Source organism: Lethenteron reissneri, unplaced genomic scaffold (genome assembly GCF_015708825.2).
Source record: "Lethenteron reissneri isolate LAM-NWPU_2019-01 unplaced genomic scaffold, ASM1570882v1 scaffold_1638, whole genome shotgun sequence".
Classification (NCBI taxonomy): Eukaryota; Metazoa; Chordata; class Hyperoartia; order Petromyzontiformes; family Petromyzontidae; genus Lethenteron; species Lethenteron reissneri.
The window spans coordinates 2,764,364-2,836,452 of NW_026891375.1; the positions used below are offsets into that span (position 1 = coordinate 2,764,364).

The window sequence follows — 72,089 nt, forward strand, 5'->3', positions numbered from 1 at the left end:
TTTATTTTTACCTACGTGACTTTACCGAAAAAAGTATGAATCCTTGCAGTCACGAAAGCTTCAAATCTAGAAGCAATGTATAGTAGTGTGCATTGTACGGTGCAAATCTGTCAACTCTTTATCAGTGCCCTACCTTATTACTGACCAATTCAGACCTTATTGGACACCCCGTGCCCCTTATACATCTCAACGTTCATCCTACAACCTCCTGTAGACTAGGTGAGGTAGTTAGCATCTCCTAGCCACCGTGATGATGAGAGACGCAGACTTCACATATACAGCAGCAGGCATCGCGTCAGGGTCGGGATGGAACCCACGACCTCCTGTATACCAGGCGAGGTAGTCAACATCTCATAGCCACCGTGATGATGATGAGAGACACGCAAACTCCACATATACAGCAGCAGGGATGGAACCCACGACCTCCTGTAGACCAGGCGAGGTAGTCAACATCTCATAGCCACCGTGATGATGATGAGAGACACGCAAACTCCACATATACAGCAGCAGGGATCGAACCCACGACCTCCTGTATACCAGGCGAGGTAGTCAACATCTCATAGCCACCGTGATGATGATGATGAGAGACACCACAAACTCCACATATACAGCAGCAGGGATGGAACCCACGACCTCCTGTAGACCAGGCGAGGTAGTCAACATCTCACAGCCACCGTGATGATGATGAGAGACATGCAAACTCCACATATACAGCAGCAGGGATGGAACCCACGACTTCCTGTAGACCAGGCGAGGTAGTCAACATCTCCTAGCCACCGTGATGATGATGAGAGACACACAAACTCCACATATACAGCAGCAGGGATGGAACCCACGACCCCCTGTAGACCAGGCGAGGTAGTCAACATCTCCTAGCCACCGTGATGATGATGAGAGACATGCAAACTCCACATATACAGCAGCAGGGATGGAACCCACGACTTCCTGTAGACCAGGCGAGGTAGTCAACATCTCCTAGCCACCGTGATGATGATGAGAGACACACAAACTCCACATATACAGCAGCAGGGATGGAACCCACGACCCCCTGTAGACCAGGCGAGGTAGTCAACATCTCATAGCCACCGTGATGATGATGAGAGAGAGACGCAGACTCCACATACAGTGAGGGAAAAAAGTATTTGATCCCCTGCTGATTTTGTACGTTTGCCCACTGACAAAGACATGATCAGCCTATAATATTAATGGTAGGTTCATTTGAACAGTGAAAGACAGAATAACAACAACAAAATCCAGAAAAATGCATGTCAAAAATGTTATAAATTGATTTGCATTTTATGGATGGAACCCACGACCTCCTGTAGACCAGGCGAGGTAGTCAACATCTCATAGCCACCGTGATGATGATGAGAGACGCAGACTCCACATATACAGGGTCGGGATGGAACCCACGACCTCCTGTATACCAGGCGAGGTAGTCAACATCTCATAGCCACCGTGATGATGATGAGAGACACGCAAACTCCACATATACAGCAGCAGGGATGGAACCCACGACCTCCTGTAGACCAGGCGAGGTAGTCAACATCTCATAGCCACCGTGATGATGATGAGAGACACGCAAACTCCACATATACAGCAGCAGGGATGGAACCCACGACCTCCTGTATACCAGGCGAGGTAGTCAACATCTCATAGCCACAACGACGCCTCACGATGTCAAGACAACGAGGCTTATACTGATTAAGACAGCGTATGCGAGACACGGCACACGCCACAACAGGAGACATTACATCGTAGATCTTACTTATCAAGATGTAGTTCGAAAACAATTAAATTAGAAGCTTAGAGCATTGACGCCCCGAGAGGTACACACATTTGAGGAGGCAATTACACACAACGACAGCCATAGGTTGATCAGAACGGCAGCCTTGCGAGTGAATAATACGCGGAGAGATCGATTGTTTCATTGATTCTCCTCGTAAAATGATAAAAAAAAATCAACTCGACGGCGATTAATTCATTACCGATCGTGAAGCGATTTTCCTTTTCCCGCCGATTCTCGACTCCCTCGGCGACGCGATTCGGAGGCCCGTCGACTCCGTGGGTATTCAATGCGCGTGGATCGATTCGCGTGGAGTCGATGGCTTGCCGTGATTTCCTAGCGGCGGGAATCGATCGCGTGGGAATGGCAGCCTCGATTCCCGATTCTCCCGCGTGTTGTGGTTTCGCGTGGGAGCGATGCGATTGGTTGAAGCGCTCGACCAATCGCGACGCGGCTAGCGACCGTTATTTGGATACTGGGATTCTGATTGGAAGGCGTAGAATTCAAATTTCGCGCGCTTTTCAGAACACGTGACTCCTCGAATTACGGGCACCCGACTTACGGATAACCGACTTACGAACTTTCAGAGATATGAACAAACCTGTTCTTAGGTTTTTTTTTCGGTAAAGTCACGTAGGTTAAAAAATTAAAATAAAAAAAATAAAAATCACGACGTTTCGAAGGCAACACAAGCTTCCGTCTTCAGGTGGAACAGTCACAGCACGAAACGTTGTGATTTTAAATTTTATTTTTATTTTACTTTTATTTATTTTAATTTTTTACCTACGTGACTTTACCGAAAAAAACCTAAGAATATGAATCCTTGCAGTCACGAAAGCTTGAAATCTAGAACAAACAAACCTGTCCCGTACGTCCAGTTGCCTGTCGTAAGTTCAATAGATGGCGGTAGTGGCATCTACATCTGCAGAAAGTGAAGCACCAGTGGCATCTACATCTGCAGAAAGTGAAGCACCAGTGGCATCTACATCTGCAGAACGTGAAGAACCAGTGGCATCTACATCTGCAGAAAGTGAAGCACCAGTGGCATCTACATCTGCAGAACGTGAAGAACCAGTGGCATCTACATCTGCAGAAAGTGAAGCACCAGTGGCATCTACATCTGCAGAAAGTGAAGCACCAGTGGCATCTACATCTGCAGAAAGTGAAGCACCAGTGGCATCTACATCTGCAGAAAGTGAAGCACCAGTGGCATCTACATCTGCAGAAAGTGAAGCACCAGTGGCATCTACATCTGCAGAAAGTGAAGCACCAGTGGCATCTACATCTGCAGAACGTAAAGAACCAGTGGCATCTACATCTGCAGAAAGTGAAGCACCAGTGGCATCTACATCTGCAGAAAGTGAAGCACCAGTGGCATCTACATCTGCAGAAAGTGAAGCACCAGTGGCATCTACATCTGCAGAAAGTGAAGAACCAGTGGCATCTACATCTGCAGAACGTGAAGAACCAGTGGCATCTACATCTGCAGAACGTAAAGAACCAGTGGCATCTACATCTGCAGAACGTGAAGAACCAGTGGTATCTACATCTGCAGAACGTGAAGCACCAGTGGCATCTACATCTGCAGAACGTGAAGAACCAGTGGCATCTACATCTGCAGAACGTGAAGCACCAGTGGCATCTACATCTGCAGAACGTGAAGCACCAGTGGCATCTACATCTGCAGAACGTGAAGAACCAGTGGCATCTACATCTGCAGAACGTGAAGCACCAGTGGCATCTACATCTGCAGAACGTGAAGAACCAGTGGCATCTACATCTGCAGAACGTAAAGAACCAGTGGCATCTACATCTGCAGAACGTGAAGAACCAGTGGTATCTACATCTGCAGAACGTGAAGCACCAGTGGCATCTACATCTGCAGAACGTGAAGCACCAGTGGCATCTACATCTGCAGAACGTGAAGAACCAGTGGCATCTACATCTGCAGAACGTGAAGAACCAGTGGCATCTACATCTGCAGAACGTGAAGAACCAGTGGCATCTACATCTGCAGAACGTGAAGAACCAGTGGCATCTACATCTGCAGAACGTGAAGAACCAGTGGCATCTACATCTGTAGAACGTGAAGCACCAGTGGCATCTACATCTGCAGAACGTGAAGCACCAGTGGCATCTACATCTGCAGAACGTGAAGCACCAGTGGCATCTACATCTGCAGAAAGTGAAGCACCAGTGGCATCTACATCTGCAGAAAGTGAAGCACCAGTGGCATCTACATCTGCAGAAAGTGAAGCACCAGTGGCATCTACATCTGCAGAAAGTGAAGCACCAGTGGCATCTACATCTGCAGAACGTGAAGAACCAGTGGCATCTACATCTGCAGAAAGTGAAGAACCAGTGGCATCTACATCTGCAGAAAGTGAAGAACCAGTGGCATCTACATCTGCAGAACGTGAAGAACCAGTGGCATCTACATCTGCAGAACGTGAAGAACCAGTGGCATCTATATCTGCAGAACATGAAGAACCAGTGGCATCTACATCTGCAGACCGTGAAGAACCAGTGACATCTACATCTGCAGAACATGAATAACCAGTGGCATCTACATCTGCAGAACGTGAAGAACCAGTGACATCTACATCTGCAGAACGTGAAGGACCAGTGGCATCTACATCTGCAGAACGTAAAGAACCAGTGGCATCTACATCTGCAGAACGTGAAGAACCAGTGGCATCTACATCTGCAGAACGTGAAGAACCAGTGGCATCTACATCTGCAGAACGTGAAGAACCAGTGGCATCTACATCTGCAGAACGTGAAGAACCAGTGACATCTACATCCGCAGAACGTGAAGAACCAGTGGCATCTACATCTGCAGAACGTGAAGAACCAGTGGCATCTACATCTGCAGAACGTGAAGAACCAGTGGCATCTACATCTGCAGAACGTGAAGAACCAGTGGCATCTACATCTGCAGAACGTGAAGAACCAGTGGCATCTACATCTGCAGAACGTGAAGAACCAGTGGCATCTACATCTACAGAACGTGAAGAACCAGTGGCATCTACATCTGCAGAACATGAAGAACCAGTGGCATCTACATCTGCAGAACGTGAAGAACCAGTGACATCTACATCCGCAGAACGTGAAGAACCAGTGACATCTACATCTGCAGAACGTGAAGAACCAGTGGCATCTACATCTGCAGAACATAAAGAACCAGTGGCATCTACATCTGCAGAACGTGAAGAACCAGTGGCATCTACATCTGCAGAACGTGAGAACCAGTGGCATCTACATCTGCAGAACATGAAGAACCAGTGACATCTACATCTGCAGAACATGAAGAACCAGTGGCATCTACATCTGCAGAACATGAAGAACCAGTGGCATCTACATCTGCAGAACGTGAACAACCAGTGGCATCTACATCTGCAGAACGTGAAGAACCAGTGGCATCTACATCTGCAGAACGTGAAGAACCAGTGGCATCTACATCTGCAGAACGTGAAGAACCAGTGGCATCTACGTCTGCAGAACGTGAAGAACCAGTGGCATCTACATCTGCAGAACATGAAGAACCAGTGGCATCTACATCTGCAGAACGTGAAATCCAGTGGCATCTACATCTACAGAACGTGAAGAACCAGTGGCAAATACATCTGCAGAACGTGAAGAACCAGTGGCATCTACATCTGCAGAACGTGAAGGACCAGTGGCATCTACATCTGTAGAACGTGAAAAACCAGTGGCATCTACATCTGCAGAACATGAAGAACCAGTAGCATCTACATCTGCAGAACATGAAGAACCAGTGGCATCTACATCTGCAGAACGTGATGAACCAGTGGCATCTACATCTGCAGAACGTGAAGAACCAGTGACATCTACATCTGCAGAACGTGAAGAACCAGTGACATCTACATCTGCAGAACATGAAGAACCAGTGGCATCTACATCTGCAGAACGTGAAGTACCAGTGGCATCTACATCTGCAGAACGTGAAGAACCAGTGGCATCTACATCTGCAGAACATGAAGAACCAGTGGCATCTACATCTGCAGAACGTGAAGAACCAGTGACATCTACATCCGCAGAACGTGAAGAACCAGTGACATCTACATCTGCAGAACGTGAAGAACCAGTGGCATCTACATCTGCAGAACATAAAGAACCAGTGGCATCTACATCTGCAGAACGTGAAGAACCAGTGGCATCTACATCTGCAGAACGTGAGAACCAATGGCATCTACATCTGCAGAACATGAAGAACCAGTGACATCTACATCTGCAGAACATGAAGAACCAGTGGCATCTACATCGGCAGAACATGAAGAACCAGTGGCATCTACATCTGCAGAACGTGAACAACCAGTGGCATCTACATCTGCAGAACGTGAAGAACCAGTGGCATCTACATCTGCAGAACGTGAAGAACCAGTGGCATCTACATCTGCAGAACGTGAAGAACCAGTGGCATCTACATCTGCAGAACGTGAAGAACCAGTGGCATCTACATCTGCAGAACGTGAAGAATCAGTGGCATCTACATCTGCAGAACGTGAAGAACCAGTGGCATCTACATCTGCAGAACGTGAAGAACCAGTGACATCTACATCTGCAGAACGTGAAGAACCAGTGACATCTACATCTGCAGAACATTAAGAACCAGTGGCATCTACATCTGCAGAGCATGAAGAACCAGTGGCATCTACATCTGCAGAACGTGAAATGCAGTGGCATCTACATCTGCAGAACGTGAGAACCAGTGGCATCTCATCTGCAGAACGTGAAGAACCAGTAGCATCTACATCTACAGAACGTGAAGAACCAGTGGCATCTACATCTGCAGAACGTGAAGAACCAGTGGCATCTATATCTGCAGAACATGAAGAACCAGTGGTATCTACATCTGCAGAACGTGAAGAACCAGTGGCATCTATATCTGCAGAACGTGAAGAACCAGTGGCATCTACATCTGCAGAACGTGAAGAACCAGTGGCATCTACATCTGCAGAACGTGAAGAACCAGTGGCATCTACATCTGCAGAACGTGAAGAACCAGTGGCATCTACATCTACAGAACGTGAAGAACCAGTGGCATCTACATCTGCAGAACATGAAGAACCAGTGACATCGACATCTGCAGAACATGAAGAACCAGTGGCATCTACATCTGCAGAACATGAAGAACCAGTGGCATCTACATCTGCAGAACATGAAGAACCAGTGGCATCTACATCTGCAGAACGTGAACAACCAGTGGCATCTACATCTGCAGAACGTGAAGAACCAGTGGCATCTACATCTGCCGAACATGAAGAACCAGTGGCATCTACATCTGCAGAACATGAAGAACCAGTGGCATCTACATCTGCAGAACGTGAAGAACCAGTGGCATCTACATCTGCAGAACATGAAGAACCAGTGACATCTACATCTGCAGAACATGAAGAACCAGTGGCATCTACATCTGCAGAACATGAAGAACCAGTGACATTTACATCTGCAGAACGTGAAGAACCAGTGGCATCTACATCTGCAGAACGTGAAGAACCAGTGGCATCTAAATCTGCAGAACATGAAGAACCAGTGGCATCTACATCTGCAGAATGTGAAGAACCAGTGGCATCTATATCTGCAGAACATGAAGAACCAGTGGCATCTACATCTGCAGAACGTGAAGAACCAGTGGCATCTATATCTACAGAACGTGAAGAACCAGTGGCATCTACATCTGCAGAACTTGAAGAACCAGTGGCATCTACATCTGCAGAACGTAAAGAACCAGTGGCATCTACATCTGCAGAACGTGAAGAACCAGTGACATCTACATCCGCAGAACGTGAAGAACCAGTGACATCTACATCTGCAGAACGTGAAGAACCAGTGGCATCTACATCTGCAGAACATAAAGAACCAGTGGCATCTACATCTGCAGAACGTGAAGAACCAGTGGCATCTACATCTGCAGAACGTGAGAACCAGTGGCATCTACATCTGCAGAACGTGAAGAACCAGTGGCATTTACATCTGCAGAACATGAAGAACCAGTGACATCTACATCTGCAGAACGTGAAGAACCAGTGGCATCTACATCTGCAGAACATGAAGAACCAGTGGCATCTACATCTGCAGAACGTGAAGAACCAGTGGCATCTACATCTGCAGAACGTGAAGAACCAGTAGCATCTACATCTACAGAACGTGAAGAACCAGTGGCATCTACATCTGCAGAACGTGAAGAACCAGTGGCATCTATATCTGCAGAACATGAAGAACCAGTGGCATCTACATCTGCAGAACATGAAGAACCAGTGGTATCTACATCTGCAGAACGTGAAGAACCAGTGGCATCTATATCTGCAGAACGTGAAGAACCAGTGGCATCTACATCTGCAGAACATAAAGAACCAGTGGCATCTACATCTGCAGAACGTGAAGAACCAGTGGCATCTACATCTGCAGAACGTGAGAACCAGTGGCATCTACATCTGCAGAACGTGAAGAACCAGTGGCATCTACATCTGCAGAACGTGAAGAACCAGTGGCATCTACATCTGCAGAACGTGAACAACCAGTGGCATCTACATCTGCAGAACGTGAAGAACCAGTGGCATCTACATCTGCCGAACATGAAGAACCAGTGGCATCTACATCTGCAGAACATGAAGAACCAGTGGTATCTACATCTGCAGAACGTGAAGAACCAGTGGCATCTACATCTGCAGAACATGAAGAACCAGTGACATCTACATCTGCAGAACATGAAGAACCAGTGGCATCTACATCTGCAGAACATGAAGAACCAGTGACATCTACATCTGCAGAACATGAAGAACCAGTGACATCTACATCTGCAGAACGTGAAGGACCAGTGGCATCTACATCTGCAGAACGTGAACAACCAGTGGCATCTACATCTGCAGAACATGAAGAACCAGTGGCATCTACATCTCCGTGGCGGATTAATTTTATCCTGTTCCAGCTGTGCCTGAAACATTAACATAATTTACGATTAATTTTGTCATTAATTATATCCTCTTACAGCCGGGCCTATAAAACATTAACATAATTTATAATACATTTTGTAATTAATTTTATCCAGTTACAGCTGTGCCTGAAACATTAACGTAATTTATCATTCATTTTGTCATTAATTGTATCCCGTTACAGCTGTTCCGAAAACATTAACATAATTTATTATTCAATCTGTCATTCATTTAATCCTGTTACAGCTGTGCCTGAAACATTAACATAATTTATCATTCATTTTGTCATTAATTTTATCCCGTTACAGCTATGTCTAAAACATTAACATAATTTATCATTCAATATGTCATTAATTGTATCCTCTTACATCCGGGCCTAAAAACAGTAACATAATTTATCATTAAATCTGTCATTCATTCTATCCTGTTACAGCCTGGCCTATAAACCTGAACATAATTTATCATTCATTTTGTGACGGATTAATTTTATCCTGTTACAGCTGGGCCTAAAACATTAACAATTTATCACTCAATCTGTCATTAATTTTAGACCGTTACAGCTGGGCCTATGAACAGTAACATAATTTATCATTCATTTTGTCATTCATTCTATCATGTTACAGCTGGGCCTATAAAATATTAACATAATTTATCATTCAATCTGTCATTCATTCTATCTTGTTACAGCTGTGCCTAAAACATTAACAATTTATCATTAATTTTGTCATTAATTGTATCCTCTTACAGCTAGGCCTATAAACATTTACATAATTTATCACTCAATCTGTTATTCATTTCATCCTGTTACAGCTATGCCTAAAACATTAACATAATTTATCATTCATTCTGTCATTAATTGTATCCTCTTACATCCGAGCCTAATAACATTAACATAATGTATAATTAATTTTGTCATTCATTTTATGCCGTTACAGCTGTGCCTATAAAACATTAACATAATTTATCACACAATATGTTATTAATTTTATCTTGTTACAGCTGGGCCTATAAAATTTTAACATAATGTATCATTCATTTTGTCATTCATCTTATCCTCTTACAGCTGGGCCTATAAACAGTAACATAATTTATCACTCAATCTGTCAATCATTCTATCCTGTTACAGCTGGGCCTATAAACATTAATATAATTCATCACACAATATGTTATTCATTCTATCTTGTTACAGCTGGGCCTATAAACATTAACATAATTTTTCATTCATTTCGTCATTCATTTTATCCTGTTACAGCTGGTTCCACAATAGGGGGGTTGGGTCGGTGACGTCACTCTCGCGCCATATTGGGTAGGGGAGGGGCGCTGGTTCAACAATAGGGGGGTTGGGTCGGTGACGTCATTCTCGCGCCATATTGGGTAGGGGGGGGCGCTGCTTCCACAATAGAGTGCAGAAGCGGGCTGGGATGGTGACGTCACACCCGCGCCATATTGGATAGGGGTGGCCCCCCGCCGCTGTGCTGGGACCTCACATCAGCACCACTCCCTTACCAAGATGGCCGCCGCGGTTTGCTGTGACAGTTTGGCGGGAAACCTTAGAAACCAAGATGGCGTCCCGCGTCTGAGGCGCGAGCGGAGGGCGGGAAATCGGCGAGCGGCGCTTTTGTGAGGAGAGTGGAAATTAATTTTTTTTTTAAATATAAACATACTAAACACAGCACTAAGCGTGTTGCCTTCGATGTCAAGGCGAGCGACCACAGCGGACGACGACGATGTCGCACTCGGATAACAAATCTCCCAACGTTTTGCTGCAGAATCTCTGTTGCCAGATCCTGGGCAAGAGCGAATGTGAGCCGCATTCGGCGTGGCGTGTGAGGCGATTTTAGTTTAATTATTGTTTTTTTTGTCGCGTTAAACGTTCGTTTGTTTGGTTGTCGTTGTTGTTTTAAACGTCGCGCAATTGTTTAATTGTGTTCCGACTCGGGCGTGTCATCCCGTGTGTTTATTTACGTCGTTAAGGCCGCATCCATCCATCCATACAGGGTCTCCACTAATCTCTCTGTCCGCCTGATGAAACTGGTTGTGGTTGCAAATTAGAGGTGAAACGTCGTACTCGGATTTTAAATGTTGCTGCTTTTGCTCGACAACACAACACACAGCCGGTGTAGTGCTGTACTAGTATACTACACTATACACTACACTATAGACTGTACACTACACTAGACTATACACTACACTATACACTGCATTATACACTACACTCTACACTACACTATACACTACACACTACACTATAGACTACACTATAGACTACACTATACACTGCACTATACACTACACTAGACTATATACCACTATACACTACACTATACACTACATTATACGATACACTATACGATACACTATACACTACACTCTACACTACACTATACACTACTATACACTACACTATACACTACACTATACACTACTATACACTACACACTACACTATACACTACTATACACTACACTACACACTACACTATACACTACACTATACACTACACTATACACTATGCTATACACTACGCTATACACTACTACACTATACACTACACTATAAACTACACTATACACGACACGATACACTACACTATACACTACACTACACACTACGCTATACACTACACTATACACTACACTATACACTACACTATACACTACACTATACACTCACTATACACTACACTATACACTACACTATACACTGCTATACACTACACTATACACTACTACACTATACACTACACTATACACTACACTATACACTACACTATACACTATACATTACACTGCACACTACACGATACACTACACGATACACTATACACTACACTATACGATACATTACACGATACACTACACTATACACTACACTACACGATACACTACACTATACACTACACTATACACTACACACCAGTGCTGTACTAGTGACGAATTGGCCACGTTCTGTTTACGTGACAAACCCCTTTCTAATTGGCTGTTAATTACCTTGCTAATTGGCACTAAGGAAAGCTGTCTCGGGTGTGGACCAAGCAACTTCAAGGACAGTGCACATACATTATCAGAGTTGTGTTTTTTGTTTGCATTATGATTGCAGGTATTGTGGTCTATGCAAACATGACTCCTCGTAAAAAAGGTGTCAGTTGACCAATAAAGTGTCTGAATATGGTCTGTGATAAGGTAGGGCACCATTGGAACCTGATTTGCCAGTAAAAAATATGATAATTGTTTTTTTACCCCTCTATCTGGCAATAAAACTGACACCTTTTTTACAAGGAGTCATGTTTGCATAGACCACAATACCTGCTGTCATAATGCAAACACAAAAAACAACTCTGATAATGTATGCACTGTCCTTGAAGACCAGATGACGCCAAAAGGTGCGTTTTTTGGCGTCATCTGGTCCAACACCATGTGAGACTCGGCTCTAAGGAAAGCTGTCTCGGGTGTGGACCAATCAACTTCAAGGACAGTGCGTACATTATCAGAGTTGTGTTTTTTGTTTGCATTACGACTGCAGGTATTGTCTATGCAAACATGACTCCTTGTAAAAAAAGGTGTCAGTTTTGTTGCCAGATAAAAGGGTAAAAAAACAGTTATCAGGTATGGTACTTTTCGATTTAAAGCTTTCGTGACTGCAGGGATTCATCTTCTTGGTTCTTTCGGTAAAGTCACGTAGAATGGAAGTAATAAAATAATAAAAATAAAACATAATAAAATAATTCTCACGACGTTTCGGCCACAACGCAAGCAGCCGTCCTCAGGTGAAGAACAGGTATGTCGATAAGACAGTCTTTCACCTGAGGACGGCTGCTTGCGTTGTGGCCGAAACGTCGTGAGAATTATTTTATAATGTTTTATTTTTGTATTTTATTATGTTTTATTATTTTATTATTTCCCTTCTATGTGACTTTACCGAAAGAACCAAGAAGATTAATCCCTGCAGTCACGAAAGCTTTAAATCGAAATAAAATACTATTCTCACAATTGTATTTTATGTTTGAGAATTGTATTTTAGTATGTTTTATTTTTGTATTTTATTATGTTTGATTTTTATTATTTTATTACTTCCATTCTACGTGATGACTTTACCGAAAGAACCAAGAAGAGGTATGGTACTTGCCCTAAAAAGTCTTATAGAGGCGACACGGGGGACCTTTGTCTTTGTCTGTGTGTGTGTGTGTGTGTCCTAACAGCGGAGATTGGGCACCAGTTTCAGTATGCGGTGCGCGTCATCGGAAGCAGCTTCACCCCCACGGTGGAGCGCGATGAGTTCCTCGTGGCCGAGAAGATCAAGAAAGAGCGTGAGTGGCCGCACGGAGGGGGGCAGAGGTCACAAACGGGTTTTGATTCCTTACCCGTACCCATACCCGGCCGCACCAGGGTCGCAAACGGGTACCCGTACCCGGCCGTACCCTACCCGTACCCGGCCTGCTATGCAGGAGGTCGTGGGTTCGATCCCGACCCTGTAACCTGTATAATTGGAATTTTCATGTCTCTCTCATCATCATCACGGTGGCGAGGAGATGTTGACTACCTCGCCTGGTATACAGGAGGTCGTGGGTTCGATCCCGACCTTGACACCTGTATAATTGGAATTTTCATGTCTCTCTCATCATCATCACGGTGGCGAGGAGATGTTGACTACGTCGCCTGGTATGCAGGAGGTCGTGGGTTCGATCCCGACCTTGACACCTGTATAATTGGAATTTTCATGTCTCTCTCATCATCACGGTGGCGAGGAGATGTTGACTACCTCGCCTGGTATACAGGAGGTCGTGGGTTCGATCCCGACCCTGACACCTGTATAATTGGAATTTTCATGTCTCTCTCATCATCATCACGGTGGCGAGGAGATGTTGACTACCTCGCCTGGTATACAGGAGGTCGTGAGTTCTATCCCGACCCTGACACCTGTATAATTGGAATTTTCAAGTCTCTCTCTCTCTCCCCGTGGTCGCGTGGATTTTTCCCCTCCGTATTTAAAATCATCGTCACTTGTTTAGAGTTTTTGGCTGCTTTGAATTTCCACGTGAGAAGCCACTGAGTTGAGCTGTTATTTGTGGCGCTTCTGAAAAACAGCTCATACCTCTGTGGTCCTTACCTGGGCAAATAAAAATAGTTGAATACAGTAATCCCTCGCCACTTCGTGGTTCAAGTTTCGCGGCCTCAGTGCATCGCGGATTTTTCAAAAATATTCATCGAAAAAAAAATTCAAAAATACCGCCATATCGGCAGCCGTATTGCGGAAAGCAGCGTTGTTGATTCATCGTGATGCGCGAGAGAAACGGTTTCCCAGGATGCCAGACAAAGAGAGAAACTTTCTCAGAGGCGTTGTACATACTGTACCCACGGGCACTCAGACGAGGCACGTGATTGGTTCCCGGCGGCACGAGATCGATGAATGAGAGCACGAGTGGATGTACAGTATCCCGTGAGCTGATAGGCTGCGCATCATCGCGTATCTTAGTGTTGTGTTCGAAATTAACAGGTCAGTGTAGAACACCACATAATACGTATCGTATGAGAGAGAGAGTGAATGTATAATATTAAGGTTTTATAATTAAATAGATTTAAGTAAAATATATATATAAAGCATAAATATACATAGTTTAAACATTCTGGTACCCACACACACATATACGGAAATTCCTAGGGGGGCCAATCCTACTTCGCGAATTTTCACCTATCGCGAGGAGTTCCGGTCCCCATTAACCGCGATCAACGAGGGATCGCTGTAGTTTTAGTCGTGTCCTCGTGTCTCGTACGCTGATTGTTGTTGTGATTTTCCATGTTCTGTCGACGCGCTCAGTCGCCAAGCAGAAGCGCGAGGCGGACGCGGCGCTGTTTTCCGAGCTCCACCGGAAACTACAAACCCAGGTGACTGGCGAATTGCCCGATGATGCTGGATGCAATTACCAGCGAAACGTCGTGCAACTCAAATTGTAAATGTTGTGGTTTCACGCTTCAACACACCGGTGGGCTCAAGCAGTGAACTATTTTGTCTTTTGTCAACGTGACACTTTTTTACTGATTGGCCGTGTCGTGTGGTGGAGGGTTACGACACATTTATAAATAACGCGATCTAAACCCAAAAACGTTGATTATGAATAATATTGGTCGCGAAAGCCTGCGTGTTAAACTGGCAAAAAACAGCCTCCTCCTCCTCCTCCTCCTCCATCATCATCATCATCCACTCTGCGGAATTCCCTCCCATCGTCTCAGTTCTCACCGAAGCTGTCAACTCTTCACCTGTTACAACTGTGATAAGAGTGTTGTTTACTCTTCGGTTCTTTCGGAGTGGAAGAATGGCAGGCGCATTATACAGATGACAAGTCGATGGTCAGAGGGCAGATCAGCTCCACGGTAGGTCCTGGTGTCAAGGACATGGGCCCGAATCTGCTGTTCCATCACTATATAGTCCAGCAAATTACTCTTTGGTTATTTCGGTAAAGTGACGTATAAAGATAAAATAATAAATTAAATGCTAGCATACGACGTTTCGATTGCAACACAAGCAATCGTCATCAGGTATAAATGAAATAGAAACACAAATCTAGTATACTCAGAAATGGAATGCAATACAACAGAGAGTCGGATAACATAACAGTCAACACCCTACCTGGTTGATTACGTTCTTCCTGAGAATGCTAAATACTAGTATATGACGTTTCGATTGCAACACAAGCAATCATCAGGTATAAATGTATTATTATTTTATCTTTATACGTGACTTTACCGAAAGAACCAAAGAGTAATTCCTGCAGTCACGAAAGCGCCAAATTAAAAAGTGCTGTTTGTTAGCTGGACGCTGGGCAAAGGTCGCAAACGGGTTTTGATTTCTTACCCGTACCCGGCCGCACCAGGGTCGCAAACGGGTACCCGTACCCGGCCGTACCCGTACCCTACCCGTACCCGGCCGGGTACGGGTAGGGTACGGGTATCGGGTACCTGATTGCGACCTCTGGGATGAAGCCATGTTGCAGGCGCGGGTGGGTTGATTCTAGGACAGGGGTCGGCAACCTACGGCTCCGGAGCCGCATGCGGCTCTTTACGGGCTGCTTCTTGACGATGAGTACGTATGTACTCAGATGCATTGCGGCTCTTGAAATACTGAATTTTGTACCGAATTGGAAAGAAATGGCTCTTCTTGTTATTTTGGTTGCCGACCCCTGTTTAGGAACTTGAATTGTGAGAAGAGACAAGACGTTGGGAAATAAGTAACAAACGGTGACTCGCCAGTGACTCACGGTCTACCCGTACCCGTACCCGGCCGCACCAGGGTCGCAAACGGGTACCCGTACCCGTACCCGGCCGTACCCGTACCCTACCCATACCCGGCCAGGTACGGGTAGGGTACAGGTATCGGGTACCTGATTGTGACCTCTGGGATGAAGCCATGTTGCAGGCGTGGGTGGGTTGATCCTAGCAACTTGAATTGTGAGAAGAGACAAGACGTTGGGAAATAAGTAACAAACGGTGACTCACCAGTGACTCACGATCTACCCGTACCCGTACCCGGCCGCACCAGGGTCGCAAACGGGTACCCGGCCGGGTATGGGTAGCCGGGTATCGGGTAGGGTACGGGTATCGGGTACCCGGTTGCGACCTCTGACGCTGGGCTGTTTTAGATCTTGGGGCCAATGCTCAGCAGCCTATGAGTATGGACGGTGGAAGGAAACCAGAGCACCCGAGGAAAACCCACACGTGCGAGGGAGAAACGCTTTATCCCATCCAGATGGAACAGACGGTGTTGAGGCTGTGTGTCAGTGTTGAGGCTCTCAGTGTTGAGGCTGTGTGTCAGTGTTGAGACTGTGTGTCAGTGTTGAGACTGTGTGTCAGTGTTGAGGCTCTCAGTGTTGAGGCTGTGTGTCAGTGTTGAGACTGTGTGTCAGTGTTGAGACTGTGTGTCAGTGTTGAGGCTGTGTGTCAGTGTTGAGGCTCTCAGTGTTGAGGCTGTGTGTCAGTGTTGAGACTGTGTGTCAGTGTTGAGGCTGTGTGTCAGTGTTGAGGCTGTCAGTGTTGAGGCTGTGTGTCAGTGTTGAGGCTGTGTGTCAGTGTTGAGACTGTGTGTCAGTGTTGAGACTGTGTGTCAGTGTTGAGGCTGTGTGTCAGTGTTGAGACTGTGTCAGTGTTGAGACTGTGTGTCAGTGTTGAGGCTGTGTGCCAGTGTTGAGACTGTGTCAGTGTTGAAGCTGTGTGTCAGTGTTGAGACTGTGTGTCAGTGTTGAGGCTGTGTGTCAGTGTTGAGACTGTGTGTCAGTGTTGAGACTGTGTGTCAGTGTTGAGGCTGTGTGTCAGTGTTGAGGCTGTGTGTCAGTGTTGAGACTGTCAGTGTTGAAGCTGTCAGTGTTGAGACTGTGTGTCAGTGTTGAAGCTGTCAGTGTTGAGGCTGTCAGTGTTGAGACTGTCAGTGTTGAGACTGTGTGTCAGTGTTGAGTCTGTGTCAGTGTTGAGACTGTGTGTCAGTGTTGAGTCTGTGTCAGTGTTGAGGCTGTGTGTCAGTGTTGAGGCTGTCAGTGTTGAGGCTATCAGTGTTGAGGCTGTCAGTGTTGAGGCTATCAGTGTTGAGACTGTGTGTCAGTGTTGAGACTGTGTGTCAGTGTTGAGTCTGTGTCAGTGTTGAGGCTATCAGTGTTGAGGCTATCAGTGTTGAGGCTGTCAGTGTTGAGGCTATCAGTGTTGAGACTGTGTGTCAGTGTTGAGACTGTGTGTCAGTGTTGAGGCTGTCAGTGTTGAGACTGTGTGTCAGTGTTGAAGCTGTCAGTGTTGAGGCTGTGTGTCAGTGTTGAGACTGTGTGTCAGTGTTGAGACTGTGTGTCAGTGTCTGTGTGTCAGTGTTGAGACTGTGTGTCAGTGTCTGTGTGTCAGCGTTGAGGCTGTGTGTCAGCGTTGAGGGCATGTGCCAGTATTCAGAATGTGTGTCAGCGTTGAGGCCATGTGTTCATATTGAAGCTACGTGTCAGTGTTGAGGCTTCGCGTTAACGTCCAGGCTCTGAGTTAGCGTTGCTCCTGTGCGTCGGTGTGTGGGAGCCTGCGTGTCGGCCTCGCTGCGTGGTGCATCAACACCGTGTGATGGCGCGTTGTGATACATCCAGGCCGTGCTGCGAAACCGCTGGGCCGCTCTCTACCTGCTGCTGTCGCTGGCAGAGAACCCACGAAAGCTACACACCAAGGTAAATAGGCCTCGGCAAGGTCAGGCGAAAGGTGAAATCAACGAGCCTTTTGCCTTACCACAATACAAACACATTCCTGCTGCGGAGGGAGCTGGTAGGAACGTCGGGTTGCTCGGTCAATGGCCTGCAGGGTCAACGGCGGCGTGGTGTATTCCGCAAATTTGCCCGACTGTGAGGGCGGGCACAAGCCGGCGTGAGTAGGTGAAACGTTGAGTTTTATAAGGGCACCGCGGGGTGAGCAGCCCCTCCCCACCCAGCCCCACCCCCCACCCAGCCCCACCCTCCCCACCCAGCCCCTCACCACCCTCCCCACCCAGCCCCTCTCCACCCTCCCCACCCAGCCCCTCCCCTCCCCACCCTCCCCACCCAGCCCCTCCCCACCCTCCCCTCTCCACCCAGCCCCTCCCCACCCACCCTACCCAGCCCCTCCCCACCCTCCCCTCTCCACCCAGCCCCTCCCCACCCAGCCCCTCCCCACCCTCCCCTCTCCAACCAGTCCCACCCCTCCCATTTTTGGATGCACGACGGACGGACACAATAATCCCCTGTGGGCTGGTGGAACCAGGTGGTTCCTATCAGTATCACGCTACCCTTACCTTTGGCAAGGTAAGGTAAATGGTCAAAAGCAACGAGCCTACCTTTACCCTACCTTTTACCCTCACTCCATACAAATGACCCGATTACAGGGTAATTACTGGGGTACTATTACACATGAACAAGGTTTGTAACGGGTAAATGCTGGGTAGAGCGCTTTATTCATATAGAATACTTTCGACGATTCCAATTTTAAATGGAGGCCACGGACTGCGTCACGGAGCTTTTAGCGAGCGGTAAACACAAGGTGTTTACCGGGGTAATTTTTCCGCGCTATCTTTACCCTACCCTTGACCTTACCCCTTGGCATGTCGACACCTGCACCCTTTTACCCGGTAAAAAGGGTGAATTATCTTCTTGGTTCTTTCGGTAAAGTCACGTAGAAGGGAAATAATAAAATAATAAAAATAAAACATAATTAAATATTATGTAGGGATTCATCTTCGTGCTTCTTTCGGTAAAGTCACGTGGAAGGGAAATAATAAAATAATAAAATATAATAAAATACAAAAATAAAACATAACAAACATTTCCCTTCTACGTGATGACTTTACCGAAAGAACCAAGAAGATGAATCCCTGCAGTCGCGAAAGCTTTAAATCAAACTTTAATCGTAAATTACCTTACCTTGCCGAGACCTAAAATGTAAACGTGACTCTCGGATCGACTGCGAGCAGAATCGATTGAAACGACTCCTCGATTCACGATCCACAAGACCATATATGGGCAGAGACACGCCCCCACTGGCAACGCCACGCCCACATCCGTAAATTGTCCGATCGGCGATAAATTAACCGGTCCACTCATCAACAGCATCCGTACCCCACCGACCCTAACGCACGACCTCTCTGACCCCGGCCCGCCCTCCCGCCCGCCCGCGCGCACAGCTGATGAGCGGCTCTGCGCTCTTTGGGAACGGCCTGCCCCTCCTCGTCCACTCCACCCCCGCAACGCGTCCACAGAGCCTCCCGCTGCCCCTGCTTGAGGCGGCAAGCGGCGTGGGGCAGACCGGCGGCGGGATGCTGCCCTGCTCCGGGCAGCACCAGCAGCAGCAGCACCAGCAGCAGCAGCAGCAGCAGCAGCAGCAGCAGCAGCAGCAGCAGCGGGGTGTGTTGGCGAGTTCCGCTAGCTTCGGCAGCAGCGGAGTTAGCAGCGTCACGCCCAGCGGGATGCGAGGGCCTACGCCCACGCCAGAAAGCCTCTACCCGGGGTGGGTTTGCACGGTGCACGATACTCTGCCACGCCATGCACAGTGGAGGTTTGTTTTTGGGTGCGATCGCGTGAATACAGGCGTAGAGAAGTTCCGACGGACGTACTCGTAGACGGAGGTAAGTTAAGGGGCTTTCGCCAGGGTTTATTAAAGCTGTTACAATATTATACAACGGTGCACAACTCCCAGGGGCTAGGGGAGGCCCTATTCTGAGTCCGGGTCCCTGTCGGCTAACTCCGGTCTCTCTCTCTCTCTCTCGTGTCGGATCGTGGACTTTGCCGACTCCACCGAGCGGAGAGAGAAGCACCTCTACGGCTACTACCGGCTTCTCCCCAGACTCACTCTTCTGCCGACTCCACCGACACACACACAGACACACACACAGACAAAGACACACACACACAACAACAACAACAACAACCGCCATTCGCCACTAAGTGGCGGTGACGTCACCACACACAGACACACACAGACACACACACAGACACGCACCTCTACGGCTACCACCGGCTTCTCCCCAGACTCACTCTTCTGCCGACTCCACCGACACACACACAGACACACACACAGACAAAGACACAAATACACAGACACACACACAGACACACACAGACACACACACAGACACGCACCTCTACGGCTACCACCGGCTTCTCCCCAGACTCACCACTCGATCCCTCTCTCTACCCACTGGTTCCCTCTTCACCCTGCTTACTCTACCCGTTTCCACAGTGACCCCGCTTACATCACGGGGTCTCCCTTAAGTAGCCTAGGAGACGTGACGTCATCGCACTGAACGGCACGCATGACGTCACGTCCCCATTTTACTCTTCTACATAGGGTACGGTCATAGCTCAGTATACGTCGAATTTGGTACACGTCGTGTTTTGACGGGAAAAGATGTAATTCTAGATTTGAAGCTTTCGTGACTGCAAGGATTCATACTTTTAGTTCTTTCGGTAATGTCACTACGTAGGTAGAAAATTGAAATAAAAATTAATAAAAATAAAATCATAAAAATCACGACGTTTCGGAGGCAACACAAGTCTCCGTCATCAGGTGGGACCGTCACAGCCAGATTTGCTGCATCAAGTGAGGCAGGGATTCCAAGATGCAAGCTCTTAAATACAAGTTTAGGGGGAGGAGAGGGGGGGGGAGCTTATCAGAATGTGGTAGCCAATGAATGGAACGTTTCAGAGTTGTGTTTTTTGTTTGCATTATGGCTGCAGGTATTGTGGTCTATGCAAACATGACTCCTAGTAAAAAAAGTTGTCAGTTTTCTTGCCAGATTAAAGGGTAAAAAACCAATGATCATATTTTGCTACTGGCAAAGGAGGTTCCAATGGTGTAAATGCTTTACCCCAAGCTCTCATACTCTGATGGTGCATTGTCTTTGAGTTGTGCGCCTTTTGGCGTCATCTGGTCCAACACCATGTGAGACTAGGCTCTAAGGAAAGCTGTCTCGGGTGTGGACCAATCAACTTCAAGGACAGTGCGTACATTATCAGAGTTGTGTGTTTTTTGTTTGCATTACGATTGCAGGTATTGTGGTCTATGCAAACATGACTCCTCGTAAAAAAATGTGTCAGTTTTGTTGCCAGATAGAAGGGTAAAAAACCAATGATCATATTTTGCTACTGGCAAATGAGGTTCCAATGGTGTAAATGCTTTACCCCAAGCTCTCATACTCTGATGGTGCATTGTCTTTGAGTTGTGCGCCTTTTGGCGTCATCTGGTCCAACACCATGTGAGACTAGGCTCTAAGGAAAGCTGTCTCGGGTGTGGACCAATCAACTTCAAGGACAGTACATACATTATCAGAGTTGTGTGTTTTTTGTTTGCATTATGACTGTAGGTATTGTGGTCTAAGCAAACATGACTCTTTGTAAAAAAGGTATCAGTTTTGTTGCCAGATAGAAGGGTAAAAAACCAATGATCATGGCCACGTGTTTACGTGACACAAGCCCGTAGCCATGAAGTCAACATTGGGGGGGACCAAACCTCCCAGCCAGGGGGTGTGGGGGGCCCCCCGCCCCCCCCAGAAAAGAATTTCCTGCCATTTTCTGCCTAAAATATTTAAAAATTCCTTAACTCATCGGACGGATTTTTTTTTTTGTTTAACAATAACAATAATGTCTAATAGTGTGCTCTGTGTGCTCTGTTTTTTCTTTGTTACCTTGTCTTGTTTCGTTGAGTGTAACGGCAGAGATTAGGGATTAATCAAGTACAACCATAACCACAATCACATACACAGAAATCTATTTTTTGGCAATATATTGGAGGGGGGACATTTTGAGCATATTTGAATTATAATTACGGCCTTAACGTGAGTTGGCTGTGTCGGGTGGTAGAGGGGGTTTTAACGACACATTTGACGTAAATATTTACGCGATCTCACCCAAAAAACCTCTATCGTGGATGATATCCATCGTGTCAAACCGCTTAGCCAGATGACACGCTACTTTCACCGCGCACGACTTGGCACGCGGCAACGCTAAAACCGCGGAGTGCTACCCCCGGCGTGCCGTTCTCACCGCCGTTCTCACCGTCGTTCTCACCGCCGTTCTCACCGCCGTTCTCACCGCCGTTCTCACCGCCGCCCCTTCTCGCTGTGGCCGCAGGCAGTCTCACCGCACGCCGGCGGACGGCACGGCTCGCCAGGCGTGGCACGCGCAGTCCGGGCCCTACGGCCTTGTGGCCCGCAGCGACACGCACGGCGCACGCGCCGAGGGCGACATCAACAGTGAGTATCCGTGTGTGTGTTTGTGTGTGTGAGTGTGTGAGAGTGTGTGTGTGAGTGAGTGTGTGAGAGTGAGTGTGAGAGTGTGAGTGTGTGAGAGTGTGTGTGTGTGTGTGAGTGTGTGTGAGTGTGAGTGAGTGTGTGAGAGTGTGTGTGTGAGTGAGTGTGTGAGTGTGTGTGAGTGTGTGAGTGAGAGTGTGTGTGTGTGTGAGTGAGTGTGTGAGTGTGTGTGAGTGTGTGAGTGAGAGTGTGTGTGTGTGTGAGTGAGTGAGAGTGTTTATGAGTGTGAGTGAGTGTGAGTGAGTGTGAGTGTGTGTGAGTGTGTGAGTGAGTGTGTGAGTGTGTGTGTGAGTGTTTGTGTGAGTGTACTGGGCAAAGTCCCATCGGTGAGCTCCTCCGGCAGGCAAGGCTGCGTTGGCTGGGTCATGTCGCCCGCATGCCCAGCCACCGCATGCCTAGACAGCTTTTGTTCGGCCGGATCGTGGGGGCTAAACGGGCGCGGCACGGGCTAGAGAAGAGACGGAGTGATGTGGTACAGGAGGACGTGGAGCTGAGTGGACTTGCCGATGACTGGTACCAGCGGTGTCAAGATCGGCCTCAGTGGAGGAGGCTCGTGAAGGACGCTACTGGGCAGTTGGAGGCAGTCGCCCTCCAACAACAACGGAGGGCGGAGGAGCAACGCTCACAACAACGAGCGGAGCGCCGGGTGGCTAAAGCACAGCAAGTTGGCACAGTATGGGGCACAGGTGGTGCATCAGCCACTCGTCTCAGTCAGTCGACCCGTAGCACCTGCTGGGTCTGCCCCGTGACCTCCTGCCAGCAGGGCGTTCAACACTTCACGTGATAGCCTCAAGGTGCACTTGGCCTGGCACAAGCGTCGTGGTGACGTCACCGCCACTTAGTGGCGAATGGCGGTTGTTGTTGTTGTTGTACGGGGTGGTGGTGGCGGCGTGGCGATCAGCACCGCGCGGCGATTGTTTGAGCCCGTCCTGGGCCTCCCCTGGGTCGACTCGGCCACAAATGAGTACCTGGGGCGGTCGAGCGTTGTGCGAGGCCTCGGCAAAGTAAAGTAATTTACCCTTTTTACCGGGTAAAAGGGGGAAGGTGTCGACATGCCAAGGGGTAAGGTCAAGGGTAGGGTTAAGGTAGCGCGGAAGAATTACCCCGGTAAACACCTTGTGTTTACCGCTCGCTAAAAGCTCCGTGGCGCAGTCCGTGGCCTCCAGCTAATAGATGTGGCCGTTTAGTTGGTAAAATAAAATAAGTATAACCCGTAAAAACAAAGCTTTGCACTCTAAAGCCTTTATATGCGGCGGCTAGAGTCCTCTCGTCCTCTGGCTTGAGATGGCTGCCACCTATGGGTCAGATGATTGGACTGCACCATTAAGCAATTGGTAATTAAATATAATTTATTTTTTCCTAAAAAGTGTAAAATTTTGGAAAAAAAATTTCACGAACTTTAATTGTCACGCACAACGAGTCTGCATGCAAAATGTCAGCTCGATTAGATCACGGGAAGTGGGTTAAAAAACGACCGAAAGATTTGCACGGTCCTAAGCAAGCAAGCAAGCGAACTTAATATAAAGGATTTAAAAATAGTTTCAATTTGTAGTCTTGGTGATGCCTCTGCTGTGTTTGATGTCACCTTGTGTGTTGTGTGTGTTGTGTGTGTGTTGTGTGTGTGTGTGTGTGTGTGTGCCCAGCCTCTGTGGAGCTTTCGGAGTCGCTGTTGGTTCGCGATCTGCTCTACGTCTTCCAGGGGATTGAGGGAACCTACGTGCGGCTGAGCCCCACCGAGGGTGCCTACCTTATAGACCCTAAGGTGGGACCCCCTTTCTCCTGAACCCCCGTTAGAAACACGTGCAACCATTGCGCAATGATTACACATTCAGATGCTGTCTTTCCGACAAACCTGTTCTTCACCTGAGGACGGCTGCTTGCGTTGTGGCTGAAACGTCGTGAGAATTATTTTATTATGTTTTATTTTTATTATATTATTATTTCCATTCTACGTGACTTTACCGAAAGAACCAAGAAGATGAATCCCTGCAGTCACGAAAGCTTTAAATCGAAATAAAATACAATTCTCACAATTGTATTTTATTATGTTTGAGAATTGTATTTTATTATGTTTTATTATTATTTTATTATTTCCATTCTACGTGATGACTTTACCGAAAGAGCCAAGAAGATGAATCCCTGCAGTCACGAAAGCTTTAAATCGAAAAAAAAAGATGATTTTGATGATGTAGATGATGATGATGTTGATGTTAATGATGATGTTGATGTTAAGGATGATGATGATGTTGATGATGATGATGTTGATGATGATGTGAATGACGCTGTCTTTCCGACATCCCTGTTCTTCACCTGAGGACGGCTGCTTGCGTTGTGGCCGAAACGTCGTGAGAATTATTTTATTATGTTTTATTTTTATTATTTTATTATTTCCCTTCTACGTGATGACTTTACTGAAAGAACCAAGAAGATGAATCCCTGCAGTCACAAAAGCTTTAAATCGAAATACTATATTCGATCATTGAAAATTAAAAAAATAGATATTTTTAAACGATCTATTTTACATCTCTAATTGTCCACGTTCTCAACTCACGTTGCCTGTCGATCACCACGTGGTCCCTGACGTCACGGCAAGCCTCGGGGAGCCACGCCCAGGGGCGGGGGATGGGGGAAGGAGGGGAGGGGCGATGGGGGAAGGGGGCATGGGGAGGTGCAGCTCAGACAGTACATTTCATTAAAGCGTGTTTTTTAAATATTTGTTTGTATAATAGTAACTCAATTTTAACCCACTTCCCAATGTGGTATCGACTGCAAACTTGGTATAATTATGTCGTACTGATGACAATACCATATTCTATCATAAAAAATTTAAATATATTTTTTTAAACATTCTTTTTTATATGTTATGTTTTGGCTTGGGTCTAATTGTCCACGCTCAACTGACGTTGGCTGTCAATCACCACGGCCCCTTACGTTGTGGCAAGCTTCGGGGCCACTTCCTGGAGTCGTGGAGTTCTTCCATTACGAGTAGGGTACATTTCATGAAAGCGTGTTTTTTCAAATAACTTTTTTTAATATTTTATTTTTGTCTCTATAATTAGGTGGGCGCCCCCAAGTCTCTGCGGGACGTGACGTCGCGTCTCTCGGAGATCGGATGGCTGCACAACAAAGTGCGCAAGTACGTCGACCAGCGCGCCCTCGACCGTGCCTTCGGCCTCGTGGGGCAGGTGAGTGGGGGGGAGGGGGGGCAGCTGAGTTGGGGGGAGGGGCAGGTGAGTGAGTGGGGGGGCAGCTGAGTGAGTGAAGGCAGCTGAGTGAGTGGGGCAGTTGAGTGGGGGGCTGAGTGAGTGGGGGGCTGAGTGAGTGGGGGGGGCAGCTGAGTGAGTGAGTGGGGGGAGCTGAGTGAGTGGGGGCAGCCGAGTGGGTGAGTGGGGGGAGCCGAGTGAGTGGGGGCAGCCGAGTGGGTGAGTGGGGGGAGCCGAGTGAGTGAGTGGGGGCAGCCGAGTGGGTGAGTGGGGGCAGCTGAGTGAGTGGGGGGCAGCTGAGTGAGTGGGGGCAGCTGAGTGAGTGGGGGGCAGCTGAGTGAGTGGGGGGGCAGCTGAGTGAGTGAGTGGGTGGGCAGCTGAGTGAGTGAGTTGGAGGCAGCCGAGTGAGTGAGTTGGGGCAGCCGAGTGATTGAGTTTGGGCAGCTGAGTGAGTGGGGGGGCAGCTGAGTGAGTGGGTGGAGGGGCTGAGTGAGTGGGTGGGCAGCTGAGTGAGTGAGTTGGAGCCAGCTGAGTGAGTGAGTTGGGGGCAGCCGAGTGAGTGAGTTCGGGCAGCCAACATCGGCGAATATCCGAACCAGTCTTTGCGCCTCCCCGATTATCACGGTTGACTACGTACGTTGTGAAATAAGATCTCTGTATATACATACATAGGTCCGCTCAGCCTTCACATGAGTAGCTGGTGCGATGTGTAAACATTTACACTTGGGCAGGGTGTGGGGCAGAGGTCGCAAACGGGTTTTGATTCCTTACCCGTACCCGTACCCAGCCGCACCAGGGTCGCAAACGGGTACCCGTACCCGGCCGGGTACGGGTAGGGTACGGGTATCGGGTACCCGATTGCGACCTCTGGGATGAAGCCATGTTGCAGGCACGGGTGGGTTGATTCTAGGAACTTGAATTGTGAGAAGAGACAAGACGTTGGGAAATGAGTGACAAACAGTTACTCACCAGTGACTCACGGTCTACCCGTACCCGTACCCAGCCGCACCAGGCCGGATATCGGGTAGGGTACGGGTATCGGGGGGTACCCGGTTGCAACCTCTGGTGTACGAGGCCCCACAAAATCATTTGGGTCTGGCCCTGCCAAGGCAACCACAGGCGGGACTCGAAATTCAATCAATCTAGGAGCAGTTGCGAGTAGCAGCAACATCATCAACACCGGCTAATGTCATCACGCCTCGCCAAAGAGAAGCAGTTTTCGAGCCCGTCGCATTAGGGGCGAGTTAATGAAATGTTTTAGCAAATATAACGGGGCTAATTTTTAAGTTGATAATGTTGTACGGCCCCGCGAATGATGTTGCAAATATCCGAATGTCCCTTGGCAGAGAAAAGGTTCTAAACAGTCGTTTTGTTCAGGCTAAGCGTGCGGGGTATACCACGGGAGCTAAGGGGCTGTCCATAAATGACGTCACGCGATTTTGAACGATTTTTTACCCCAGCCCCTCGTCACACGGTGTCACAAAAAGTCAGACCACCCCCCCCTCAAATATGATGTCACAAAGCTCTGCCCCCCCCCCCCCAACCATATTTCTATTTTGAAAATAAAACTGCTTCAAATCGCTTTAAACTATTGTCATTGAAGTGCGTATTTAATGTGGCGCTGCACTCTGATGTTGTAGGAGAAAACATTTATTATTAGAAAGTCTATTCAATTAAGTAGAACGTTTTGATTTAAAGCTTTCGTGACTGCAGGGATTCATATTCTTGGTTCTTTCGGTAAAGTCACGCAGAAGGGAAATAATAAAATAAGAATTTTTTTTTGACAAATTGTGAATTCTAACAAGTTGTGAGAATTTTTATTGTTTTTTTTATTGCTTAATATTTTTATTTCTTATTTAATTATTTCCCTTCTACGTGACTTTACCGAAAGAACCAAGAATTTAAGTAGAACGTGTTGTCTATATTCATTTAAAGTTGCGCATTTTGATGTGACGTCGCATTTCTCAACCCCCCGCCCCCCCCCCTCGTCACACATCGTCACAAATGTCTGACCCCCCCCCCCACCCCCCACGGGTGCATGACGTCATTTAGGGACGGCCCCAAAGCATCGATAACAAACTGCCCACGTGTTCAGCCCTTAGAGGAAGCATTCACCAAACAGGAGAATTGTTGGCCAATGGTCCAAACATCATCGCAGATTTTTTAAATCCTTTATATTAAGTTCGCTTGCTTGCTTACGACCATGCAAATCTTTCGGTCGTTTTTTAACCCACTTCCCGTGATCCAATCGAGCTGACATTTTGCACACAGACTCGTTGTGCGTGACAATTAATGTTCGTGAAAAAATGTTTCCAAAATTTGACACTGTTTAGGGAAATTTTTTAAAATATTTTTTTACCAATTGGTTAATGCTGGCACACAATCATCTGACCCATAGGTGGCAGCCATCTCAAGCCAGAGGACAAGAGGACTCTAGCCGCCCCGATGCCACGCGTATAAAGGATTTATAGTGAAAAACTTTGTTTTTACGGGTTAATTTTTTGTATCCTGAAACCAGCTGGGCCTAAAACATGACTGCACCGGGCAGCGTGCTGCTGATCATACCCACCCTCTCGTGGGGTGCGAGCCAGCCTCCGTAGGTGTAACCGTGTGTCCCCGTGTTCACAGAGCTTTTGTGCCGCCCTTCATCAAGAGCTGAAAGAATTCTATCGGCTCATCTCTGTGCTCCACTCCCAGGTGACGGAAACACACCGCGCAACGCAACATCGCACCCGGTTTGTCACTTGAAATCGGGGGGTTGGGCAAGTTTTTCCTGGCAAGGGACATTCGGATGTTCGCAACATAATTCGCGGGGCCGTACAAAATGATCGATTAAAAAAATTAACCCGTTAAAACTAAGTTTTTCACTATAAATCCTTTATATGCGTGGCGGCTAGAGTCCTCTCGTCCTCTGGCTTGAGATGGCTGCCACCTATGGGTCAGATGATTGCCTGCCACCATTAAGCAATTGGTAATTTAATATAAAAATAAAATTCCTAAAAAGTGGAAAATTTAGGAAAAATGTTTTCACGAAAATAAATTGTCACGCACAACGAGTCTGTGTGCAAAATCTCAGCTCGATTGGATCACGGGAAGTGGGTTAAAAAAACGACCAAAAGATTTGCACGGTCGTAAGCGCGCAAGCAAGCGATTGAACTTAATAAAAAGGATTTAAAAATTAGTCCCCTTATATTTGGTCGGACATTTGATCAACTCGCCCCTTAACGCGATGGCTGGAGCAGGTCCGTGTGAGACCCGCGGGCCGGACGTTCCCCACCCCGGTTTCGAATCGACTCGAGCCTGGACCCCGGTGTTGGTCCTCTTCAGAGGTAGCAAACGGGTTTTGATTCCTTACCCGTAACCTGGTGGTGATGTTGATGTTGATATCGATGTTGATGACGTTGATCTTGATGATGGTGATATTGATGATGACGGTGATCTTGATGTTGATGACAGTGATCTTGATGATCGTGATGTTGATGATGGTGATATCGATGTTGATGACAGTGATCTTGATGATGGTGATATTGATGATGACGGTGATCTTGATGTTGATGACAGTGATCTTGATGATCGTGATGTTGATGATGGTGATATCGATGTTGATGACAGTGATCTTGATGATGGTGATATTGATGATGACGGTGATCTTGATGTTGATGACAGTGATCTTGATGATCGTGATGTTGATGATGGTGATATCGATGTTGATGACAGTGATCTTGATGATGGTGATATTGATGATGACGGTGATCTTGATGTTGATGACAGTGATCTTGATGATCGTGATGTTGATGATGGTGATATCGATGTTGATGACAGTGATCTTGATGATGGTGATATTGATGATGACGGTGATCTTGATGTTGATGACAGTGATCTTGATGATCGTGATGTTGATGATGGTGATATCGATGTTGATGACAGTGATCTTGATGATGGTGATATTGATGATGACGGTGATCTTGATGTTGATGACAGTGATCTTGATGATCGTGATGTTGATGATGGTGATATCGATGTTGATGACAGTGATCTTGATGATGGTGATATTGATGTTGATGATGGTGATGTTGATCTTGATGATGTTGATGTTGATGATGTTGATGTTGATGATGGTGATCTTGATGATGGTGATGTTGATTGATGACAGTGATCTTGATGATCGTGATGTTGATAATGGTGATATCGATGTTGATGACAGTGATCTTGATGTTGATGACAGTGATCTTGATGATGGTGATGTTGATGTTGATGACAGTGATCTTGATGATGGTGATGTTGATGTTGATATCGATCTTGATGATGGTGATCTTGATGATGTTGATGACAGTGATCTTGATGATGGTGATGTTGATGTTGATGACAGTGATCTTGATGATCGTGATGTTGATGATGGTGATATCGATGTTGATGACAGTGATCTTGATGATGGTGATATTGATGTTGATGATGGTGATGTTGATCTTGATGATGTTCATGTTGATGATGATGATGTTGATGTTGATGATGGTGATCTTGATGATGGTGATGTTGATGTTGATGACAGTGATCTTGATGATCGTGATGTTGATGATGGTGATATCGATGTTGATGACAGTGATCTTGATGTTGATGACAGTGATCTTGATGATGGTGATGTTGATGTTGATGACAGTGATCTTGATGATGGTGATATTGATGTTGATATTGATCTTGATGACAGTGATCTTGATGATGGTGATGTTGATGACAGTGATCTTGATGATGGTGATATTGATGTTGATATCGATGTTGATGACAGTGATCTTGATGACAGTGATCTTGATGATGGTGATATTGATGTTGATATCGATCTTGATGACAGTGATCTTGATGATGCTGATATCGATCTTGATGATCGCAATCTTGATGACAGTGATCTTGATGATGGTGATCTTGATGTTGATGACAGTGATCTTGATGACGGTGATCTTGATGATGCTGATATCGATCTTGATGATCGCGATCTTGATGACAGTGATCTTGATGATGGTGATCTTGATGTTGATGACAGTGATCTTGATGACGGTGATCTTGATGTTGATATCGATGTTGATGACCGTGATCTTGATGACGGTGATCTTGATGATGGTGATCTTGATGTTGATCTTGATGACGGTGATCTTGATGATATTGATGTTGATGACCGTGATCTTGATGATGGTGATGTTGATGTTGATGACGGTGATCTTGATGACGGTGATCTTGATGTTGATGTCGACTGCCGCAGCTGAACGTGGAGGAGGACCTGGGTGTGAACGTCGGCCCTGAGGGCTCCCTCACCCTGCGCCGTCTCCTCGTGTGGACATCGGAGCCCAGGCAGCGTCTCCACTCGCTCGCCGCACTCGTAGATCGCTGCCACGGTGAGGACACGCCGGAGGTCGCTAACGGGTTCTGATTCCGTACCCGTACCCGGCCGCACCAGGGTCGCAAACGGGTACCCGTACCCGGCCGTACCCGTACCCTACCCGTACCCGGCCAGGGTACGGGTATCGAGTACCTGGGTTGATTCTAGGAACTTGAATTGTGAGAAGAGACAAGACGTTGGGAAATGAGTGACACACGGTTACTCATCAGTGACTCACGGCCTACCCGTACCCGGGCGGGTATGGGTAGCCGGGTATCGGGTAGGGTACGGGTATCTGATACCTGATTGCGACCTCTGGGATGAAGCCATGTTGCAGGCGCGGGTGGGTTGATTCTAGGAACTTGAATTGTGAGAAGAGACAAGACGTTGGGAAATGAGTGACAAACGGTGACTCACCAGTGACTCACGGCCTACCCGTACCCGGCCGCACCAGGGTCGCAAACGGCTACCCGTACCCGTCTGGGTACGGGTAGCCGGGTATCGGGTAGAGTACGGATATCGGGTACCCGGTTGCGACCTCTTGTACATGCTACCCACACGCTACCCACACGCTTGTGGCGTGCTTCGAATACAGGAACACGCTTACACGGGGACACGTACATTGAGAATGCGTGTATGTTGATGATGTTAATGATGATATTGATGACGATGATGCTGTTGATGATGTTGATGATGTACAAGCCAGAAGCGAGGGGAGACAGCTCCCTGTTGTGTGATGATGATGACGACGACGATGTTGCTGCTGCTGCTGATGATGCCGCTGATGATGCCGCTGATGATGCCGCTGATGATGATATTGATGATGCCGCTGATGATGACGATGATGACGATGCCGCTGGTGTCCAGGCCGCAAGGGAGGGGAGCTGGCCTCGTGCGTGCACGCGTACACTCGCTCCGGCTCCCCGTGCATCCGCTCGCTGGCGCGTCACCTGCTGGGCCTCGTGTCTCTGCCACTGCACACGATGCTGTCTCGCTGGATCTACGACGGGGAGCTCGAGGACACGTTCCACGAGGTGGGAGACACTGGGGGAGACACGGGGGGAGACACGGGGGGAGACACGGGGGGAGACACTGGGGGAGACACGTGGTGGTGGACACGTGGTGGCGCCGGGGCAGATACGGTGGGAGACACACGGGGGATGAGGAGACACGGGGAGGCACGCGGGGTGAGACGCGGGGTGAGACACGGGGTGGGACACTGGGTGAGACACGGGGAGAGACGCGGGGTGGGACACTGGGTGAGACACACGGGGAGACACACGGGGAGACACGGGGGATCACACTGGGGGAGACACGGGGGGAGACACTGGGGGAGACACGGGGGGAGACGCTGGGGGAGACACTGGGGGAGACACGGGGGGAGACACGGGGGGAGACGCTGGGGGAGACACTGGGGGAGACACGTGGTGGTGGACACGTGGTGGCGCCGGGGCAGATACGGTGGGAGACACACGGGGGATGAGGAGACACGGGGAGGCACGCGGGGTGAGACGCGGGGTGAGACGCGGGGTGGGACACTGGGTGAGACACGGGGAGAGACGCGGGGTGGGACACTGGGTGAGACACACGGGGAGACGCACGGGGAGACACGGGGGATCACACTGGGGGAGACACGGGGGGAGACACTGGGGGAGACACGGGGGGAGACGCTGGGGGAGACACTGGGGGAGACACGGGGGGAGACACGGGGGGAGACGCTGGGGGAGACACTGGGGGAGACACGTGGTGGTGGACACGTGGTGGCGCCGGGGCAGATACGGTGGGAGACACACGGGGGATGAGGAGACACGGGGAGGCCCGCGGGGTGAGACGCGGGGAGAGACGCGGGGTGGGACACTGGGTGAGACACACGGGGAGACGCACGGGGAGACACGGGGGATCACACGGGGGGAGACACGAGGAGACACGGGGAGACATGGAGGATGAGTGAGAGGGACACGACGTCACACAGGGACACGCGCTATGACGCGTGGCGGCGTGGCGGTGTTGTGCCGCCTCGTGGTGTGCCACACAGCGTCGTGTCCGCATCGTTGTGGTGGCCGTGCTGTGGTGTGACGTTACGTGTTGACACGCCCTGCCGTGGTGTGTTGTGATGTCACATTACGTGTTGACACGCCCTGCCGTGCTGTGTTGTGACGTCACGTTACGTGTTGACGCGCCCTGCCGTGCTGTGTTGTGACGTCACGTTACGTGTTGACACACCCTGCCGTGCTGTGTTGTGACGTTACGTGTTGACATGCCCTGCCGTGGTGTGGTGTGACGGTGTGTTGTGACGTTATGTTACGTGTTGACACGCCCTGTCGTGTTGTGACGTCACGTTACGTGTTGACACGCCCTGCCGTGCTGTGTTGTGACGTTACGTGTTGACACGCCCTGCCGTGCTGTGTTGTGACGGTGTGTTGTGACGTCACGTTACGTGTTGACACGCCGTGCCGTGCCGTGTTGTGACGGTGTGTTGTGACGTCACGTCACGTGTTGACACGTCCTGCCGTAGTGTGGTGTGACGGTGTGTTGTGACGTTACGTTACGTGTTGACACGCCGTGTTGTGTTGTGGTGTGACGCTACGTGTTGACACGCCTTGTCGTGCTGTGTTGTGACGTCACGCTACGTGTTGACACGCCCTGCCGTGCTGTGTTGTGACGTCACGTTACGTGTTGACACGCCCTGTCGTGCTGTGTTGTGACGTCACGCTACGTGTTGACACGCCCTGCCGTGCTGTGTTGTGACGTTACGTGTTGACACGCCCTGTCGTGCTGTGTTGTGACGTCACGTCACGTGTTGACACGCCCTGCCGTGCTGTGTTGTGATGTCACGTTACGTGTTGACACTCCCTGCCGTGCTGTGTTGTGACGTCACGTTACGTGTTGACACTCCCTGCCGTGCTGTGTTGTGATGTCACGTTACGTGTTGACACGCCCTGCCGTGCTGTGTTGTGACGTCACGTTACGTGTTGACACTCCCTGCCGTGCTGTGTTGTGACGTCACGCTACGTGTTGACACTCCCTGCCGTGGTGTGTTGTGATGTCACGTTACGTGTTGACACTCCCTGCCGTGCTGTGTTGTGACGTCACGCTACGTGTTGACACTCCCTGCCGTGCTGTGTTGTGACGTCACGTTACGTGTTGACACTCCCTGCCGTGCTGTGTTGTGACGTCACGCTACGTGTTGACACTCCCTGCCGTGGTGTGTTGTGATGTCACGTTACGTGTTGACACTCCCTGCCGTGCTGTGTTGTGACGTCACGTTACGTGTTGACACGCCCTGCCGTGCTGTGTTGTGATGTCACGTTACGTGTTGACACTCCCTGCCGTGCTGTGTTGTGACGTCACGCTACGTGTTGACACTCCCTGCCGTGGTGTGTTGTGACGTCACGCTACGTGTTGACACTCCCTGCCGTGCTGTGTTGTGACGTCACGTTACGTGTTGACACTCCCTGCCGTGGTGTGTTGTGACGTCACGCTACGTGTTGACACGCCTTGTCGTGCTGTGTTGACGTCACGTTACGTGTTGACACTCCCTGCCGTGCTGTGTTGTGACGTAACGCTACGTGTTGACACGCCCTGCCGTGCTGTGTTGTGACGTCACGTTACGTGTTGACACTCCCTGCCGTGCTGTGGTGTGACGTCACGCTACGTGTTGACACGCCCTGCCGTGCTGTGTTGTGACGTAACGCTACGTGTTGACACGCCCTGCCGTGCTGTGTTGTGACGTCACGTTACGTGTTGACACTCCCTGCCGTGCTGTGGTGTGACGTCACGCTACGTGTTGACACGCCCTGCCGTGCTGTGGTGTGACGTCACGTTACGTGTTGACACGCCCTGCCGTGGTGTGTTGTGACGGTGTGTTGTGACGGTGTGTTGTGACGTCACGCTACCTATTGACACGCCCTGCCGTGCTGTGTTGTGACGGTGTGTTGTGACGTTACGTTACGTGTTGACACGCCCTGCCGTGGTGTGACGCCCACCCCCCCCCACCCCCCCACCCCCCCACTCCCCCGCCCCCCCCACCCCCCACCCCCCACCCCCCCCAGTTCTTCGTGGCGGCCGACCCTGCGGTGAAAGCGGAGCGCCTGTGGCACGACAAGTACTCGCTGCGCAAGTCGATGATCCCCTCCTTCATCTCCAGCGAGCAGGCACAGAAGGTGATGGGAGTAGACCCCAAACATCTCGCTCTGTTGTGGTGTCTACTATAGGGGCAGTACTATCTACTGTAGTATCTACTATAGGGGCAGTAGTGTCTGTTGTAGTATCTACTATAGGGGAAGTAGTGACTCTGTTGTGGTATCTACTATAGGGGCAGTAGTGTCTGTTGTAGTATCTACTATAGGGGAAGTAGTGACTCTGTTGTGGTATCTACTATAAGGGCAGTAGTGTCTGTTGTAGTATCTACTATAGGGGCAGTACTATCTGTTGTAGTATCTACTATAGGGGCTGTACTATCTGTTGTAGTATCTACTATAGGGGCAGTACTATCTGTTGTAGTATCTACTATAGGGGCAGTAGTGTCTGTTGTAGTATCTACTATAGGGGCAGTACTATCTGTTGTAGTATCTACTATAGGGGCAGTAGTATCTACTGTAGTATCTACTATAGGGGCAGTAGTGACTCTACTGTAGTATCTACTATAGGGGCAGTACTATCTGTTGTAGTATCTACTATAGGGGCAGTAGTGTCTGTTGTAGTATCTACTATAGGGCAGTAGTGTCTGTTGTAGTATCTACTATAGGGGCAGTAGTGTCTGTTGTAGTATCTACTATAGGGGCAGTAGTGTCTGTTGTAGTATCTACTATAGGGGCAGTAGTGTCTGTTGTAGTATCTACTATAGGGGCAGTAGTGTCTGTTGTAGTATCTACTATAGGGGCAGTAGTGTCTGTTGTAGTATCTACTATAGGGGCAGTAGTGTCTGTTGTAGTATCTACTATAGGGGCAGTACTATCTGTTGTAGTATCTACTATAGGGGCAGTAGTGTCTGTTGTAGTATCTACTATAGGGGCAGTAGTGTCTGTTGTAGTATCTACTATAGGGGCAGTACTATCTGTTGTAGTATCTACTATAGGGGCAGTAGTGTCTGTTGTAGTATCTACTATAGGGGCAGTACTATCTGTTGTAGTATCTACTATAGGGGCAGTAGTGTCTGTTGTAGTATCTACTATAGGGGCAGTAGTGTCTGTTGTAGTATCTACTATAGGGGCTGTACTATCTGTTGTAGTATCTACTATAGGGGCAGTAGTGTCTGTTGTAGTATCTACTATAGGGGCAGTAGTGTCTGTTGTAGTATCTACTATAGGGGCAGTAGTGTCTGTTGTAGTATCTACTATAGGGGCAGTAGTGTCTGTTGTAGTATCTACTATAGGGGCAGTAGTGTCTGTTGTAGTATCTACTATAGGGGCTGTACTATCTGTTGTAGTATCTACTATAGGGGCAGTAGTGTCTGTTGTAGTATCTACTATAGGGGCAGTAGTGTCTGTTGTAGTATCTACTATAGGGGCAGTAGTGTCTGTTGTAGTATCTACTATAGGGGCAGTGGTGTCTGTTGTAGTATCTACTATAGGGGCAGTACTATCTGTTGTAGTATCTACTATAGGGGCAGTAGTGTCTGTTGTAGTATCTACTATAGGGGCAGTAGTGTCTGTTGTAGTATCTACTATAGGGGCAGTAGTGTCTGTTGTAGTATCTACTATAGGGGCAGTACTATCTGTTGTAGTATCTACTATAGGGGTAGTAGTATCTACTGTAGTATCTACTATAGGGGCAGTAGTGACTCTACTGTAGTATCTACTATAGGGGAAGTACTATCTGTTGTAGTATCTACTATAGGGGCAGTACTATCTACTGTAGTATCTACTATAGGGGAAGTACTATCTGTTGTAGTATCTACTATAGGGGCAGTACTATCTGTTGTAGTATCTACTATAGGGGCAGTAGTGTCTGTTGTAGTATCTACTATAGGGCAGTAGTGTCTGTTGTAGTATCTACTATAGGGGCAGTAGTGTCTGTTGTAGTATCTACTATAGGGGCAGTACTATCTGTTGTAGTATCTACTATAGGGGCAGTAGTGTCTGTTGTAGTATCTACTATAGGGGCTGTACTATCTGTTGTAGTATCTACTATAGGGGCAGTAGTGTCTGTTGTAGTATCTACTATAGGGGCTGTACTATCTGTTGTAGTATCTACTATAGGGGCAGTAGTGTCTGTTGTAGTATCTACTATAGGGGCAGTAGTGTCTGTTGTATTATCTACTATAGGGGCAGTAGTGTCTGTTGTAGTATCTACTATAGGGGCAGTAGTGTCTGTTGTAGTATCTACTATAGGGGCAGTACTATCTGTTGTAGTATCTACTATAGGGGCAGTAGTGTCTGTTGTAGTATCTACTATAGGGGCAGTACTATCTGTTGTAGTATCTACTATAGCAGGGGTCCTCAAACTACGGCCCGCGGGCCACATGCGGCCCGCCGAGGACATTTATCCGGCCCATGGTCACTCACTGGGCTGCGCTGGTGAGCACTCATTGGGCTGCGCTGGTGAGCACTCATTGGGCTGCGCTGGTGAGCACTCATTGGGCTGCGCTGGTGAGCACTAACTGGGCTGCGCTGGTGAGCACTGATTGGGCTGCGCTGATGAGCACTGATTGGGCTGCGCTGGTGAGCACTGATTGGGCTGCGCTGGTGAGCACTGATTGGGCTGCGCTGGTGAGCACTGATTGGGCTGCGCTGGTGAGCACTCATTGGGCTGCGCTGGTGAGCACTCATTGGGCTGCGCTGGTGAGCACTCATTGGGCTGCGCTGGTGAGCACTCATTGGGCTGCGCTGGTGAGCACTCATTGGGCTGCGCTGGTGAGCACTCATTGGGCTGCGCTGGTGAGCACTCATTGGGCTGCGCTGGTGAGCACTCATTGGGCTGCGCTGGTGAGCACTCATTGGGCTGCGCTGGTGAGCACTGATTGGGCTGCGCTGGTGAGCACTCATTGGGCTGCGCTGGTGAGCACTCATTGGGCTGCGCTGGTGAGCACTCATTGGGCTGCGCTGGTGAGCACTCATTGGGCTGCGCTGATGAGCACTCATTGGGGTGCGCTGGTGAGCACTCATTGGGCTGCGCTGGTGAGCACTAACTGGGCTGCGCTGATGAGCACTAACTGGGCTGCGCTGGTGAGCACTCATTGGGCTGCGCTGGTGAGCACTCATTGGGCTGCGCTGATGAGCACTCATTGGGCTGCGCTGGTGAGCACTCATTGGGCTGCGCTGGTGAGCACTCATTGGGCTGCGCTGGTGAGCACTCATTGGGCTGCGCTGGTGAGCACTAACTGGGCTGCGCTGGTGAGCACTCATTGGGCTGCGCTGGTGAGCACTCATTGGGCTGCGCTGGTGAGCACTCATTGGGCTGCGGTGGTGAGCACTCATTGGGCTGCGCTGGTGAGCACTCATTGGGCTGCGCTCGTGAGCACTAACTGGGCTGCGGTGGTGAGCACTCATTGGGCTGCGCTGGTGAGCACTCATTGGGCTGCGCTGGTGAGCACTCATTGGGCTGCGCTGGTGAGCACTGATTGAGCTGCGGCGGTGGGCACTCATTGGGCTGCGGTGGTGAATGGTTCAATGGGCCAATTGACTGGACTTGCCCCCCAGGCCTAAGGCTGCCAGCCCTCCCCTGGCTGCGCTTGACTGGCTCTCCCTCCCTCAGCTCCCTCACTTGCCCCTCGGCTCCACTCCCAGTGATATTCCTGTGTGCTGGGGATGTAGATCCCCAGCACACGCACCGCTGAGTAAATGATAGAGGGGTAATAACAGAGTGATCTCTGATCTCTGGAGGCGCTGCCTGCTGTTTTCCCGTGTTGGTCAGTGACAGACAGCCGAGGAGTAGGAAACCCAATTTAAATGACAGTAAGTGCATTTATATTCTGATTGCTATTCAGTTGTATGAGGTTATATGTTGTATGTTGTGTAAGCCCCGGTTCATACTGTTGCGATATCTGAGCAGTGCGAGTTCAGCCATATGCTTGTATGGCTGAACTTGCATTAGATTCGGAAGAAAAAAGGCACATGTGCCTTCTTTTTTCCTGCAGTGGAATCGGATCGCATGGGTCTTCTCCCCATGCGATCAGATTCCTACGCGAGTTCGCAGATCGCACTGCGATCTGTGAACAAAACTGCAGGTGTCATTAACTTTTTAATGGCACCCACACCAGTGTGAGCCTGGGGTAAAAGCGGAGTTCCCCCAATCAGACTGCATTGATGGGCAGTGCAGTCTGTATGTCTCTGTGTGGGCAAAGTTATTGCTGGTATATTGTTTTTGTAGCGCTGTATATATATTGAAAGAGAAAAATTGACTCGGAGTGTAGGATATTCAAAGAACAGTGGACTTATGATTACTTTTTCATGCAGTACAAGGAAAGAGCCTGTGTGTCTGATATGCCAGAATATAATGTCTGTGTTCAAAGAATACAATTTACGTCGACACTATGAAACTCAACATAAAGATAAATATGCTTGTTTTGTCGGAGATGTGAGAAAAGATAAAATATTAAAACTGAAAAATACATCAAGTCAAGCAGCCTTCATAATTTCTATGCATCTCTCCCCTCTGAGACATATCCTCATCTCAGGAACCATGCACTCAAAATGGCAACCATCTTTGGCAGCACTTATGTCTGTGAACAGACTTTTTCCAGAATGAAACATTGGAAATCTCCAACCAGATCTAGACTAACGGATGCACACTTGCATCACTTGTTACGACTTGCAGTGACAAATATGGAACCGGACATTGACCATCTCATTAGCCAAAAGCAGGCCCATAGTTCCCATTGAAATACTGGCAAGTTTGTTGATTTAAATTTACTTGTTCTACATTTTAAATATTGTATTTGTTCCCGTTTTGTTTCTTCACTTCAAAATAAGATATATGCAGTGTGCATAGAAATTTGTTCATAGTTTTTTTTAACTGTAGTCCGGCCCTCCAACGGTCTGAGGGACAGTGAACTGGCCCCCTGTTTAAAAAGTTTGAGGACCCCTGTACTATAGGGTCAGCACTATCAACTGACTCTACTGTAGTATCTACTATAGGGGCTGTAGTATCAGCTGACTCTACTGTAGTGTAGTGTATAGTAGTGTAGTGTATAGTGTAGTATACTAGTACAGCACTAGTGTGTAGTGTATAGTGTAGTGTATAGTGTAGTATTCTAGTACACAACTAGTGTGTAGTTTATATAGTAGTGTATAGTGTAGTCTATAGTGTAGTGTATAATAGTGTATAGTGTAGTGTCTAGCGTAGTGTCTCGCATAGTGTCTAGTGTATAGTGTAGTGTCTAGTGTAGTGTATAGTGTCTAGTGTAGTGTGTAGTGTAGTGTATAGTGTAGTGTCTAGTGTAGTGTATAGTGTAGTGTATAGTGTAGTGTATAGTGTCTAGTGTAGTGTATAGTGTCTAGTGTATAGTGTGTAGTGTAGTGTGTAGTGTATAGTGTAGTGTGTAGTGTATAGTGTAGTGTGTAGTGTATAGTGTAGTGTATAGTGTAGTGTATAGTGTAGTATACTAGTACAGCACTAGTGTGTAGTGTGTAGTGTAGTGTATAGTGTAGTGTATATTGTAGTGTGTAGTGTCTAGTGTAGTGTGTAGTGTAGTGTATAGTGTAGTGTAGTATACTAGTATCAATCACGACGTTTCCAACGCAACACAATCGTCCGTCATCAGACACCTGCGTTCTGTTGGAAACGTCGTGATTTAATTTAATTTATATTATTTTATTGTTTCACCTACGTGACTTTACCGAAAGCACCAAAGAGTATTGCCCCAAACAGCCGTTGAAGGCGACGCGGCTGGGTGGTGTGGGATCTCTGTGCTTTGCAGGTGCTGTCCATCGGGAAGTCCATCAACTTCCTGCACCAGGTGTGTCAGGACCGGACGCTGAGCACACGACCCAGACCCAGCTCGCAGCTCAAGGATCAAAGGCACGGGCTCACGGCTGGCGACGGAGGTGAGGAACACACAAAGACAAAGATCCACCACCACCACCCGCCCCCCCGCGCCCCGCTTGTTTAGCCGTGAAGTGTCAAATGGGTCGGTCCCCGTGATCTCCTGTCAGCGGATCGAGGGGGCTAAACGGGCGCGGCACGGGCTAGAGAAGAGATGGAGCGATGTGGTACAGGAGGACGTGGAGCTGAGTGGACTTAAATTTCGATTTAAAGCTTTCGTGACTGCAGGGATTCATCTTCTTGGTTCTTTTGGACTTGACGATGACTGGTACCAGCGGTGTCAAGATCAGCCTCAGTGGAGGAGGCTCGTGAAGGACGCTACTGGGCAGTTGGAGGCAGTCGCCCTCCAACAACAACGGAGGGCGGAGGAGCGACGCTCACAACAACGAGCGGATCGCCGGGTGGCTAAAGCACAGCAAGTTGGCACAGTAGGGGGCACAGGTGGTGCATCAGCCAGTCATCTCGGTCATCTCGGTGAGTCGACCGGTGGCACCTGCTGGGTCTGCCCCGTGACCTCCTGCCAGCGGGCGTTCGACACTTCACGTGGCCTCAAGGTTGACTGCTAAAACCAAAAATAGCAGCGATGTTAAACGCTGGGCATGTCAACAACTCGGTAAAATAGACTGGTACCTCGTCTTCTTGGTTCTTTCGGTAAAGTCACGTAGAATGGAAATAATGAAATAAAAATAAAACATAATACAATTATTATCACGACGTTTCGGCCACAACGCAAGCAGCCGTCCTCAGGTGAAGAACAGGTCTGCTTGCGTTGTGGCCGAAACGTCGTGAGAATTATTTTATTATGTTTTATTTTTATTATTTTATTATTTCAATTCTACGTGATGACTTTACCGAAAGAACCAAGGAGATGAATCCCTGCAGTCACGAAAGCTTTAAATCGAAATAAAATACAATCCTCACAATTGTATTTTATTATGTTTGAGAATTGTATTTTATTATGTTTTATTTTTTGCATTTTATTGTTTAAATTCTACGTGACTTTACCGAAAGAACCAAGAAGACTGGTACCTGTCAAATAAGATGGTACAAATATGCACAGTTAAATCGTTTTTACATGGTTAACAACATCTTTCCAACGATCGCTCCGTTTGTACCCATCATCACGCCTGAAGTTACGTATATCTACGTTTGTACATCGGGTGTCTTTGTCTTTGTGTGCAGACATCGAGTGGGAGTGGTCCCAGCTGCAGATCGACACGGTGTACGCACGCACGAGCCGTCACCTGCTGGACACGTTGAACTCGCGCTACCACCTCATGGAGCACATGCAGGCCATGAGGCGCTACCTGCTACTGGGGCAGGGAGACTTCATACGTCACCTGATGGACCTGCTCAAGTGAGTCTCTCGCTCGCTCGCACAGAGGCCGCCAGAGGTCGCAATCGGGTACCCGATACCCGTACCCTACCCGATACCCGGCTACCCGTACCCGGCCGGGTATCGGGTACGGGTAGCCGTTTGCGACCCTGGTGCGGCCGGGTACGGGTAGACCGTGAGTCACTGGTGAGTCACCGTTTGTCACTCATGTCCCAACGTCTTGTCTCTTCTCACAATTCAAGTTCCTAGAATCAACCCACCCGCGCCCACAACATGGCTTCATCCCAGAGGTCGCAATCGGGTACCCGATACCCGTACCCTACCCGTACCCAGCTACCCGTACCCTGCCGGGTATCGGGTAGGGTACGGGTCCGTACCCTACCATCTTATTTGACAGGTACCAGTCTATTTTACCGAATTGTTGACATCCCCAGCGTTTAACAGCGCTGCTATTTTTGGTTTTGGCAGTACCTGATTGCGGCCTCTGGGATGAAGCCATTTTGCAAGCGCGGGTGGGTTGATTCTAGGAACTTGAATTGTGAGAAGAGACAAAACGTTGGGAAATGAGTGACAAACGGTGACTCACCAGTGACTCACGGCCTACCCGTACCCGTACCCGGCCGCACCAGGGTCGCAAACGGGTACTGGTGAGGGTACGGAATCAAAACCCGTTTGCGACCTCTGGAAAGAAGCCATGACCCCGACCGCCGTTGCCTCTCTGGTGGTGATGTTGACACATATTCACAAAGGTAGAAAATAAATTTAATTTTTTATAAAAAGCAAAAACTCACGGCGTTTATTTTCTTTTCTCTCCGCCTGATGACGACCGCCTGTGTCGCAATCGAAACGTCGTGAGTTTTTGTTTTTTTATTAAATTGTTTTATATTTTATTATTATTTCATTATTATTTTATGAATTCCTGCGGTCGACTCGGCCTCAAATGAGAACCTTTGCGGTACTCCCCCCCCTCATGATCTCCCCCCCCCCCTCCCCCCTTCCCCCCTCCTCATGACCTCCCTCCCTTCTCATGACCTCTCTCCCTCCCCCCTCCCCCCTCCTCATGACCTCCCTCCCCCCCCCCTCATGACCTCCCCCCCTCCCCCTCTCCTCTTCATCTCCCTCCCCCCCCTCATGACCTCTCTCCCTCCCCCCCTCCCCCTCCTCATGACCTCCCCCCCCTCCTCTTCCTCTACTCCTCATGATCTCCCCCCCCCCCTCACCCCCCACCTCCTCCCCCCCCCCCTCCCCCCCCCTAACCCCCCACCCCCCACCCCCGCAGACCCGAGTTGGCGCGCCCAGCCAACACGCTGTACCAGCACAACCTGACGGGCATCCTGGACACGTCGGTGCGCGCCACCAACGCCCAGTTCGACAGCCCCGACATCCTCCACCGCCTCGACGTGCGCCTCCTCGAGGTGGGACACGACACACGTGGTGGGGGGGGACACGACGCACGTGGCGGGGGGGGACACGACGCACGTGGTGGGGGGGACACGACGCACGTGGTGGGGGGGGACACGACGCATGTGGTGGGGGGGGACACGACGCACGTGGTGGGGGGGGACACGACGCACGTGGTGGGGGGGGACACGACGCACGTGGTGGGGGGGGACACGACACACGTGGTGGGGGGGGACACGACGCACGTGGTGGGGGGGGACACGACGCACGTGGTGGGGGGGGACACGACGCACGTGGTGGGGGGGGACACGACGCACGTGGTGGGGGGGGACACGACGCATGTGGTGGGGGGGGACACGACGCACGTGGTGGGGGGGGACACGACGCACGTGGTGGGGGGGACACGACACACGTGGTGGGGGGGGACACGACACACGTGGTGGGGGGGGACACGACACACGTGGTGGGGGGGGACACGACGCACGTGGTGGGGGGGGACACGACGCACGTGGTGGGGGGGGACACGACGCACGTGGTGGGGGGGGACACGACGCACGTGGTGGGGGGGGACACGACGCATGTGGTGGGGGGGACCGAGCATGTGGGGGGGGACACGACGCACGTGGTGGGGGGGGACACGACGCACGTGGTGGGGGGGGACACGACGCATGTGGTGGGGGGGGACACGCAGACGTACGTGGGATGGGTAGACACGCGGTCCGTTTGCCATCCTGCGATTCTTCACAGATCTCACCCCGTGTGTCTCTTCGTGTGTCTCCCCGTGTATCGTGTCTCTCCGTGTCTCCCCGTGTCCCCCACCGTGTGTCTCCGTGTGTCTCCCCGTGTGTCTCCCCGTGTGTCTCCCCGTGTCTCACCGTGTCTCACCGTGTCTCTCCGTGTCTCCCCGTGTCCCCCCGTGTCTCACCGTGTCTCCCCGTGCCCCCCGTGCTCCCCGTGTCTCCCCGTGTCTCATCGTCTCTCACCGTGTCTCCCCGTGTCTCCCCGTGTCTCCCCGTGTCTCCCCGTGTCTCCCCGTGTCTCACCGTGTCTCCCCGTGTCTCCCCGTGTCTCCCCGTGTCTCCCCGTGTCTCCCCGTGTCTTTTCGTGTGTCTCCGTGTCTCCCCGTGTGTCTCCCCGTGTGCCCCTCGTGTCTCCCCGTGTCTCCCCGTGTCTCACCGTCTCTCACCGTGTCTCCCCGTGTCTCCCCGTGTCTCACCGTGTCTCACCGTGTCTCACCGTGTTTCCCCGTGTCTCTTCGTGTGTCTCCGTGTCTCCCCGTGTGTCTCCCCGTGTCCCCCGTGCTCCCCGTGTCTCCCCGTGTCTCCCCGTGTCTCACCGTCTCTCACCGTGTCTCCCCGTGTCTCCCCGTGTCTCCCCGTGTCTCACCGTGTCTCACCGTCTCCCCGTGTCTCCCCGTGTGTCTCCGTGTGTCTCTCCCCGTGTGTCTCCCCGTGTCTCTCCGTGTGTCCCCCCATGTCTCCCCGTGTGTCCCCGTGTGTTTCCCCGTGTCTCCCCGTGTGTCTCCCCGTGTGCCCCTCGTGTCTCCCCGTGTCTCCCCGTGTCTCCCCGTGTCTCCCCGTGTCTCACCGTCTCTCCCCGTGTCTCCCCGTGTCTCCCCGTGTCTCCCCGTGTCTCACCGTCTCTCACCGTGTCTCCCCGTGTCTCCCCGTGTCTCTTCGTGTGTCTCCGTGTCTCCCCGTGTGTCTCCCCGTGTGCCCCTCGTGTCTCCCCGTGTCTCCCCGTGTCTCCCCGTGTCTCCCCGTGTCTCACCGTCTCTCACCGTGTCTCCCCGTGTCTCCCCGTGTCTCACCGTGTCTCACCGTGTCTCCCCGTGTCTCTTCGTGTGTCTCCGTGTCTCCCCGTGTGTCTCCCCGTGTGCCCCCCGTGTCTCCCCGTGTCTCCCCGTGTCTCCCCGTGTCTCCCCGTGTCTCCCCGTGTGTCTCCGTGTGTCTCTCCCCGTGTGTCTCCCCGTGTCTCTCCGTGTGTCCCCGTGTGTCCCCCCATGTCTCCCCGTGTGTCCCCCCGTGTCTCCCCGTGTGTCTCCGTGTCTCCCCGTATCTCTCCCCGTGTGTCTCCGTGTCTCCCCGTGTCTCCCCGTGTCTCCCCGTGTCTCCCCGTGTCTCCCCGTGTGTCTTCATGTGTCTCTCCCCGTGTGTCTCCCCGTGTGTCTCCCCGTGTCTCTCCGTGTGTCTCCGTGTCTCCCCGTGTCTCCCCGTGTGTCCCCGTGTGTCTCCCCGTGTGTCCCCAGGTGTCTCCGGGAGACACGGGCTGGGACGTGTTCAGCCTCGATTATCACGTGGACGGCCCCATCGCCACGGTAACGCTCGAACGCACAGCCTGGTCCATCTCCCCCCCCCCCCAGCGTGACTCAGCTGACAAATCCGGCAGAGCTGCGTGGACAGGCTGCTGTGTGTATGACGAATCGATCCTCTCACTGCTGCCACTGTCGTTAGGGCTGATCCTATAACTCTCGCTGGGACTGCTCTATCTGGCAAAGGTGCTGCTGTTGCTGCTGACAGTAGGTGCTGCTGCTGTGTCTGACAAGCTGCTGCTGCTGTTATAGCTGATCCATTAACTGCTTCTGCAGCTGCTGCAATGGCTTGATCGTGTAGCTGCTGCTGCTGCTGCTATGGCTGATCCATTAACTGTTTCTGCAGATGCTGCAATGGCTTGATCGTGTAGCTGATGCTGCTGCTGCTATAGCTGATCCATTAACTGCTTCTGAAACTGCTGCAATGGCTTGATCGTGTAGCTGCTGCTGCTGCTACTATGGCTGATCCATTCACTGCTTCTCCAGCTGCTGCAATGACTTGATTGTGTAGCTGCTGCTGCTGCTATGGCTGATCCATTCACTGCTTCTCCAGCTGCTGCAATGACTTGATTGTGTAGCTGCTGCTGCTGCTATAGCTGATCCATTAACTGTTTCTGCAGATGCTGCAATGGCTCGATCGTGTAGCTGATGCTGCTGCTGCTATGGCTGATCCATTAACTGCTTCTGCAGCTGCTGCAATGGCTTGATCGTGTAGCTGCTGCTGCCGCTATGGCTGATCCATTAACTGCTTCTGCAACTGCTGCAATGGTTTGATCGTGTAGCTGCTGCTGCTGCTATAGCTGATCCATTAACTGCTTCTGCAGCTGCTGCAATGGTTTGATCGAGTAGCTGCTGCTGCTGCTATGGCTGATCCATTAACTGCTTCTGCAGCTGCTGCAATGGTTTGATCGTGTAGCTGCTGCTGCTGCTATTGCTGCTGTGCCGGGTACGGGTACCCGTTTGCGACCCTGGTGCGGTCGGGTACGGGTAGGCCGTGAGTCACTGGTGAGTCACCGTTTGTCACTCATTTCCCAACGTCTTGTCTCTTCTCACAATTCAAGTTCCTAGAATCAACCCACCCGCGCCTGCAACATGGCTTCATCCCAGAGGTCGCAATCAGGTACCCGATACCCGTACCCTACATGATACCCGGCCGGGTACGGGTAGGGTACGGGTACCCGTTTGCGACCCTGGTGCGGCCGGATACGGGTACGAGTAAGGAATCAAAACCCGTTTGCGACCTCTGATTAGCGCCATGAGCGCGCTATCCGAAGGTCACGTGAGCCTGTGTGTCGGGGCTTGACCGGTTGGTGATGGCTGGCGGGCGGGCGGGGGGGTCCCTCGTTTCGTGCGCAGGTGTTCACGCAGGAGTGCATGATGCAGTACCTGCGCGTGTTTAACTTCCTGTGGAGAGCCAAGCGCATGGAGTACTCGCTCACCGACATCTGGAAGGCGCAGATGTGTCACAGCAAGCTTCTGCGCAGCATGCCTGGTGAGCGGCGATGGTGGGGGCGGGGTGGGGGGGCACGGGCCGAGGGGTGAAGGGGGGGAGACCAGAGGTCGCAACCGGGTACCCGATACCCGTACCCTACCCGATACCCGGCTACCCGTACCCGGTCAGGTACGGATGGAGCATTGTCTTTGAGTTGTGCGCCTTTTGGCGTCATCTGGTCCAACACCATGTGAGACTAGGCTCTAAGGAAAGCTGTCTCGGGTGTGGACCAATCAACTTCAAGGACAGTGCAGACATTATCAGAGTTATGTTTGTTGTTTGCATTATGGCTGCAGGTATTGTGGTCAATGCAAACATGACTCCTTGTAAAAAAGGTGTCAGGTTTGTTGCCAGGTAAAAGGGTAAAAAAACTTTTATCGTCTTCCCAATGTCGTATCGACTGCAAACTTGGTATAGGTCCGTCATACTGATGACAACACGATATTCTATCATTGAAAATTAAAAAAAAATATTTTTAAACAATCTTTTTTACGGCTCCAATTGTCCACGCTCTCAACTCACGTTGCCTGCCAATCACCACGTGGTCCCTGACGTCACGGCAAGCCTCGGAGCCACGCCCAGGGGCGGGGCATGTGGAAGGAGGGGAGGGGCGATGGGGGAAGGGGGCAGGGGGAGGGGCAGCTCGGACAGTACATTTCATTAAAGCGTGTTTTTTTAAATATTTTTTTGTATAATAGTAACTCAATTTTAACCCACTTCCCAATGTGGTATCGACTGCAAACTTGGTATACTTGTGTCGTACTGATGACAATACCATATTCTATCATAAAAATTCGAAATATATATTTTTAAACATTATTTTTTACACGTTATGTTTCGGCTTGGGTATAATTGTCCACGCTCAACTGACGTTGGCTGTACATCACCACGGCCCCTTACGTTGTGGCAAGCTACGGGGTCACTTCCTGGAGTCGTGGAGTTCTGCCATTACTAGTACATTCCATGAAAGCGTGTTTTTAATAAAGTTTTTAAAATATGACTTATCTCCCCTCTCCTCCCCTCCTCTACCCTCCCCCTCCCCTACCCTCTCCACCCCACCTCACCCCTCTCCTCCCCCCCCTCTCCACCCCACCCCTCCTCTACCCTCCCCTACCCTATCCACCCCACCCCTCCCCTCTCCTCCCCTCCTCTCCCCTCTCCACCTCACCCCTCTCCTACCCTCCCCTCTCCACCTCACCCCTCTCCACCCCACCTCACCCCTCCCCTACCATCCGCTACCCTCCCCTCCCCTACCCTTTCCTCCCCTACCCGCTCCACCTCACCCCTCTCCTCCCCTCCCCTCCCCTCCCCTACCCTCTCCACCCCACCCCTCCCCTCTCACCATCTCCCTCCCCTCCCCTCTCCACCCCTCCCCTACCCTCTCACCATCTCCCTCCCCTCCCCTCCCCTCCCCTACCCTCTCACCATCTCCCTCCCCTCTCACCATCTCCCTCCCCTCCCCTCCCCTCCCCTCCCCTACCCTCTCACCATCTCCCTACCCTCCCCTCCCCTCTCCACCCCTCCCCTACCCTCTCACCATCTCCCTCCCCTCCCCTCCCCTCCCCTACCCTCTCACCATCTCCCTCCCCTCTCACCATCTCCCTCCCCTCCCCTCCCCTCCCCTACCCTCTCACCATCTCCCTCCCCTCCCCTCTCACCATCTCCCTCCCCTCTCACCATCTCCCTACCCTCTCCTCCCCTCTCCTCCCCTCCCCTCTCACCGTCTCCCTCCCCTCCCCTACCCTCTCCACCTCACCCCTCCCCTCTCACCATCTCCCTCCCCTCCCCTACCCTCTCCTCCCCACCCCTCTCACCATCTCCCTCCCCACCCCTACCCTCTCCACCTCACCCCTCTCCTCCCCTCCCCTCCCCTCTCTACCCCACCCCACCCCTCCCCCCCCCCTCTCCACCCCTCCCCTCTCACCGTCTCCCCTCGTGCCTCTGGCCAGAGCTGTCGGGCGTCCTGCAGCAGAGCTACGTGCTGGCGTCCGAGATGATGCACTTCATCCACCAGATGCAGTACTACATCACCTTCGAGGTGAGTGAGCGCGTGGGGGGGTCAGTGTGTGACTGTGTGTGTGGGCGAGTGTGTGACTGTGTGTGTGGGGGGGTCAGTGTGTGACTGTGTGTGTGGGGGGGTCAGTGTGTGACTGTGTGTGTGGGCGAGTGTGTGACTGTGTGTGTGGGGGGGTCAGTGTGTGACTGTGTGTGTGGGGGGGTCAGTGTGTGACTGTGTGTGTGGGGGGGTCAGTGTGTGACTGTGTGCTACAGATGCAGTACTACATCACCTTCGAGGTGAGTGAGCGCGTGGGGGGGTCAGTGTGTGACTGTGTGTGTGGGTGAGTGTTGGTGTGACTGTGTGTGTGGGGGGGGGTCAGTGTGTGACTGTGTGTGTGTGGGTGAGTGTGGGTGAGTGTGTGAGTGTGTGCTACAGATGCAGTACTACATCACCTTCGCGGTGAGTGATCGCGTGGGTCAGTGTGTGACTGTGTGTGCTACAGATGCAGTACTACATCACCTTCGAGGTGAGTGAGCGCGTGGGGGGTCAGTGTGTGACGTGTGTGTGAGTGACGCGTGGTGTGTGACGTGTGTGTGTGTGACGCGTCACAAGTGCGTGTGTGAGTGTCGCGTGGTGTGCATGTGTGACGCGTGGCATGTGTCTGTGTGTGTGTGACACGCGTCACGAGTGCGTGTCCCGTCTCTCTCGGCCCGCCAGGTGCTGGAGTGCTCGTGGGACCGCCTGCTCACCCAGGTACGAGCGGCACCTGACCTGGACCATGTGATCGCGGCCCACCAGGAGTTCCTCTCCTCCTGCGTCTCTCGCTGTCTCCTCGACGCAGACTCACGGGTACCACGCTGACTCACGGGGGGGGCGGTGTGTGGGGGGGGGGGCGGGGGGGGGGTGTGTGGCAGAGGTCGCAAACGGGTATCGGGTACCCGATTGCGACCTCTGGGATGAAGCCATGTTGCAGGCGCGGGTGGGTTGATTCTAGGAACTTGAATTGTGAGAAGAGACAAGACGTTGGGAAAATGAGTGACAAACGGTGACTCACCAGTGACTCACGGGTACCACGCTGACTCACGGGGGGGGGGGGGGGGGCGGTGTGTGGGGGGGGGGGGGCGGTGTGTGGTGGGGGGGGCGGTGTGTGGGGGGGGGTGTGTGTGGGGGGGGCGGTGTGTGTGGGGGGGGCGGGGGGGGGGGCGGTGTGTGGTGGGGGGGGGGCGGTGTGTGTGGGGGTGGGTGACTCCATGCGCCCGTGTCCACGGCCGTCTGAGGTCGCAACCGGGTACCCGATGCGTCAGGGTCGGTATCGAACCCACGACCCCCTGTGTACCAGGCAAGGTAGTCAACATCTCCTAGCCAACGTGGCACCCTCGGTAGTGTAGCGGTTAGCGCGCTGCGCTATGAACCCGGCGACCCGGGTTCGATTCCCGCTCACGGCCAACACCAGTGACGATTATCTGAACCGGTCCGGGGCCTCCCCTAGGTCGACTCAGCCTGAAATGAGTACCTGGTGCGGTGTGTAAACATTGTCACTAGGGAGACAAAGGCGGTCGGTCGTGGTGCTGGCCACCCACCCCCTCGTGTGCCGTTCCGGCCTTCATAGGTGCTCGCTAACAGCACTTGCCCCTACAGTCTGTTAAGGCTATACGGGGGATCTTTGTCTTTATCTTTGTGCGTGTGTGTGTGTGCGTGCGTGGCGCGTGCAGCTGATGCTGGCCCAGCTCAGGGCGATCTTCGACCAGATTGTGCAGTTCCAGGCGGCGCAGGAGGGCATGCAGCGCACCGCCCTGCAGGAGCTGCAGCTGCGCCTGCAGCACCAGGAGGAGGTCGCGGGGCGCCAGCGCTCGGTAACCAAGACAACAGGGCCACAGGCTCCGGTGTGGGGGATAGCCTCCGCGGAAAGTCGGGGCCTGCGTGCGTGTGTGCGTGCGTGCCTGCGTGTGTGTGTGTGCATGCGTTCCTGCGTGCGTGTGTATATGTGCGTGCCTGTGTGCGTGTGTATGTATGTATGTATGCCTGTGCCTGTGCGTGTGCGTGTGTATGTGTGTATGTATGCCTGTGCCTGTGCGTGTGCGTGTGTATGTATGTATGTGTGCGTGCGTGCGTGCGTGTGCATGTATGTATGTGTGTATGTATGCCTGTGCGTGTGCGTGTGTGTGTATGTATGTATGCGTGCGTGCGTGCGTGTGTGTGTATGTATGTGTGCGTGCGTGTGTGCGTGTGCATGTATGTATGTGTGTATGTATGCCTGTGCGTGTGCGTGTGTGTGTATGTATGTGTGTGTACGTGCGTGTGTGTGTATGTATGCGTGCGTGCGTGCGTGTGTGTGTATGTATGTGTGTGTGCGTGCGTGTGTGTGTATGTATGCGTGCGTGCGTGCGTGCGTGTGTGTGTATGTATGTATGTGTGCGTGCGTGTGTGTGTGTGCGTGAGCAGGGCGAGTGGGGCACCACGGAGGCGCGAGAGCGTCACGAGGAGCTGAGAATCTCCGAGTTCCGTTCCCATTTTGTGTCCAAGACTCGCTCGCAACTCCGTGTGCTCACGCAGTCCTACCAGGTGCAGCCTCCTCCTCCTCCTGCTGCTGCAAACGGGTTTTGATTCCTTACCCGTACCCATACCCGGCCGTACCCGGCCGTACGGGTATCGGGTACCTGATTGCGACCTCTGGGATGAAGCCACGTTGCAGGCGCGGCTGGGTTGATTCTAGGAACTTGAATTGTGAGAAGAGACAAGACGTTGGGAAATGAGTGACAAACGGTGACTCACGGCCTACCCGTACCCGTATCCGGCCGGGTGGGGATGGGCTGGGTGGGGAGGGGCTGGGTGGGTAGGGTGGGGAGGGGCTGGGTGGGGAGGGGCTGGGTGGGGAAGATGGGGAGGGGCTGGGTGGGTAGGGTGGGGAGGGGCTGGGTGGGGAGGGGCTGGGTGGGGAAGATGGGGAGGGGCTGGGTGGGGAGGGTGGGGAGAGGCTAGGTGGGGCTAGGTGGGGAGTGTGGGACTGGGTGGGAGGGGTGGGGCTGGGTGGTGAGGGGCTGGTCACCCCGTGGTGCCCTTATAAAACTCAACGTTTAACCGACTCACGCCGGCTTGTGCCCGCCCTCACAGTCTCCGCCCGTGTCCCCGTGTCTGCGAGCAGGACATCGTGCAGCAGTTCCTGGTGATGTTGACGCGCAGCGCCGACGAGAGTCTCCGCTTCCTCTCGTTCCGCCTCGACTTCAACGAGCACTACCGGGCGCGCAACCCTCACCTGCGCCTCTCCCTGGGCAGCGCACGCAGCCAGCGCCGGGCGCCACCGCACTGAGAGAGACGGGGAGAGAGACGGGGGGAGACGGGGAGAGGGGGAGAGAGAGAGGGAGAGAGACGGGGAGAGAGAGGGAGAGAGAGACAGAGACACAGAGAGAGACACAGAGAGAGACAGAGAGAGACAGAGAGAGAGACAGAGAGAGACAAAGACGCAGAGAGAGACAGAGACACAGAGAGAGACAGAGACACAGAGAGAGATACAGAGAGAGACAGAGACACAGAGAGAGACAGAGACACAGAGAGAGACAGAGACACAGAGAGAGACAGAGACACAGAGAGAGATAGAGACACAGAGAGAGACACAGAGAGAGACACAGAGAGCGACAGAGAGACACACACAGAGAGACACACAGAGAGACACACAGAGAGACACAGAGAGAGACACAGAGAGACACGGAGAGAGACACGGAGAGAGACACAGAGAGAGACACAGAGAGAGAGCACCAGCCCCGGCGCGACCCGTCGCCCTGTCAAAACACAACCTCGGCTGACGTCCCGAGATTTGCGCTCGAAAGGTCAACAGGTCGCGTGTAACAACCGCGGTGCCTTGCCGGTCTCTTCAAGGGGCACGAACCACCGTCAATGCGCGCTACGTCAAGAGATCGGGGCGCCGTGCGTGGCTAGGAGATGTTGACTCCCTCGCCTGGTCTACAGGAGGTCGTGGGTTCCATCCCGACCCTGACGACGCCTGCTGCTGCTGCTGTATATTTGGAATCTGCGTCTCTCTCTCTCAACATCATCGCAGTTGCGAGATGTTAACTCCCTCGCCTGGTGCGCAGGAGGTCCTGGGTTCGATCCCGTCTCTGAGGCCTGCTGTTTATTTATAGTTTGAATCTCTTATCGTCATCACGGTGGCTAGGAGATGTTAACTCCCTCGCCTGGTGCGCAGGAGGTCCTGGGTTCGATCCCGACCCTGAGGCCTGCTGCTGTATATTTGGAGTTTGCGTTTCTCTTCTCACCGTGGCCGTGTGGATTTTTCTCCGGGAACCTGCGGTTGCTCCCCCTCCCCCCACGCTTAGAATCAACGTCGCTAGAAATGTCCACGCCACTCGGCCGATTGATCGTTTGTAATGAGCGGGTCGCTTCTGGAAGAAGAAAAAACAAGAGCCGGTGGACCCACGGCGCAAGAGACGACTGTCGCACGCGCATACCGACACGCGTCAGAGGTCGCAACCGGGTACCCGATACCCGTACCCTACCCGATACCCGGCTACCCGTACCCGGCCGGGTATCGGGTATCGGGTACCCGATTGCGACCTCTGGGATGAAGCCATTTTGCAGACGCGGGTGGGTTGATTCTAGGAACTTGAATTGTGAGAAGAGACAAGACGTTGGGAAATGAGTGACAAACGGTGACTCACCAGTGACTCACGGCCTACCCGGCTACCCGTACCGGGTACCCGTTTGCGACCCTGGTGCGGCCGGGTACGGGTACGGGTAAGGAATCAAAACCCGTTTGCGACCTCTGACCCGCGTCGACCGCACGGGCACCGCGTGTGGGTCTCCTTGCAGCGCCCCGCTAAGGTCGGCACGACGCACCGGGGGGGGGGGGGGGGGGGGCCGGCAAGACCGGCGTGTTGGTGATGGTCGTCGTCGTGAGCGAGGGGGAGGGTCGAACTCGCGAGGGAAGGGTTCGTGGCGCGGCGTGCTGACACACGCCGCACACATACACCGTACACATACACCGTACACATACACCGTACACATACACCGTACACATACACCGTACACACATACACCGTACACATACACCGTACACATACACACCGTACACACACACCGTACACATACACCGTACACATACACCGTACACATACACCGTACACACATACACCGTACACATACACCGTACACATACACACCGTACACACACACCGTACACATACACCGTACACATACACCGTACACATACACCGCACACATACACCGTACACATACACCGTACACACATACACCGTACACATACACCGTACACATACACACCGTACACACACACCGTACACATACACCGTACACATACACCGTACACACACACCGTACACACATACACCGTACACACACACCGTACACATACACCGTACACATACACACCGTACACACATACACCGTACACACACACCGTACACATACACCGTACACACACACCGCACACATACACCGTACACACACACCGTACACATACACCGTACACATACACCGTACACACATACACCGTACACACACACCGTACACACACACCGTACACATACACCGTACACACACACCGTACACACACACCGCACACATACACCATACACACACACCGTACACACACACCGTACAACATACACCGTACACATACACCGTACACACACACCGTACACACACACCGCACACATACACCGTACACACACACCGTACACACACACCGTACACATACACCGTACACATACACCGTACACATACACCGCACACACACACCGTACACACACACCGTACACACACACCGTACACATACACCGTACACACACACCGTACACACACACCGCACACATACACCGTACACATACACCGTACACACACACCGCACACATACACCGTACACATACACCGCACACACACAACCGCACACACACACCGCACACACACACCGCACACACACACCGCACACACACACCGTACACACACACCGTACACACACACCGTACACACACACCGTACACACACACCGCACACACACACCGCACACATACACCGTACACATACACCGTACACACACACCGTACACACACACCGTACACACACACCGTACACACACACCGTACACACACACCGTACACACACACCGTACACACACACCGCACACACACACCGTACACACACACCGTACACACACACCGTACACATACACCGTACACATACACCGCACACACGCACCGTACACACACACCGTACACACACACCGTACACACACACCGCACACATACACCGTACACACACACCGTACACATACACCGTACACACGCACCGTACACACGCACCGTACACACGCACCGCACACACGCACCGTACACACACACCGCACACACACACCGTACACACGCACCGTACACACACACCGTACACACGCACCGTACACACGCACCGCACACACGCACCGTACACACACACCGTACACACACACCGTACACACACACACCGTACACACACACACCGTACACACACACACCGTACACATACACCGTACACATACACCGTACACACACACCGTACACACACACACCGTACACACATACACCGTACACATACACCGTACACATACACCGTACACACACACCTTACACACACGCCGCACACACACACCGTACACATACACCGTACACACACACACCGTACACACACACACCGTACACATACACCGTACACACACACCGTACACATACACCGTACACACACACCGTACACATACACCGTACACATACACCGTACACACACACCGTACACATACACCGTACACATACACCGTACACACACACCGTACACACACACCGTACACACACACCGCACACATACACCGTACACACACACCGTACACACACACCGTACACACACACCGTACACACACACCGTACACACACACCGTACAACACACAACCGTACACACACACCGTACACACACACCGTACACACACACCGTACACACACACCGTACACACACACCGTACACACACACCGTACACACACACCGTACACACACACCGTACACACACACCGTACACACACACCGTACACATACACCGTACACACACACCGTACACACACACCGTACACATACACCGTACACACACACCGTACACACACACCGTACACACACACCGTACACACACACCGTACACACACACCGTACACACACACCGTACACACACACCGTACACACACACCGTACACACACACCGTACACACACACCGTACACACACACCGTACACACACACCGCACACACACACCGTACACACACACCGTACACACACACCGTACACACACACCGTACACACACACCGTACACACGCACCGTACACACGCACCGTACACACGCACCGTACACATGCACCGCACACACGCACCGTACACACACACCATACACACACACGCCGCACACATACACCGTACACACACACCGTACACATACACCGCACACATACACCGTACACACACACACCGTACACACATACACCGTACACATACACCGTACACATACACCGTACACACACACACCGTACCCACACACCGTACACACACACACCGTACACACGCACCGTACACACGCACCGCACACACACACCTTACACACACGCCGCACACATACACCGTACACATACACCGTACACACACCATACACACACACGCCGCACACATACACCGTACACACACACCGTACACATACACCGTACACACACACCGTACACACACACCGTACACGCACACGCCGCACACATACACCGTACACATACACCGTACACATACACCGTACACACACACGCCGCACACATACACCGTACACACACACGCCGCACACATACACCGTACACACACACCGCACACATACACCGTACACACACACGCCGCACACACACACCGTACACACACACACCGTACACACACACGCCGTACACACACACGCCGTACACACACACACGCCGCACACACACACGCCGCACACACACACACCGCACACATACACCGTACACACACACGCCGCACACATAAACCGTACACACACACACCGCACACACACACCGTACACACACACCGTACACACACACACCGTACACACACACACCGTACACACACACGCCGCACACACACACCGTACACACACCGTACACACACACTGCATGCACACACACACCGCACACACACACACTGCACACACACTGCACACACACATTGCACGCACACACACCGCACACACACGCGCGCATACACCGCTCACACAGCACACACACTGCACGCACAGAGCACACCCACTGCACACACTGCACATTCACACTGCACACACACACGCGCACAGGCACACCACTTGCACTAGAGTTACACAAACAGCAGGCCTTCGCTAGAGGCCCAGTGGCGAGGGAAGTTTGAGCCGTAATTTATTTTCATTTATGTTCCCCTCGGTGTGCGTGCGAGCGCGCTCTGAATCGCGGTGCAGCAAACCTCGATTTCTCCCCCTGTCACACGCGCGCGTTTAGTTTATTGTTTTGTATCTTTTGATAAAACGCCGCATTTTTTTTTTTGCGCCCGCGGAGAGACAAACACCCGCGCTGACGGTGGTTTAGGCAACGGTAGTTTCAGAATCCATATCCCAAGGGGCCTTAGCGGTAAAAGTCACGCGGACGGGTTCAAAGGAAATGACAAAAAACTGACGATGTTTCGAGCGCGACCCCAGCGGTCTCCGAACCTTTTCCCCGAAGACGGTCGGAGGTTTGCTTACTCTTTGTTCTTTCGGTAAAGTCACTACGTAGGTAAAAAATGAAATAAAAATTAATAAAAATAAACTAATAATAAAATCAGGACGTTTCGGAGGCAACACAAGTCTCCGTCATCAGGTGGGACCGTCACAGCCAGATTTGCTGCATCAAGTGAGGCAGGGATTCCAAGATGCAAGCTCTTAAATACAAGTTAAGGGGGAGGAGAGAGGGGGAGCTTATCAGAATGTGGTAGTCAATGAATGGAACGTATTGAGGTGTAGGTGTATGTGGACATGCCTGTGCACAAGCACCTGTTGATGCACATGATAAAAAAATTAACCCGTAAAAACAAAGTTTTTCACTATAAATCCTTTATATGCGTGGCGGCTAGAGTCCTCTCGTCCTCTGGCTTGAGATGGCTGCCACCTATGGGTCAGATGATTGCCTGCCACCATTAAGCAATTGGTATTTAAATATCATTTTTTTCCCTAAAAAGTGTAAAATTTTGTAAAAAAAATTTCACGAAAATTCATTGTCACGCACAACGAGTCTGTGTGCAAAATGTCAACTCGATTGGATCACGGGAAGTGGGTTAAAAAACGACCGAAAGATTTGCACGGTCGTAAGCGCGCAAGCAAGCAAGTGAACTTAATATAAAGGATTTAAAAAGAACGAAATAACCATGTTTATTTTATTTTTATTAATTTTAATTTAATTTTGTTACCTACGTAGTGACTTTACCGAAAGAACTAAGAGTTTGAATCCTTGCAGTCACGAAAGCTTCAAATCTAGGAGGTGTTCTTGTTATTTTCTCTGAGCCTATCGACGCGGCTTTACCGAAAGACCCCCCAAGGCTGATGAATTGCCGTGGGCACGAAAGCTTCAAGTCAAAGATTTCGTTTCAGAATTCAAAGCCGATTATTATTTTTCGATTTAAAGCTTTCGCGACTGCAGGGATTCATCTTCTTGGTTCTTTCGGTAAAGTCATTACGTAGAAGGGAGATGATAAAATAGTAAATAATAAAACATAAAATACAAAAATAAAACGTAATAAAATACAAAAATTAAACATAAAATACAATTCTAAAACGTAATAAAATACAATTGTGAGAATTGTATTTTATTTCGATTTAAAGCTTTCGTGACTGCAGGGATTCATCTTCTTGGTTCTTTCGGTAAAAGTCACGTAGAATGGAAATAATAAAATAATACAAATAAAACACTCAAATAAATAAATACAATTATTTTATTGCTTTATTTTTTAAGTCACGTAGAAGGGAAATAATAAAATAATACAAATAAAACAATCAAATAAATAAATACTATTATTTTATTGCTTTATTTTTTAAGTCACGTAGAAGGGAAATAATAAAGATAAAGCATAATAAAATAAATAAATGCTATTATGTTTTTTATCTTTTATTTTTGAAGTCATGTAGAAGGGAAATCATAAAATAAAAATAAACAAAATACAATTCTCACGACGTTTCGGCCACAACGCAAGCAGCCGTCCTCATCATCATTATTTTTTTGGACCATTCCCAAGTCCGGATTTTTTTCTATTTCTAGTTTTCCCCGTCCACACTTTTACATCACGACGGAGAAACGTTTTCGTGTCTCTTGCCAAGAACCGAGATCACCTCGCCACGCAACGCTTCATGTGCGCCACCCATCAAAAGCTTCGCCTGTCGCAACTTGAGTCCACCCGTGTCCACCCCGGTCGGACAACACACAGTCAACCTTTACAGGCACATGCCTGTACATCGCCTCTTCCCACCGGTATAAATAAAGTGTACAATCGCCCCACGCTCCCAGCGCCGTTTCGCCTGCGTGGCCGAAGGCAGAATGTAAACTTGTGGTGGTTAAGACGAGAAGAAAATCTTCTTGGTTCTTTCGGTAAAGTCACGTAGAAGGGAAGTAATAAAATAATAAAAATAAAACATAATAAAATAATTCTCACGACGTTTCGGCTACAACGCAAGCGGCCGTCTTCAGGTGAAGAATGAGACACTGCCAAGCTAGGAGCTTATATTTAAGCTGCTGGGTTGGAGGTGGAAGAAGAAAGAGCGCCTTAACAAAAGAATGTGCACACTAAGAGGAACCCAGCATATTCATGGGAAATGCGTAGGAGGTGGGCGCGGGGGGAGGTTTCAAAGTCATATTATGCCCGTGCATTATGTAGGATTAGCAGCACCAAAGGGAGGGGGCAGGGGAAGCATTAACAAAGGGAGGGAATGTCAATAGTATGTAGAAGCAAGGAAACATGTCAATGGGAGAGCGGTGGTAGGAGACCCGCAGCGGAGCAAATAATGCATTCCCTGTGGAGAACACAAGATACACAATAAGTATAACCCGTAAAAACAAAGTTTTTCACTATAAATCCTTTATATGCGTGGCGGCTAGAGTCCTGTCGTCCTCTGGCTTGAGATGGCTGCCACCTATAGGTCAGATGATTGTCTGCCAGTATTAAGCAATTGGTAATTAAATATTTAATTTGTTTTCCCTAAACAGTGTAACATTTTTGAAAAAAAAATTCACGAACATTAATTGTCTCGCACAACGAGTCTGTGTGCAAAATGTCAGCTCGATTGGATCACGGGAAGTGGGTTAAAAAACGACCGAAAGATTTGCACGGTCGTAAGCAAGCAAGCGAACTTAATAGAAATGATTTTAAAAAAATAAGAAAATGGTTAAAGGCGCAGCCCTGCAATTGCCAGGCCGCGTCGTCGCTGGTATTGGGTAGCGCCTCCACGAGAGGGAGATGATCTTCCATGCTGGCTGGGGCCTCTGGGAAGTTGTTGGCGTTACCCTCGGTTTACCGCCTCCGCTGCACGCGACTACCGCCGCCACCCGCACCTCCACCGCCTCCACCATCACCACTGTACCACCACCATCGTCACCACACCACCACCTTTCCACGACCCCTCCACCATCACCACCACCACACCTCCACCACCACCACACCTCCACCACCATCGCCACCTCCACCATCGCCACACCACCATCACCACCATCGCCACTACACCACCAACACCACACCACCACCCCTCCACCATCGCCACCACCTCCACTACCACCACCACCTCCGCCACCATCACACCACCACCACCCCTCCACCACCGCACCACCACAACCACCGCACCACCACCACTGCACCACCACCCCTCTGCCACCGCCACCGCACCACCACCGCCGCGGCGGCGCCAGCAGCGGCCAGCGCGACCAATCTTCGCCCAAGCTCTGCGGTCCTCTTGCAGAGGAAGGTGTTGCCAGCGGATTGACGAGTTGCTTAGAGGTGTGCGACGAAACGGAGCACTGGGAACAAACCGCACGCGCGTGTGAGCGTGTGTGTGAGTGTGAACGTGTGAGTGAGCGTGTGTGTGAGCGTGTGAGTGTGTGTGAGCGTGTGAGTGAGTGAGTGAGCGTGTGAGTGAGCGTGTGAGTGTATGAGTGAGTGATTGAGTGTGTGAGCGTGTGAGCGAGCGTGTGAGTGAGTGTGTGAGTGAGTGTGTGAGCGTGTGAGTGAGTGTGTGAGCGTGTGAGTGTGTGAGTGAGTGTGTGAGTGAGCGTGTGTGTGTGTGTGTGAGCGTGTGAGTGAGTGTGTGAGCGTGTGAGCGTGTGAGTGAGTGTGTGAGCGTGCGAGCGTGTGAGTGAGTGTGTGAGCGTGTGAGCGTGTGAGTGAGCGTGTGAGTGTGTGTGTGTGAGCGTGTGAGTGAGTGTGTGAGCGTGTGAGTGAGTGAGCGTGTGAGTATGAGTGAGTGTGTGTGTGAGCGTGTGAGCGTGTGAGCGTGTGAGTGAGTGAGTGAGCGTGTGAGTGTGAGTGAGTGTGTGAGCGTGTGAGTGAGTGAGCGTGTGAGTATGAGTGAGTGAGTGTGTGAGCGTGTGTGAGCGTGTGAGCGTGTGAGTGAGTGAGTGAGCGTGTGAGTGTGAGTGAGTGTGTGAGCGTGTGAGCGAGTGAGTGAGTGAGCGTGTGAGTGTATGAGCGTGTGAGCGAGCGTGTGAGCGTGATCGTGTGAGTGAGCGTGTGAGTGTGTGAGCGTGTGAGTGTGTGAGCGTGTGAGTGAGTGTGTGAGCGTGCGAGCGTGTGAGTGAGTGTGTGTGTGAGTGAGTGTGTGAGCGTGTGAGTGAGCGTGTAAGTGTGTGAGTGAGTGAGTGTGTGAGCGTGTGAGTGAGTGTGTGAGCGTGTGAGCGTGCGAGCGTGTGAGTGAGTGAGTGAGCGTGTGAGTGTATGAGTGAATGAGTGTGTGAGCGTGTGAGCGAGCGTGTGAGTGAGTGTGTGAGTGTGTGAGCGTGTGAGTGAGTGTGCGAGCGTGTGAGTGAGTGTGAGTGTGTGAGTTAGTGTGTGAGCGTGTGAGTGAGCGTGTGAGTATGTGTGTGTGAGCGTGTGAGCGTGTGAGTGAGCGTGTGAGTGAGCGTGTGAGTGTGTGTGAGTGAGTGTGTGAGCGTGTGAGCGAGTGTGTGAGCGTGTGAGCGAGCGTGTGAGTGAGTGAGCGTGTGAATGTGTGAGTGAGTGAGTGTGTGAGCGTGTGAGTGAGTGAGTGTGTGAGTGAGTGAGTGTGTGAGCGTGTGAGCGAGCGTGTGAGTGAGTGTGTGAGTGTGTGAGCGTGAGTGTGAGCGTGCGAGCGTGTGAGTGAGTGTGTGAGTGAGTGTGTGAGCGTGTGAGTGTGTGAGCGTGTGAGCGAGTGTGTGAGCGTGCGAGCGTGTGAGTGAGTGTGTGAGCGTGTGAGTGAGTGTGTGTGAGCGTGTGAGCGAGTGTGTGAGCGTGTGAGTGAGCGAGCGTGTGAGTGAGTGTGTGAGTGAGTGTGTGAGCGTGCGAGCGTGTGAGTGAGTGTGTGAGTGTGTGAGTGAGTGTGTGAGCGTGCGAGCGTGTGAGTGAGTGTGTGAGTGTGTGAGTGAGTGTGTGAGCATGTGAGTGAGTGTGTGAGTGAGTGTGTGAGCGAGTGTGTGAGCGTGTGAGTGAGCGAGCGTGTGAGTGTGTGAGTGAGTGAGCGTGTGAGCGAGCATGTGAGTGAGTGAGCGTGTGAGCGAGCGAGTGAGTGAGCGTGTGAGCGAGCGTGTGAGCGAGTGAGTGAGCGTGTGAGCGAGCATGTGAGTGTGTGAGCGAGCGTGCGTGCGAGTGAGTGTGTGAGCGTGTGAGTGAGTATGTGCGTGTGAGTGAGCATGTGAGTGTGTGAGCGTGTGAGTGTGTGAGCGTGTGTGCGTGTGTGAGCGAGCGTGCAAGCGAGCCTGTGAGCGAGCGTGCAAGCGAGCCTGTGAGCGAGCGTGTGAGTGAGCGTGTGAGTGAGCGAGCGAGCGTGTGTGAGCGAGCGTGTATGTGAGCATGAGTAAGTGAGTGTGTGAGCGTGCGTGTGAGTGTGTGTGAGCGTGCGAGCGTGAGTGAGTGAGCAAGCGTGTGAGTGAGCGTGTGAGTGAGCGTGTGAGCATGTGTATTAGTAAGTGTGAGCGTGTGAGTGAGTGTGTGAGTGAGTGTGTGAGCGAGCGTGTGAGTGAGTGTGTGAGCGAGTGTGTGAGCGAGCGTGTGAGTGAGTGTGTGAGCGAGCGTGTGAGTGAGCGTGTGAGCGAGTGTGTGAGTGAGTGTGTGAGTGAGTGTGTGAGCGTGTGAGTGAGTGTGTGAGCGAGTGTGTGAGCGAGCGTGTGTATGTGCGAGCGTGTGAGTGAGCGTGAGCGAGCGTGCGTGCGAGCGTGTGAGTGAGCGTGCGTGTGAGCGTGTGCGTGAGTGTGAGCATGTGAGTGTGAGCGAGCGTGTGAGCGAGCGTGTGAGTGTGTGAGCGTGCGAGCGAGTGTGTGAGTGAGTGAGAGTGAGCGAGCGTCTGAGCGTGTGAGCGAGCTTGTGAGTGTGTGAGTGAGTGTGTGAGTGAGCGTGTGAGTGAGTGTGTGAGTGAGTGTGAGTGTGTGAGCGAGCGTGAGTGAGCCGTGTATGTGAGCGTGTGAGTGAGCGTGTGAGTGAACGTGGGTGTGGACCAATCAACTTCAAGGACAGTGCATATTATTATCATTATCAGAGTTGCTTATTTTTGTTTGCTTTTTTGACTACTTGTGTTGTGGTTAATGCAAACATGATGCCTTGAATAAAGGTGTCAGTTTTTGTACCAGTTTAAAAGGGTAAAAACCTACTACTATATGTTGCCACTGGTAAAAGAGATCTCATAGTGTAAATGCTTTACCCCGAGCTCTCAATACTCTGATAGTGCGCTGTGTTTGAGTTGTACGCCTTCTGGTGCCATCTGGTCCAACACCAATGGGGACTGGGCTCTAAAGAAAGCCGTCTCGGGTGTGGACCAATCAACTTCAAGGACAGTGCATACATTATCAGAGTTGTGTGTTTTTGTTTTTCAGCTTCATGTATCGGGTAATAACCCCGCGAGACATCCATGCGGCTCTCGGCTCGGGTGCGACCGCATCTAAACAAAACCGTGGACAGGAAACGCGCCTTGAAGTGACTACACGCATCGGTAGAAATCAAGGAAAAGTAAAAAAACGAAAAGTCTATTGCAGAAGGAACAGATGGAGGTGGGGGGTGGAGTCCCACACTTTTGCTGCAGCGCCCTCCTCTGGCGAGACAGAGTACAGCGGCTCCTGCTGGGCACGCGGTCGGCTTTCGCCGCGGGTTCCCGTTACCCTCAACGATTTACAAGCTGCTTGGTTCTTTCGGTAAAGTCACGTAGAAGGGAAATAATAAAATAAGAAAAATAAAACATAATAAAAATATTATATTATTTTAATAAAAATAAAACATGAAAAAATATTTTATTATATTATTTTATTATGTTTTATTTTTATTATTTTATTATCTCCCTTCCATGTGACTTTACCAAGAGAACCAAGAAGATGAATCCCTGCAGTCACAAAAGCTTTAAATCGAAAAAAAAAGATGTAGATGATGATGTTAATGATGATGATGTTAATGATGGTAATGTTGATGATGTGAATGGACGCTGTCTTTCCGACAGACCTGTTCTTCACCTGAGGACGGCTGCTTGTGTTGTGGCCGAAACGTCGTGAGAATTATTTTATAATGTTTATTTTTATTATTTTATTATTTCCCTTCCACGTGACTTTACCGAAAGAACCAAGAAGATGAATCCCTGCAGTCACGAAAGCTTTAAATCGAAAGATTGACAAGCTGCGTGCGTGCCGCAGTTTAAAATTGTTTTATTCGATCGTCTAGTACTCGCAGCAACTCACGACAAAGACGTTGATCTCTCTCACACACGAGAGAGAGAGACGCACGCAGATCCCCCGTGTCGCCTCTACACACGTGGGGGCAGAGGTCGCAAACGGGTTTTGATTCCTTACCCGTACCCGGCCGCACCAGGGTCGCAAACGGGTACCCGTACCCGTACCCGGCCGTACCCGTACCCTACCCGTACCCGGCCGGGTACGGGTAGGGTACGGGTATCGGGTACCTGATTGAGACCTCTGGGATGAAGCCATGTTGCAGTTGCGGGTGGGTTGATTCTAGGAACTTGAATTGTGAGAAGAGACAAGACGTTGGGAAATGAGTGACAAACAGTTACTCACCAGTGACTCATGGCCTACCCGTACCCGTACCCGGCCGGGTACGGGTAGCCGGGTATCGGGTACCCGGTTGCGACCTCTGCTTATTATAATCATACACGGTGTGCCGGGTGTATATATTAGATTCTGAGTCGCCGGCCGCATCGTAACGAACACTTAGTCAACATCGTCAACATCGTCAACATCATCATCACTTGCTATTAATAAGTTAACATTATTATGAATAAATGGCCACAACAGTTCGTAGCGGTCGTGTCCACCCCTCGCTCGGAATCCAACCCAGGTCCTATGGGGTCAACCCCAGTGTTAGTAGGACCAATCCCGCAAGATCGCGGCTTCCGACGAAATCCTTTCCGGGTTCAACCCGGAGCCACGTGACCGAATCCACACTCCGAGAATCGATGCCGGGAGGGGCTAAGGGAGTCGGCGTTCGCTGGATTTGTAGGATTTTAACCGGGAGTTGTAGGGCCTCCAGCGGATTACGAGATCGACACGGGAGGGGATGGTGAACGTCACCGCGGGTTACAGTTATAGGCGGCTCGGGGAATGAACTCGCACCTCTAAGTTCTAGATTTGAAGCTTTCGTGACTGCGAGGATTCATACTCTTCGTTTTTCCGGTAAAGTCACGTAGGTTAAAAAAAATGAAATTAAAATTAATAAAATAATAAAAATCACGACGTTTCGGAGGCATCAGGTGGGAACCGTCACGGCCAGATTTGCTGCATCAAGTGAGGCAGGGATTCCAAGATGCAAGCTCTTAAATATTAGATTTTTATTAATTTTAATTTCATTTTTTTTTACCCACGTGACTTTTACCGAAAAAACTCAGTATGAATCCTTGCAGTCACGAAAGCTTAATTAATAAAACTCAAATATTTAAGAGCTTGCATCTTATATTATAATATATATTACTTTCTTTTATTGTGTTTTATTTTATTATTTCCCTTCTACGTGATGACTTTACCGAAAGAACCAAGAAGATGAATCCCTGCAGTCACGAAAGCTTTAAATCGAAACTCGAGGCTTGCAGCGTTACATTAGAACTTACTTCGGTGGGCGCGGCAGCCTGAAACGACTGCACAAATCTACGCTTCAACCTACAAGTTTATATATCCTGCCACACACAGCCTGCATGTCACGTGATTACATCTTGGTATGATAATTGTTTTTGTACCCTTCTATCTGGCAACAAAACTGACACCTTTTTTACGAGGAGTCATGTTTGCATTGACCACAATACCTGCAGTCACAATGCAAACAAAACTCTGATAATGTATGTGCACTGTCCTTGAAGTTTATTGGTCCACACCTGAGACAGCTTTCCTTAGAGCCTAGTCTCACATGGTGTTGGACCAGATGACGCCAAAAGGCGCACAACTCAAAGACAATGCACCATCAGAGTATGAGAGCTCGGGGTAAAGCATTTACACCATTGGAACCTCCTTTGCCAGTAGCAAAATATGATAATTGTTTTTTTACCCTTCTATCTGGCAACTATATTATCAGAGTTGTGTGTTTTGTTTGCATTGTGACTGCAGGTATTGTGGTCTATGCAACATGACTCCTTGTAAAAAAGGTGTCAGTTTTGTTGCCAGATAGAAGGGTAAAAAACCAATTATACTTTTTACTGGCAAATGAGGTTCCAATGGTACATTTTGGCACGTGATTAAACGTCCCCGGGCGCAGAATATCCCAGACTACATCACTGTCCACCACTGTCCACCACTGTCCACCGCCGCCCTCCAATCAGCAGGCGGTCCTGGCCGCCCGTCTTGGGGTGGCGGCACCGGCTGCACCACCACCGGCTGCACCGGCTGCGGCACCAGCCCGCGGCGTCCGGTAGCGCACCACCACCACGGTGATGTTGTCGGGACAGCCGCGGTAGAACGCCTGCAGCGCCACGCTCTTGGCCCCGAGGTGCGGCTCCCCGAGTCGCTCGCCCACGAATGCGACGGCCTCCTGACTGCCGAAGGCGTCCCACAGCCCGTCGCTGGCCATGAGCAGGAAGCGAGGCCTCGCGGCGCGCAGGTCCACGGCCGTGACGTCGGGCTCCGCCGTCACGACGCCCATGCGCTTGAGCGGGAAGTCGCCGAGCGAGCGAGACATGGCGAGGACGCCCTGCACGCGCCACGAGCCGTTGTAGCTGATGAAGCCGCCTGGGGGGGGGGGGGGGGGGGGGGGGAGAGATGTGGTGAGTCGTGGGGGAGACGTGGGGGGAGAGAGACATGGGGGGAGAGAGAGGAAGAGATGTGTGTGGTACACTGTGTGGTACACTGTGTGGTATACTGTGTGGTACACTGTGTGGTATACTGTGTGCTGTACTGTGCGTTACACCGTGTGAGTTACACCATGTGTGATATACTGTGTGTGGTATACTGTGTGGTATACTGTGTGGTGTACTGTGCGTTACACCGTGTGTGTTACACCGCGTGCGGTAAACCGAGTGCGGCGTGCGCACCGGCGCGCTTGATGCGCTGGCGCTCCTTGAGCTGGTGCGGCTTGTGGTCGTGGGAGAGCGCGACGGCGCAGCCCTGGGCGTCGCACAGCACGGCGCGAGAGTCGCCCACGTTGGCCACGTAGAGTCGCCCCGCCGACTCCACCGCCAGCACGCACGTGGTGCCTGCACGCAGAGAGACACGAGGGAGGGGAGACACGCGGGAGATGAGGGGAGATACAGGGAGACACGCGGGAGATGAGGAAACACGTGGAGACACGGGGAGACAGGGGGAGATATGGGAGATAAGGGGAGACAAGAGGAGACAAGAGGACACGTGGAGGCAGATACGGGCACCAGGGGGCACCAGCTGCGCTGCAGCAGCAGCCAGTGAACTCTGAACTCAGGCGGTGAACTCAGGCGGTGAACTCAGCCGGTGAACTCTGAACTCTGGCGGTGAACTCAGGCGGTGAACTCTGGCGGTGAACTCAGGCGGTGAACTCAGGCGGTGAACTCAGCCAGTGAACTCTGAACTCTGGCGGTGAACTCAGGCGGTGAACTCTGGCGGTGAACTCAGGCGGTGAACTCAGGCGGTGAACTCAGCCGGTGAACTCTGACCTCTGGCGGTGAACTCTGGCGGTGAACTCAGGCGGTGAACTCTGGCGGTGAACTCTGAACTCTGGCGGTGAGCTCTGAACTCTGGCGGTGAACTCTGAACTCTGGCGGTGAACTCTGCTCACCGGCTTCGTTGCCCGCGGGCCCCAGCGTCTCCATGAGCTCCAGCTCGGTGCGCCGCACGGCGTCACGCAGCGCCGCCTCCACGTCCGCTCCGTCTCCCTCCGCCAGGCGCCGCCGCAAGTAGTCCGGCAGCCGCCGCTTCACGTACTCCGCCGCCGCCTGGCGGGGGTGCGCAACGGCCGGGGTAACCGCAGGGCCCTCGAGACTCAACACACACAGACACTACACACACACAGACACTACACACACAGACACTACACACATAGAGACTCAACACACACAGACACTACACACACACAGACTCAACACACACAGACACTACACACACACAGACACTACACACATAGAGACTCAACACACACAGACACTACACACACACAGACACTACACACATAGAGACTCAACACACACAGACACTACACACACACAGACTCAACACACACAGACACTACACACACACAGACTCAACACACACAGACACTACACACATAGAGACTCAACACACATAGACTCAGCACACATAGACTCAACACTGCACCGTAGACTCAACACACATAGACTCAACACACATAGACTCAACACTGCACCGTAGACTCAACACACAGACTCAACACACATAGACTCAACACACACACAGACTCAACACACACAGACACTACACACATAGAGACTCAACACACATAGACTCAACACACATAGACTCAACACTGCACCATAGACTCAACACTGCACCATAGACTCAGCACTGCCCATATACTCAACACTACCCATAGACTCAACACTGCACCATAGACTCAACACTGCACCGTAGACTCAACACTGCCCATAGACTCAACACTGCACCATAGACTCAACACTGCACCGTAGACTCAACACTGCACCGTAGACTCAACACTGCACCATAGACTCAACACTACCCATAGACTCAACACTGCACCATAGACTCAACACTGCACCACGGACTCAACACTGCACCGTAGACTCAACACTGCCCATAGACTCAGCACTGCACCATAGACTCAACACTGCACCACGGACTCAACACTGCCCATAGACTCAACACTGCACCATAGACTCAACACTGCACCGTAGACTCAACACTGCACCGTAGACTCAACACTGCACCATAGACTCAACACTACCCATAGACTCAACACTGCACCATAGACTCAACACTGCACCACGGACTCAACACTGCACCGTAGACTCAACACTGCCCATAGACTCAGCACTGCACCATAGACTCAACACTGCACCACGGACTCAACACTGCCCATAGACTCAACACTGCACCATAGACTCAACACTGCACCGTAGACTCAACACTGCACCGTAGACTCAACACTGCATCATAGATGATGGTGGTATTGATGGTGGTGATATTGATGATGATGGTGGTGATATTGATGATGGTGGTGATATTGATGATGATGGTGTTATTGATTACACCGGCGATATTGACGACGCCAGCGATACTGACATTGATCTTTCTCCCCGCATCAATATCCGACGTTGGGGGGCGTTGGGGGAGGTGCGTGTGCACGCACCTCCCCGCCGTGCCCGTCGAACACCCCGTAGAGAGCGTGCCGGTGACGGCGGCCGCAACGGGGGGCAGCGTCACCAGCACCGGCGTCACCGGCAGCGCCGTCACTGCCGCCGCCGTGAGCCACTGTGAAGCGGTCCTCCATGTGTTCCCGGCGTCCCTGCAGCGCGAACACCGCGACCCCGCGGGAGCGGTACTGCCACGTGACGCGGGGGGGGCGGGGAGCGGCGCCGGCCCCCCCCCACGGCACCGCCGCTGGGGGGGGGCACGGGGCCCCCCCCCCGGTGGGGGGGGGGCGGCTCGGCGGGGGGGGACGGGGGGGAGGGGCCGCGGGAGGAGGCGAAGCGGCGGAGGGAGCGGCAGGCGGAGGTTGGAAGGGAGCGCAGCTGAGGGGTGGGAAGTGGGGAGAGTGGGGGGGGTGTGGGGGGGGGGAGAGACACGGGGAGAGTGGGGGGAGTGGGAGAGTGGGGAGAGAGTGGGGGGAGTGGGGGGAGAGTGGGGGGAGTGGGACACGGGGAGAGTGGGGAGAGTGGGGGGAGAGAGTGGGGGGTGAGTGGGGGGAATGGGGGAGTGGGGGGGAGAGTGGGGACAGAGACGCGGGGAGAGTGGGGGGAGAGTGGGGGGAGAGTGGGGGGTGAGTGGGGGGAGTGGGGAGAGAGACACGGGGAGTGAGACACGGGGAGAGTGGGGGGAGAGTGGGGGGAGTGGGGAGAGAGACACGGGGAATGAGACACGGGGAGAGTGGGGGGAGAGTGGGGGGAGAGACACGGGGAGTGAGACACGGGGAGAGTGGGGGGAGAGTGGGGGGTGAGTGGGGGGAGTGGGGAGAGAGACACGGGGAGTGAGACACGGGGAGAGTGGGGGGGAGAGTGGGGGGAGAGTGGGGGGAGAGACACGGGGAGTGAGACACGGGGAGAGTGGGGGGAGAGTGGGGGGTGAGTGGGGGGAGTGGGGAGAGAGACACGGGGAGTGAGACACGGGGAGAGTGGGGGGAGAGTGGGGGGAGAGACACGGGGAGTGAGACACGGGGAGAGTGGGGGGAGAGTGGGGGGAGAGAGTGGGGGGAGAGAGTGGGGGGAGAGACACAGAGAGTGGGGAGTGAGACACGGGGAGAGTGGGGGAGAGTGGGGGGAGAGAGTGGGGGGAGAGACACAGAGAGTGGGGAGTGAGACACGGGGAGAGTGGGGAGTGAGACACGGGGAGTGAGACACGGGGGGAGTGAGACACGGGAAGAGTGGGGAGTGAGACACGGGGAGTGAGACACGGGGGGAGTGAGACACGGGGAGAGTGGGGAGTGAGACACGGGGAGAGTGGGGAGTGAGACACGGGGAGTGAGACACGGGGGGAGTGAGACACGGGGAGAGTGGGGAGTGAGACACGGGGAGTGAGACACGGGGGGAGGTGAGACACGGGAAGAGTGGGGAGTGAGACACGGGGAGTGAGACACGGGGGGAGTGAGACACGGGGAGAGTGGGGAGTGAG

At 51.3% G+C, this 72,089-nt stretch overlaps 2 protein-coding genes across 2 annotated transcripts; one reads left to right on the forward strand and one right to left on the reverse strand.

Moving 5' to 3' along the window:
• Positions 1–10,310: 10,310 nt before the first annotated feature.
• On the forward strand, positions 10,311–54,478 carry TUBGCP3 (tubulin gamma complex component 3). Its single transcript, XM_061581829.1, has 22 exons — positions 10,311–10,545; positions 12,941–13,048; positions 14,557–14,624; positions 17,843–17,920; positions 19,402–19,724; positions 22,346–22,467; positions 24,168–24,286; positions 25,584–25,709; positions 28,356–28,424; positions 30,979–31,111; positions 31,963–32,129; positions 35,148–35,258; positions 40,955–41,081; positions 42,262–42,436; positions 43,695–43,830; positions 46,065–46,133; positions 47,484–47,619; positions 49,569–49,657; positions 50,336–50,467; positions 51,331–51,471; positions 52,061–52,180; positions 52,761–54,478. Exons 1-22 carry the CDS (start codon positions 10,470–10,472, stop codon positions 52,923–52,925), a joined length of 2,790 nt encoding a protein of 929 aa, XP_061437813.1. The 5' UTR covers positions 10,311–10,469; the 3' UTR covers positions 52,926–54,478.
• Positions 54,479–65,420: 10,942 nt separating this feature from the next.
• On the reverse strand, positions 65,421–70,549 carry LOC133362917 (protein phosphatase 1L-like). The gene is made up of 4 exons (XM_061581896.1): positions 70,545–70,549; positions 69,067–69,223; positions 68,351–68,512; positions 65,421–68,048 (listed from the first exon to the last, which is right to left on the reverse strand). The coding sequence occupies exons 2-4, from the start codon at positions 69,098–69,100 to the stop codon at positions 67,639–67,641; spliced, it is 606 nt and encodes a 201-aa protein (XP_061437880.1). The 5' UTR covers positions 69,101–69,223; positions 70,545–70,549; the 3' UTR covers positions 65,421–67,638.
• Positions 70,550–72,089: the final 1,540 nt, after the last annotated feature.

What these genes read in the sequence shown, in the direction of transcription:
- TUBGCP3 (XM_061581829.1), top strand. Translation starts at nt 10,470, where the DNA reads ATGTCGCACTCGGATAACAAATCTCCCAACGTTTTGCTGCAGAATCTC. An exon ending in CGCCGAGGGCGACATCAACA is followed by an intron (nt 22,468 to 24,167) that starts GTGAGTATCCGT and finishes GTGTGTGCCCAG; the next exon opens with CCTCTGTGGAGCTTTCGGAG. An exon ending in CACCTGATGGACCTGCTCAA is followed by an intron (nt 42,437 to 43,694) that starts GTGAGTCTCTCG and finishes CCACCCCCGCAG; the next exon opens with ACCCGAGTTGGCGCGCCCAG.
- LOC133362917 (XM_061581896.1), bottom strand. Translation starts at nt 69,100, where the DNA reads ATGGAGACGCTGGGGCCCGCGGGCAACGAAGCCG. An exon ending in GCCCGCGGGCAACGAAGCCG is followed by an intron (nt 68,513 to 69,066) that starts GTGAGCAGAGTT and finishes CTCTGCGTGCAG; the next exon opens with GCACCACGTGCGTGCTGGCG. An exon ending in CCAGCGCATCAAGCGCGCCG is followed by an intron (nt 68,049 to 68,350) that starts GTGCGCACGCCG and finishes CCCCCCCCCCAG; the next exon opens with GCGGCTTCATCAGCTACAAC.